This window comes from Mytilus trossulus, chromosome 6, assembly GCF_036588685.1.
Source record: "Mytilus trossulus isolate FHL-02 chromosome 6, PNRI_Mtr1.1.1.hap1, whole genome shotgun sequence".
NCBI lineage: Eukaryota > Metazoa > Mollusca > Bivalvia > Mytilida > Mytilidae > Mytilus > Mytilus trossulus.
This window is the reverse complement of record NC_086378.1, coordinates 33,124,652-33,195,334: the sequence shown is the minus strand read 5'-3', so window position 1 is coordinate 33,195,334 and position 70,683 is coordinate 33,124,652. Positions and strand designations below refer to the sequence as shown.

The window sequence follows — 70,683 nt, the reverse complement described above, 5'->3', positions numbered from 1 at the left end:
TTTGGATTTGTCGAAGAAATTTTGCTCAATTCGCTGTAGATGTCGTCTTTCATTATACTAGATTTTTCTCAAACTATTGAACTGATTATGACAAAACTTGACAGAAATGCTTGAAATAACCAGTATTACAAAGGGAAAAAGTCACATTCAGTTTATTGAACAAAAAGGTCTTCTTTAGGTGTAATACCACCAAATCATGGTACGTCACATCCGGTTGCATACGAAAGTAGGTCTAAAAAAATATTCCCTTGAATTTGACCGTTGTAGGTCATTAATCCTACATTTTTTTGCAGTAAAACTATTTCTGTGTCATAAACATATGTCTTGGGTATTTCAAAAAACCTTTATTTTTTATTTGTGATTTCTATAGAAAATTTTGTAATCTTGAGGTTACATGGTGACTAAACCTTGTACACAGATAGAATAAGGGGAGAAATTTGATTGGTTAACTTCCAATGATGGTTATTTTCTTATATGCAATGACATGTTATGTGAAACTTTTTCTATAGAACTGGACAGGATAAAACTTTACTCATGCCAAGTATTTCTTTATTTGAAACAAAGATAAATTCTGCACAATTTTTTGAAAAGTGCAAATTTAACAAAGACTAATAGGGGAAAATCAATGGTGGTATTACACCTAGAGAAAGGGTTACAAACATCATTAGGGTTACAGTCATTATAAGGGTTAGGTTTACAGACAGCATTAGGGTTAGGGTTCCCGACATTATTACGGTTACAGACATCATAACAGTTAGGGTTACAGACATCATTAGGGATAGGGTTACAGATATCATTAGGATTAGGGTTAAAGACATAATAAGGATTAGGATTACACACATCATTAGGGTTAGGGTTACAGACATCATAAGGGTTAGGGTTAAACACATCATTAGGGTTAGGGTTACAGTCAGCAATTGGGTTAGGATTATAGACAGCATTAGGGTTATGGTTACAATCATTATTAGGGTTAGGGTAACAGACATCATTAGGATTAAGGTTACAAACAGTATTAAGGTTAGGGTTACAGTCATCATTAGGGTTGGGGTTTAAGACATCAGTAGGGTTAGGGGTACAGACACATCAGGGTGAGGATTACAAACAGCATAAGGGTAACGGTTACAAACATCTTAAGGGTTAGGGTTAAATACATCATTAGGGCCAGGGTTATACACATCATTAGGGTAAAGGTTATAGACATTATTAGGGTTAGGGTTAGACACCTCATTAGGGTTAGGGTAACAGACATCATTAGGGTTAGGGTTCCAGTCAGCATTGAGGTTATGATTGTAGACAGTATTCGGGGTAGGGTTACGGACATCTTTACGGTTAGGGTTGCAGACATCATTAGGGTAAGGGTTCCAGTCAGCATCAAGATTAGGGTTACAGGCATCATTAGGGTTAGGGTTACAAAAAACATGAGGGTTAAAGTTACAGACACCATTAGAGTTAGGATTAAGGCGACTTTTAGGGTTAAGAATAGAGTCACCATTAGGGTTAGGGTAACACATATGTAGGGTAAGCATTACAGACAGCATTTCGGTTAGGCTTACAGACATCATTAGGATTAAGGTTACAAGCAGTATTAAGGTTAGGGTTACAGTCAGCATTTGGGTTATGGTTACAGTCACAAATAGGGGTAGGGTTAAAGACATCATTAAGGTAAGGGTTACAGTCAGCGTGAGGGTCACATTCATCATTATGGTTAGGGTTAGGGTTACAGACATCATTAGGGTAAGGGTGACAGACGTCATAACGGTTAGGGTTACAGAAATCCTTAAGGTTAGGATTGCAGTCATCATTAGGGTTGGGGTTTAAGACATCATTAGGGTTAGGGGTACAGACAGCATCAGGGTAAGAATTACAGAGAGCATTAGGGTTAGAGTTACAAACCTCTTAAGGTATAGGGTTTAATACATTATTAGGGCTAGAGTTACACAATTCATTAGGGTAAGGGTTATAGACATCATTAGGGTTAGGGTTAGACACATCATTAAGGTTAGGATTACAGACATGATTAGGGTTGGGGTTTAAGACATCAGTAGGGTTAGGGGTACATACAGCATCAGGGTAAGGATTACAAACAGCATTAGGGTTAGGGTTACAAACATCTTAAGGGTTAGTGTTAAATACATCATTAGGGCTAGGGTTACACACATCATTGGGGTAAAGGTTATAGACATCTTTAGAGTTAGGGTTATACACATCATTAAGGTTAGGATTACGGACATCATTAGGATTAGGGTTCCAGTTAGCATTGAAGTTAGGATTGTAGACAGCATTCGGGTTAGGGTTACAGACATCATTACGATGAAGTTGCAGACATCATTAGGGTAAGGGTTCCAGTCAGCATCAGGGTTAGGGTTACAGACATCATTAGGGTTAGGGTTACAAAAAACATGAGGGTTAAAGTTACAGACACTACTAGAGTTAGGATTAAGGCGACTTTTTGGGTTAAGAATAGAGTCACCATTAGGGTTAGGGTAACACATATGTAGGGTAAGCATTACAGACAGCATTTCGGTTAGGCTTACAGACATCATTAGGATTAAGGTTACAAACAGTATTAAGGTTAGGGTTACAGTCAGCATTTCGGTTACGGTTACAGTCACAATTAGGGGTAGGGTTAAAGACATCATTACGGTAAGGGTTACAGTCAGCATGAGGGTTATTGTTGCATACATCATTAGGGTTAGGGTAAGGGTTACATGCATCGTTAGGGTTAGGGTTTCAGACTTCATTAGGGTTAGTGTTACAGTCAGCATTACTATTATGGTCACTGTCAGTATTAGGGGTAGGGTAACAGACATCATTAGTGTAAGGGTTACAGTCAGCATTAGGGGTAGGGTAACAGACATCATTAGAGTAAGGGTTACAATCAGCATTAGGGTTAGGGTTATATACATCATTTGGGTTAGGGTTACAGATATCATTAGGGTTAGGGTTACAGACATCATTAGGATTAGGGTAAGAGTCAGCATCAGGATTAGGGTTAGGGATACACACATCATTAAGGTTAAGGTTACAGACATCATTAGGGTTAGGGTAACCGACACAATTAGGGTTAGGGTTACAAACATCATGAGGGTTAAAGTTACAGACACTATTAGAGTTAGGATTAAGGCGACTTTTTGGGTTAAGAATAGAGTCACCATTAGGGTTACGGTAACACATATGTAGGGTAAGCATTACAGACAGCATTTCGGTTAGGCTTACAGACATCATTACGATTAAGGTTACAAAAAGTATTAAGGTTAGGGTTACAGTCAGCATTAGGGGTAGGGTAACAGACATCATTAGAGTAAGGGTTACAGTCAGCATTAGGAATAGGGTTACATACATCATTTGGGTTAGGGTTACAGTGATCATTAATGTTAGGGTTACATACATCATCAGGGTTATGGTTACAGTCAGCATAAGGTTCAGGGTTACAGGCAGCATTAGGGTTAGGGTTACATACATCATTTGGGTTAGGGTTACATACATCATTAGGGTTAGGGTTTCAGACTTCATTAGGGTTAGTGTTACAGTCAGCATTAATATTATGGTCACTGTCATTATTAGGGGTAGGGTAACAGACATCATTGGGGTTAGGGTTACAGTGATCATTAATGTTAGGGTTACATACATCATCAGGGTTATGGTTACAGTCAGCATAAGGTTCAGGGTTACAGGCAGCATTAGGGTTAGGGTTACATACATCATTTGGGTTTGGGTTACAGATATCATTAGGGTTAGGGTTACAGACATCATTAGGATTAGGGTAAGAGTCAGCATCAGGATAAGGGTTAGGGATACACACATCATTAAGGTTAAGGTTATAGGCATCATTAGGGTTAGGGTAACCGACACAATAAGGGTTAGGGTTACAGTCAGCATTGGGGTTAGGGTTACAGACAGCATACGGGTTAAGGTTACAAACGTTATTAGGGTTAGGGTAACCGACACAATTAGGGTTAGGGTTACAAATATCATGAGGGTTAGGGTTACAGTCATTATTAGGGTAAGGGTTATCGACATCATTAGGGTAAGGATTACAGACATCATTAGGGTTAGGGTTACAAACATCTTAAGGGTTAGGGTTAAATACATCATTAGGGCTAGGGTTACACACATCATTAGAGTCAGCATCAGAATTAGGGTTACAGTTTGTATTAGGATTAGGGATACACACAGCATTAGGGTTAAGGTTACAGACATCATTATGGTTAGGGTAACCACCACAATTAGGGTTAGGGTTACAGATATCATGAGGGTTAGGGTTACAGTCATTATTAGGGTAAAGGTTATAGACATCATTAGGGTAAGGGGTACAGACATCTTTAGGGTTAGGGTTACAAAGATCTTAAGGGTTAGGGTTACATACATCATTAGGGCTAGGGTTACATACATCATTAGGGTAAAGGTTATAGACATCATTAGTGTTAGGGTTAGACACCTCATTAGGGTTAGGGTAACAGACATCATTAGGATTAGGGTTCCAGTCAGCATTGAAGTTAGGATTGTAGACAGCATTCGGGTTAGGTTTCAGACATCATTACGATAAGGGTTGCAGACATCATTAGGGTAAGGGTTCCAGTCAGCATCAGGGTTAGGGTTACAGACATCATTAGGGTTAGGGTTACAAAAACATGAGGGTTAAAGTTACAGACACCATTAGAGTTAGGATTAAGGCGACTTTTAGGGTTAAGAATAGAGTCACCATTAGGGTTAGGGTAACACATATGTAGGGGTAAGCATTACAGACAGCATTTCGGTTTGGCTTACAGATATCATTAGGATTAGGTTTACAGACAGCATTAAGGTTAGGGTTACAGTCAACATTAAGCTTATGGTTACAGTCACAATTAGGGGTAGAGTTAAAGACATAATTACGGTAAGGGTTACAGTCAGCATGAGGGTTATTGTTACATACATCATTAGGGTTAGGGTAAGGGTTACAGACATCATTAGGGGTAGGGTTTCAGACATCATTAAGGTTAATGTTACAGACAGCATTAAGATTATGGTTACTGTCAGTATTAGAGGTAGGGTAACAGACATCATTAGTGTAAGGGTTACAGTCAGCATTAGGGGTAGGGTAACAGACATCATTAGAGTAAGGGTTACAGACAGCATTAGGGTTAGGGTCACATACATTATTTGGGTTAGGGTTACAGATATCATTAGGGTTAGGGTTACAGACGTCATAACGATTAGGGTTAGAGTCAGCATCAGAATTAGGGTTACAGTTTGTATTAGGGTTAGGGATACACACAGCATTAGGGTTAAGGTTACAGACATCATTAGGGTTAGGGTAACCACCACAATTAGGGTTAGGGTTACAGATATCGTGAGGGTTAGGGTTACAGTCATTATTAGGGTAAAGGTTATAGACATCATTAGGGTAAGGGGTACAGACATCTTTAGGGTTAGGGTTACAAAGATCTTAAGGGTTAGGGTTAAATACATCATTAGGGCTAGGGTTACATACATCATTAGGGTAAAGGTTATAGACATCATTAGGGTTAGGGTTAGACACCTCATTAGGGTTAGGGTAACAGACATCATTAGGATTAGGGTTCCAGTCAGCATCAGGGTTAGGGCTACAGACATCATTATGGTTAGGGTTACAAAAAACATGAGGGTTAAAGTTACAGACACCATTAGAGTTAGGATTAAGGCGACTTTTAGGGTTAAGAATAGAGTCACCATTAGGGTTAGGGTAACACATATGTGGGGTAAGCATGACAGACAGCATTTCGGTTTGGCTTACAGATATCATTAGGATTAGGTTTACAGACAGCATTAAGGTTAGGGTTACAGTCAGCATTAAGCTTATGGTTACAGTCACAATTAGGGGTAGAGTTAAAGACATAATTACGGTAAGGGTTACAGTCAGCATGAGGGTTATTGTTACATACATCATTAGGGTTAAGGTAAGGGTTACAGACATCATTAGGGTTAGGGTTTCAGACATCATTAGGGTTAGTGTTACAGTCAGCATTACGATCATGGTTACTGTCAGTATGAGGGTAGGGTAACAGACATCATTAGTGTAAGGGTTACAGTCAGCATTAGGGGTAGGGTAACAGACATCATTAGAGTAAGGGTTACAGTCAGCATTAGGGTTAGGGTTATATACATCATTAGGGTCAGGGTTACAGATCTAGACATCACTATGATTAGGGTTAGAGTCAGCATCATGATTAGGGTTACAGTTTGTATTAGGGTTGAGATACACACAGCGTTAGGGTTAAGGTTACAGACATCATTAGGGTTAGGGTTACAAACATCATTAGGGTTAAGGTTACAGTCAGCTTTGGGATTAGGGTTACAGACAGCATAAGGGTTAAGGTTACAAGCATTATTAGGGTTAGGGTAACCGACACAATTAGGGTTAGGGTTACAAATATCATGAGGGTTAGGGTTACAGTCATTATTTGGGTAAGGGTTATCGACATCATTAGGGTAAGGGTTACAGGCATCATTCGAGTAAGGCTTACAGACATCATTTAGGTTAGGGTAACCGACATCATTAGGGTTTAGGTTTCAGAAATCATTACGGTTAGGGTTACAGACAACATTTGGGTAAGGGTCAGACAAAACATAAGGGATATAGTTACAGACAGCAATAGATTTAGGATTACAAACAGCATTATGGTTAGGGTTATAGACACCATTAGGGTTAGGGTTAGAGACATAACTATGATTAGGTTAGAGACATCATTAGGGTTAAGGTTATAGACAGCATTAGGGTTAAGGTTATAGACAGCATTAGGGTTAGGATTACATACATCATTAGGGTAAGGGTTACAGTGTTCATTAATGTTAGGGTTACATACATCATCAGGGTTATGGTTACAGTCAGCATAAGGTTCAGGGTTACAGGCAGCATTAAGGTTAGGGTTACAGACATCATTAGGATTAGGGTTACAGACATCATTAGGGTTAGGGTTAGACATAACATTAGGGTTAGGGTTGTAGACATCATAATAGGCTTAGTGTTACAAAAACATTAGAGTTAGAGTAACAGACACTATTAAAGTTTGTATTATAGCCACTTTTTGCGTTAAGGGTACATACACCATTAGGTTTAGGGTAAGACATCCGTGGAGTAAAGATTACAGACAGCATTAGGGTTAGGATGACAGACACTATAAGGGTTAAAATTACATACATTATTAGGGTAAAGGTTACAGACACCATTATGGTAAGGGTTATAGACACCATAAGGGTTAGTATTATAGTCATTATTAGGGTTATGATTACAGACCCAATAAGGGTTAGGGTTACAGACACCTTTTGGGTTAGGGTTAGAGACAAAATTAGGGTTAGGATAACAGAAACCATTAAAATTAGGGTTACAAACAGCATTAGGGTTAGGGTTACAGTTAAGCATGTATCTTATTAAAGATATATGTTCAAAACTTAACAGTCTCATTGAGATATTATATAAATATATAGTTAAATTAACAAAAAACGCAGTTATTCAATACAAAGGGTAGTTTTAATATCATTTTATATATTTTATATATTCTCCTCTTATATTTAATGCGTTTCCCTCAGTTTTAGTTTGTTACCCCGTTTTTGTTTTTTGACCATGGATTTATGAGTTTTGAACAGCGGTATACTACTGTCGCCTTTATTTAAAGGAAAAAATAACATTTAAAAAAATGTAAAACATATAGATTAACTCTGGAAAAAACATTTGATGATTGTGTTCAATTTTTTTGATGAAATTAAAATAAGTAAAAAATATGTATTTACATTGATAATAGATATTAAAATATCTTTTTTCTTTGTGGAAAATCGCTGATGACCTTCGGTCTTCATTCCTTAAAGAAATACTGCACCATATTTTCAATTGACGACCAAATTAACTTAAAAGTAAGCACTTTTTTCGAATGTATGATATATCCGTGTAGAAATTATGACGATGAAATTTAGAGAACCATGGCTGTGGCTCAAAAGATTACACTAGCATGCCCTTTCATTTTAACAATGAACTGATCATTTTTTAACAATCTTTTCTGCGTTGTGGTTGCACTTGTGTTATCTCCTAATTCACATATAATCCAGCTGGCCACTTTATTACCGGTGACATCAACATAACCAATAACACTTACCTGCAAATTGTGTTATCCAAAAGACCGACATATCGTGAGCCTATATCCATCAATTGGAAATACAACTTCACAAACCTGATGGATTCAGTCGATGTTTGTGCCAGGCAATGGACTAAGCCCAAGTAGAAAGATGTAAACGTAGATGCCCCTTTCGATAAAATTGAGGTTGTGAGGTTGTTGGTACAAATCAAAAGAAAATTAATAGGTCTAGCAATACCTATGCTACGTCCATCTTTAAAGACCCAAATGTTGCAAAACACTTGTCCTACTTCCTTGACAAATATGGTGTTGTCCTTGCATATGCAGCCCCAAACAACATCGTTGTCGTCGAACATGTGACCTTTGTCGCAGAATGCTCGACATAGAAATAGTGATCCGTCGGCGGCGGTGTCTACAATAATTTCGCAATAACTTCTGAATTTAAAGTATATTACTGTGTCTTCCAAGTGCTCACGAAACATTTTTACAAATGATTAACATCTTTTTTATCAGCAATCAAAGTGGCCTTCAAAGTTATTTTGTAACTACCTGTTCTAGAGGTGGCGTCAATCAGATGTGGATACTAAATAAAATCCAAAGATCTTTTAGAGTACATACAATCTAAGACTCTTTCATCTTGCAATAGTATTAAAATATTTGACTTTTCTACAATTTACACAAGTATTCCAAATTCCAAACAAAAAGTCAAACCGAAAGAGTTGGTATTACTTTGTTTCATAAAAAAATAATGGCCAACGTGGATACAAGTATCTTGCCTTAGGGAGGAATTCATTCTTTCTTTGTCACAATCTTATGGCTATCATATATCTCAACTTGTTCGATTCGCTCGTGTATGTAACAACGTATTTGATATTAACGAAAGAAATATCTGTATTACTCCAAAAGATAATTACACCAGGTTTTTTTATAACAAACTAATAAAAACATGTACTAAATTTTTTCATCGATACAATGACATCATTTGTAAATATAAATCAACATGGAAACATTTTATACGTTTAGGTATTTCCCATCCAGTCTTTGATTTTAATACTCTTTACAAAGCACATAAATGTCGGCATTCAACTAAAAAGCTAAACAAACTTTTAAACGGACTTTGTCGAGTGGGATACAGTTACAATACTGTTTTCCAGTCATTAAGAATTGCTTATTTTGTTATTAATATTGATTCACTCGTAGGGTCATAGAATCGGAAATAAACACATTTATTCTAAAACCAGTTGTTGGCATCATACGGGTTATGCTCTTCTCATATATCTTAGGACAGTATGATACTGAACCCCTAACGCGAGGGATTGTACTTGATCTTCATATTGTGCGCATGTCTACATTCAGAAACATCTGGACTTTGTTAGTCATGTTTGATTGGTTATTTTTACTTTTTGTTTATTTAGATGTTTTGGACTTTAGTATGACGTCCATTTTCACTGAACTAGTACACATTTTTATTTAAGGGCCACTTGAGTTCCACTCTCGATGCGTTGAAGACCCATTAGTGGCCTTCGGTTGTTATCTGCTCATTAAATTGGTAATATTGTTGCCTCTCTGACATATTCCTGATTCACATTCTCAGTTTTATATTATATATTAATGTATTTTTCCCGTTCGTATATCAATCTTTTTATTATTGTAATGTAGTTGTATTTCATAAGCCGTAAATATATTACTTTTTTATAGTTATTGTTCATTATCAATTTTTTATTAATGTAATACTACTGCCCTCAATTTATAAACCAAAAAACCCTTATTTACCTGTGTTTAAGTGGTTATCATTCTCATACATTTGTTCTACCATCTACCCCATGAATTCAAAACGTCACTGGTGAGTCTTTTGTAGACGAAACGCGCATCTGGCGTAAATACAAAATTTCGAACCTTGTCCGTATGATGAGTTTATTACAAGTATCTTGTCTTAGGGAGGAATAAATCCTACTGTGTAAAGGATCACTCTGATTCAAACGAAAAAATCTCTGAAACTGGTATTATCAAGATGCTTGATTTCTTGATTGACAAAATATTTGTTATGTTTGGAGGATGTGTTTTTCAACAGAGTGTCGGCATTTCAATGGGAACAAATTGTTCTCCTCTACTTGCCGACTTGTTTCTTTATTATTTTTAGACTGACTTCATGCAGGAACTTCTTAGGAAGAAAGATAAGAAGTTAGCAATATCCTTTACCTCTTCTTTCCGCTATATAGATGATGTTCTGTCACTAAATAATTCAAAACTTGGTGACTATGTGGAACGCATCTAGCCCATCGAGCTAGAGATAAAGGATACTTCAGATACAGTTAAGTCGGCTTCATATCTTGACTTACATCTAGAAATTGACAATGAGGGTTAGTTGAAAACAAACCTTTACAACAAATTTCAGCTTTCCAATCGTGAACTTTCCATTTCTAAGTAGCAACATTCAAGCAGCAATTGCATACGGGGTATATATCTCCCAATTGATACGATATTCCCGTGCTTGCATTTCCTATCAGGATTTTCTTGATAGAGGGTTGCTGCTCACAATGCAGCTATTAAACCAAGAGCTCCTAATGGTGAAGTTGAAATCATTCCTTCGTAAATTTTACGGACGCCATCACGAGTTGGTTGACCGTTAAGGAATAACCGTTTCAAAAATAATATCGGATACGTTCCGTAGGTCGCAACTACAATCCCTTCCCTTTCATGAATGTCACCTACCGAATTAGACTATTACCGGATTTGTTATCACATAAGCAACACGACGGGTGCCACATGTGGAGCAGGATCTTCTTACCCCTCCGGAGCACCTGCTACCACCCCTGGTGTTTGGTGGAGTTCGTGTTGTTTATTCTTCAGTTTTCTATATTGTGTAGAGTATGCTGTTGTTTGTCTTTTTCATTTTTAGCCATGGCTTTGTCAGTTTGTTTTAGATTTATGAATATGACTGTCCCTTTGGTATCTTTCGTCCCTCTTTTGTACATTCTATATTTTCAAGTTGTGTATTAGCTTAAATCATTTCATTGGTTTTTTTTCTATTGAATGTTTAATATTTCCTTATCTTTATATTTCACTGTACGATCATAGTCATCATTTTGTCTTTTGGTGAAACTGTCATTTAAGTGAGAGTGTTAGCTAGCTTTAAAACCATGTTCAATCCACCATTTTCTACATAAGGAAATGTATGCACCTGTTGTCCATTCGTTTGATGTGTTCGAGACTTTGATTTTTCCATTTGATACTCTTTCGGTTTCGAATTTTCCTTGGAGTTCAGTATTTTTTTGGATTTAACATTTTAATGTGAAGCACTATATTTTGACAATTACGACTTTATACACTGTGTTAACTCAAAACTAACTTTTATCGTTTGTCATTTTTGATTTTTTTTAAGTAGAGCAATATATATATGTTTAATTTGATTATACAGCTTTGTGTTTGTAATGCAAACTCATCTTACTTATAACTGCATTTCATTTTATGATATTATTTAAATTGGTTTCGCATTGTGCAAATACAAATTTCAATCGTACAAACTTTATTATAGACACTAAAGTTATATATAAACATATAAATGACATTAACAAACAATATAGAGATTCTTTTTTCTATCTGGATAGTGATAATGATTGTCTTCAATGATACTAAAATAAAAAAAATTAAGATCACACTTTATAAGTATGTTTAGCTAGTTAAAAGCGAAAACTTTTCATAGCCTTATGGCTGCATATATAAAATGGTTTACTAGGTTAAAAAGGCAAAGTAATTCAAAGCTCTTTTTTATATATACATAATCGTGTACCAGCGTTAGTAAAAATATGAAGATTTATAGTCTTTGATATTCACAACAAACAAACACAATGGCAAGAAAGGGATGATTATATTTCCTTTATTCTTTGTAGGCTGGTGGATTGGTATCAAAAATCTGTCCATTATTCTTTGTAGGCTGGTGGGTTGGTATTAAAAACCTGTCCACCGTTCGGTTCTGGTTGTGTACCACCAACAGCTTGAGCCTGCTGTTCTGTAGGTTGAGTTGTTGTCATTACTTGATACTGTTGCGCTGTAGGATATTGAACTATTGGGTTAGCTTGTTGTCCAGTACCCATCATGACCTGGTAACTGTTTGCCATAGGAATCTGAGTCTGTTGTAGGTTAAGAAACATTCCTGGTTGTGTGCCTTGCATGATTACAACTCCCTATTGAGATATGAAAAATACAAATATTAATAGATACAATGTATTCTTCATTTTTCTAAAGAAAAGGTAATACACTTTTTAAAATGCTCAGAAACGATTTTCATAAAATTTATTACGATACTATATATTAGTAAAAATCATCCGTCACTGAGGTAAGTAAAAATAGGAAAACATACTAAAACACGATGCATATTCCAATGCATATTGGCCATGTATATTGACCATATTTCTGTTATAATACAGTTGGGACTTGTTTGCCAAATGTAAGAAAGTTCCCATTTTGCTATTTATTTAGAGTTAACGTCAAGCGTTATATTATACATGGGTGAACCAACAACCGACATACACGAATTACAATTGACACAAAAATATGACATTAAATACTAAACATCGATGTATATTCCAATGCACTATGGCCATATATACCGTATTGACAAAGTGTCTGTTAAGTTTGGATTCGGTACCGGCAATTAAAACCTTCTGTTTGCCAAAAGTAAGTAAGTTATTCCGGGTTCAAATTTGTCTTTGCATTTAGAGATTATGTCCAGATAATGAATGAATATGGGTTATCCACAAAGAGGAATTAAAACTGACACATTAATCATTTAAAGCAAGCTAACCCTCTCACTTGTATGACAATGCAATTATATTGGGAACGATGTGTAAACAAAACAATAAGACATAATAAATAAATGTCAACAAATAGGGGTACATCCGTCAACATTGTGTTTTAGTAGTGTATGGATCGTTAGGACAGCTCCCAATAAATGTATTGATACTTCAAGCAGATCACTCACACTTACGTTTTTTTATTTTTCACAAACGGTTTTTACAGAAAAATTGTTTAACATTGAATCACCAACGTCAGTAGTTTTTGCAACTTCTAAATATCAAATCTTTTGACCATCCTAGTCTGCTCCTGTGTTACATGTTTAGGTTCAGTTTGAATTTGAGAGAGTTCCTGTTTTTAGCATCATTTACTTACCTGCTGGTTTGAGTTCCCCCACGCGGAGCAGCAACAACAGAATGCAGCAGCAATGATGGCCACTACTACTTCTGCAAAGGACAGCACAGCCATGAATGCTGACAAAATCACAGTTTTCGAATCATTATTTCCTCTCTGAAATAAACATTAAGTGAAAAGTGTTGATATAGGGCAAATAAACAATGTAAAAATTAGAAAAAGAATACGAGTTATATTCATAATTCTTCGACATATGTTAACCACAATGTATCTTACATAAAGTTAAAACAGAAAGTGTTCCTTTTAATTGAAAGATCAATTAAATAAATGTTTATAAAGTAAACAAACCAAATTATTTTTATATTTATCCTGTTATATAGTATATAATAATTTGATAAACAAATTAACAGAACTTGTGGAAGAGAAACCCAATTAGGTGCATAGACTTAGCTTGCAAGGAACAGCAAGGCATAAGGTAAATGCTATTAAAATAAAATATAAAAATGGGATAGCACATCCTCATTTTTACGAAAATGTTGTTAACCGTGCCCGGAAATTTAGAAATGATCCATGTAAACTTGTTGCTCCTTTAAATAAACTTATTCTTAAAGGTTACCTATTCAACACTGTAATGAGATCATTGAATATTGTTTTTTATTGGTACATGTATAAATATTAATTTTGTTATCAGTAGATTAAAAGCTAACTAAATGTTACTCGTGTGTTATATACTTATACATTTCCATGGATCTACAATCTGTCGATAACTGTAACTTGGCATTACACAAGGTCATGTTTTTCTCTGGCTGTTTATGACGTCTTTACACTAAATCCATTGTATGTTCGATGTGTACGGATTGAGTGTTTAGTCTTAGAGGCATGATTTTTTTATTAATTGTTAGTGGCTTTGAACTAGCTGTCAGATAACTCAAGTACTCTCAGATCTGTTCATTGTGTCTTTTTGTGTCGGGATGTATAAGTACCCGGCCACGTCCACTTTTTCTTTGTCTATCTGATGAGTTAAGCCTTTTTCAACTGATTTGTACAGTTCGTTTCTCATGTTGTACTGTTATACCACTGTCCCAGGTTAGGGGGAGGGTTGGGATCACGCTAACATGCTTAACCCCGCCACATTATTGATGTATGTGCCTGTCCAAAGTCAGGAGTCTGTAATTCAGTGGTTGTCGTTTGTTTATGTGTTACATATTTGTTTTTTGTTCATTTTTTTTACATAAATAAGGCCGTTAGTTTTCTCGTTTGAATTGTTTTACATCGTCTTATCGGGGCCTTTTATAGCTGACTATGCTGTATGGGCTTTGCTCATTGTTGAACGCCGTACGGTGACCTATAAGTTGTTAATGTTTGTGTCATTTTGGTCTTTTGAGGATAGTTGTCTCATTGGCAATTATACCACATCTTCTTTTGTATATGGTCGCCAAAGAAAAATCTATAAAAATAAAATATGGTATGGTCGCCAAAGAAAAATCTATCAACCGAAATTAAATAAAGTGGATGTAGGCATTTATATGCAACAATGTCTTCATTCAAAAGAAATCATTAACCGTCTTAGCTGCTATAAAAGGCAACTTTATTAAGATTTTGAAACAACTCATTTGAAAACACTAATTACCTTATTTATAACATAACAATTTACGAAAAGAAAATTGAAAAACATTGAACCCACGACAACACTAAATGACAAGCTCTGTACATGGGACATGCTAATCTATGCACTATGTGTTTTACTATTCATAATCAACAACATTACTTACTATAACTGAACCAACCACTCCAAGACTGAACATAGTCGGAACGAAAATTGACGCTCCAATTATGCTACACACCATAAATCCGGTTTTCTGAATAGAAAAAAAATGAAATAACATAATTACACTTTGTCCAATGTACATTTAATTAACATTGCATTACATTATTTATTTATTTCGTGTAACTAACAAACTTGATCTATATCTGACCAGATAAAAACAATATCAGGAATTCTAACATCGCTGTAGAGTGTATATACATCAGAGTCAATTGGTGCTTTTAATTAGATTCTCGTAGTTTCTGATTTTCAACAAGAATCATTTTCATAACAAGCGCGGACATGACTATTTCTTGACGCGCTCGGATAATCAATTGACTGGGTCAGATTAGGTGAAGGATCGTCTGTGACGTCCACTTGTCATATCGTTAGTTTTATAGACATGTATAATGTGAGTAACCAAAGGTTCTAAACGGCTTAATTAAATACTACGAATAACTAGCAGAGGACACAATCTTGTGTGTTGATTTAAATATTAAAAATTATAACACTTCTATTTTTCTTTTCGTTTATTTTACTCTTTTATTCTATTTAAAATCGAATTGCATGGCCTCCGAAATACTGCGTAAGGGTAAAGTCACTGTTATTGATAGCCAGTGACAAACAAGTTTAAGGTAAATAATTCAGTTGTATTACCAACAAAAGTAATGTGGTGGTCCACGCTGTTATGAAAATGATTATAAATGTAAAATCTATTTGTTTGTTAGGGTTTTTTTCTTTTTAAAAGTAAGGAATATTTTTTTCTTTCTAAATATAAGCCTACCAGACATATCCAGCTTGCCTCCCTCTTCCGTGACATACACATGGGCAGAAATCCAGTAACAACATACTACAAATACAAAAACTAATAGTAGAATTAATTCATATTTTCACCATTTCGTTTCTAACGAAACAAAAAATACCTCATTGATGTTTTCAATTACTTTTTATGTGAGGCTCCTTTTAAGCTTTGTTTTGGCGCTTACTACAAGTAATATAATATAAAATTGCGTATTATAAAAAGTGAAATAACAAAAATACCGAACTCCAGGGAAAAGTCTAAACGGAAAGTCCCTCAGCAAATGGCAAAATCAAAAGTTCAAATACATGTATCAAACGAACTGTCATACTCCTGACTAGGTACAGGCATTTTTTTAGGTAGAAAATGGTTATTCAAATTTGGTTTTAAATCTAGCTTAACCTCTCAGCTGTATGACAGTCGAGGTAATTTGCTGAGGACCAGATAGTGATAATAAACTGCGCATTGCTAGAAAACAAAACAAAAATATTGTTGCCAAAACGTTAATAATGTTACTAAACATACAGTAAATACGAAAATTAATTTGAAATACATTGATGAACAAAATTATAATCTTTTTTATCGTGTGACCCAGTTGTTTGCAAGATGTATCAATAAAAGAGATGACTAACGCTCAGTGCGAATTATGTTTTTCATATGCATATTTCTAGAACAGTTTTTTTTCTTTAGAAAAAATAGGTCAGTTTAAAATCATTCACTTACCCATCCAGAACATATAAGGCAAGTTATGTCAAATGCAAATAGTGCGTGCACATCATTATACCGACGACAAAACCAATAACTATTATAATAATAACTGCCACTGTTGTAAGGGTCGTAATGAGTATACATATAGTTGTTGATACAGTCGTCGTATTTGTTCCATGAAATAATATCCAAAATCACTCCAATCAAACTAAGTAGACCAAGAAGAAGACCAAGACCAATCTGTACACCACCAAACACCTTAAATGTTCTCACTGGAAATGCTTGGTGTTGTCGTCCAACAGGTGGAGCCTGTTGGATTCCCACCATTTGTGGCATATATTGGGTGGACATCGGAATATTTGCAGTCGTTGTTGACATTCTGAAATTTAAAAAAAAAATCAACGAAACTGAATGATCCCCGTCGGTATACAGTGCAATACTATTTGTTGACGTAAACATGTCGAGGATTCTGGCGCAGCAGACCCATGCCTACCCTACACTACAAGCTCATTACAGGTGTCAGATAAACAAATGAACATGTTGAAACTAACCGTTTTGACATGGTGACGTCTAAATAAGGATACATCTTGTGATCGGCAAATGACGTCTGTAAATTTTTTTCTTCGGTAGACAATATCGGAATGGTTTACGAGGATTCTGCTCCGTTGTGAGTGTAATGCTTTGCGTCATGGTGCGAACCTAATAATTTAAGTCTATATACTCACCATCCAAAAAATCATAACGAAAAAACAGTTTGATTTTTCTGATTGGTTGCTTATTGGTGTGACTAGGACTCTATATATTGCTTTAATCTGTACATGTATTATAGTGAAGATGCGTTTCATTTTTGTTTGAATGCCCTCTTTATGATATTCAAAGGGAAGATTTTTTTCAATACATTTCTAAAAATTGTTATAATTTTAAAATTTTAAATAAATCTTCTAAATTTTGATGGCTCTTGACCGAAGAAAAAGTGTTACCCTTAAGGAAAAATTGGGCTGTTATATTTGTGACTGTTTTCAATTAAGGAGATCAGGTATGACTATTGACATTTTAGTCAAGTTATTGATTTGAGAATAAATGCATATAATGTAATTGTATTATAGTATTCACTATTCACGATATACATATATATATACAACTCGTCTAAACATCAACCCAACAATGTTAGATCTGTAAATTTGCTTTCGCAAATTTTTGGTTCTTCCCTCGCCGGGATTCGAACCCATGCTACTGTGATATCGTGACACCAAATCGCCTGCACTGCAGCCGTCCCGCTAGACCACACGACCACCTGGGCTCTCAAAAAAAGAGCTTTCGCTGGCCATGTGTTACCTTTCCACGTCATTTTTTAATCAAGCGGCGTACTACAGTACATGATATACAAGGCATGAAGATGTTATTGTTACAGATCAGCTAAATTATCTATAGTAAAGGATCCTACAAATTAATGTAAGATACAGTCACAGAAAATAATTATATTCATAAGTACGTCTGAGTCAGTGACAACCCTACAACAGATGTATCCATCGGATCGCCATCAATGATGGTGATACATGGCTGTGTACATAATGTATATACAACTCGTCTAAACATCAACCCAACAATATATATATATATATGTGTTTTGGCTTTGATTCTGACCAATGCTAATTAACTAAATATTTATTTACATGTGACTGTCATTGTAGTTGTTACAAATTATGTAAATCAATTTTATCTGATTTTGGGGCCTGATAATTTGGGAAAAAAGAAGGTTGTTAAACTATCACATGTATAAACCATTATAGAAATTATGGTATAACATAGGCAGATCTAGGGAGAGCCATTCGTCCATTCGTGTGAAAATTTGATTGATTATGTAGGCAATTACTTAAGTATGACTGAAGCGTCCGCCCTATTTCTTAGGTCAGTCAGCGCCCCCCCCCCCCCCCTCCCCACCCCCCCCCCCCCCCTTTCCCCCGTTTATGAAAAGTCTGGATTCGTCACACGTCTAAACGACACTTTAGAAAAGTTAAACAAAAAGAACATGAAAATAAATAAGAGTCACCCTCGGAACATGATAAATCAAACCAATTGAGCTTGGGAAGAAATAACATACCAAGTAGTTCATTATTCATATACAAAACAAAATAAGTCATACGCATGGATGTTACTTTCAAAATGTGAAGAACTTTTGGGTTATTCTTGTATCAATATAAAAAAGAAGATGTGATATGATTGCCAATGAGACAACTATCCACAAAAGACCAAAATGACACAAACATTAACAACTATAGGTCACCGTACGGCCTTCAACAATGAGCAAAGCCAACACTTTTTGACTAATCTTTTTTGCATGTAATTTAAAATAAATTAAACAAATGGGTATATATTCCTGTTTATCAGATCTGAAATACCTATTTTAGTCATTCTTTTGTTCCGGGATCCAGTATGCTCTTCTATGAAATAAAACGTATGTTGAAATAGCTATAAATGATTGATATTGAAAATTCAACAATGAAAGTTACCATTAAGGCCAATTATGATTTTCAGATGATTTCAGCTTCCCAATTGTGAACTTCCAATTTTGGTGTTTCAACATTAAACATTCCAGCAGTGCCTGCATATTGTGTATTTATCTCGCAGTTGATACGATTATCAAGAGTCTACATTTCCTATGATAATGATCTACTTGGTAAAGGGTTGCTTCTTACAGGGAAGCTATTGAACCAAGAATCCTTATAAGTGAAATCTAAATTATTCATTCGAAATTTTACGGATGCCATCAAGAGTTGTTTGAACATTATGAAATATATAACCAGAATCCTATTTTCTTTTCCTAGCCAGTGACCTACCAAGTCAGACATATCACCGGGTTTGGTCTTGCATGAGAAAGAAGATCGTCAGAAGAGTTTAAGTAGAAAAGAGAAAAAATGTCCCAATTAACTGCTCAACCCGTTAAAAAACTTTCTGCCTTGATCACTTTCATAAGATATAACGGAAGAAAATGAATTTTTAATAATACCATAATCCCGTTCTCTTTTCCTAACCTGTGACCTACCAAGTCAGACTTATCACCGGGTTTGGTCTTGCATGAGCAAACTAACGAGTGTCACTATGACACTCTATGCATATAACTGTTTTCTTTTTTTCCTTCATTACTTTTTATGAGTGTACTCATGTTTTTTTCTTCTTATTACGATTCCTCTTTAATGCTTTTTATTTTTAATTGCTATTTTCCTCATATTACTAACTATCACTGTATGTTATCATTTGTTTAATACTATTCAATGATCATTGTATATGCTCCTTTCCTTTGCTTCTATTAAATTTATATATGTTATTTTCTTTTTGATACTATTAATTTTTGTATATTTCTTCATTCTAATACTTTTTGGTAAATACTAATAAGTGTGAAATAGCTAGTATCAATCAAAGGAAGAACACATTCAAAACGTTGTAATATAAATGAATAAAACATACAGATTAAATACCCTTATGAAACTGAATTGTTTGCCGCAAACTTGCAGCAGACTTGCTGCAAGCTTGCGGCAAACAAAAAATTTGCAGGAACACAGAAATCAGTGTTTGCAAATGTTTGCCGCTAGCAGCAAACATCCGGCAAACATTGCTGCAAGCTTGCGGCAAGTTTGCAGAAACATTAATGTTTGCCGTAAGATTGCCAGAAAGTTTGAAATAATGAAGAATGTTTGCCGCAAGATTGCAGAAAACTTTGACCATTCAATATGTTTGCCGCAAGATTGCAGAAAACTTTGACCATTCTATATGTTTGCCAGAAGATTGCAGGAATTACACAACTTTTTAAAAATGTTGCTGTGTAATTTGAAAGAGATAAATTGAATGTGTTTACTCACATGAAATTGGTATGCGTAGTTTCTGCAAGTTTGCCGTAAGTTTGCAACAAACAATTGCCGCAAGCTTGCAGCAAACAATTGCCGCAAGCTTGCGGCAAATCTAATTTGCATAATTCTGTTTGCCGCAAGCTTGCTGCAAACTTCATTTGCATGGTAAAATGATTGCGGCAAGCTTGCGGCAATGTTTGATGCAAACTTGCGGCAATGTTAGCTGCAAACTTGCTGCAAATGTTTGCCGAAGGGCTTATTTTTCGGTAAGGGTAGTACTAGTATCAAGGAAAAACATCATACAAAATGAATAGTATTTAAGAAAGCATACAATAAGATGTATACTAGTAAGGAAAAAACACATGCTAAATGAATGTCAATAAGGGAAGATAACATTAAAAACATTAAAAGTAATAATTTTGAAAGGAGTCGGTCCGGTTAGGACCTTTTTTGGCCTCAAATTCCAGGGTAATCTGACGCAAGATTTCCATCTTCAACACTTAAATGTCTATATTTCAGTTGAATCACTTAAGTTTATAAATAAATGTGAAGAAAAAAAATAATTTAGTCATTAAAAATGTTCCGATTTGTGTATATATGTCTCTGGAAAAATCTATCAAATTATATGCCAACAAAATGTCACTTTTCGGATGTTTTTGTCAAAAATGAAATTGGCCACATCCGTGTTCATCCACAAACTTTATAAATGTTATGTACTATCATCAAATACCACTTTAATTTCAATATTAAGAAAGAACACGAAGGCAGTCACTTTCATTTAAGACGGACACCGTCTAAAATTAAACTAAAATGATAAAATTGTGAAGATTTCAGTAATTTAGCATGTATTAATGATGCAAGTACCCTATATATGTGCTTTGTATTGTCAAAAGCAGCCCATATTTGTGAAGCAGAATCATTATTCTTTGCAATACAAAACTGAAAGCTTACATTTTAACAATTTTGTAAAACTGTTATATTTTGGGGCAAAAGAGGGGTCTTACTAGACCTACTCCTTTCGGCCATGTTTTCCACAACATTTTTGCTGTGTATCTTATATTCCATACTCTCGAATGAAAAGAGTTAATATAAATATATTTGAAAATCTGGCTTCAAACATCCTTCTTCCTCATTTGAAATAATGTCGGTAAAAATCAATGAAGAAATAGATATGAAGTATAATGTGCAATTGTCTCCCCTTTTTGACTACCAGTAATTCGCGGCTCGTAGGCAAATAGATTATGTACCATAAACGAACCGTAAACTCTTTTCAACAATGAAAATTTGTGATAATATTTGACCAACCTTTTCTGTCTGTGTTATCAGATGAACCTTAGTTTATGATAACACTACACTGTCAATAATAACAAAGTAAGATGTTGTTGTCAGTGAAATACTTCCTCGATCGATATATGACGCAGTTCTACCTGGACTTGATTTTATCTGGGTATTCCCTTATTTATGCTTATTCATTGTGGTTTTAAATAAATCCTGTTTGGTTAACAATCTTCTGTCATCCGTAATCAAGGTAATCTTGCGACGGTATAGAGCTATGGTCAATATTATATATTTACCATGCATTTCATGCACCAATATAAACATAATTTTGTTAAAACCGTTTGGAATTGGAATATTAATGAGTCTATAAAAAATCCTCGTAATTGTAATTGTAATTCGAATCTTTTAATAACAAAAATGAACTATTTTTTTTATGTAAAAGGCAATAAATACATAACTTGAATTTCAATAGATATTTTATTTTGTTCAGTCATATGGGTAATTATTTTTAGATGTTAAATTTTGGTGCATCTATGCTTAAATCATTTTTATTTTTTTGTTAAAAAAATTCTTAATGTGTGACCGAAAGTTTGTAGGATTTGCGGGTCTTTCAATCAATAATCAAAGGCGTTTTAGATCTATTTTGGTGATATCAAAATATTTTTAACTATAAGTAAATATGACGGTTAAATAATGACCGCGCTGAAGTACATCCATTATTCATAGTTCATTATTAATTATTCAATAATAAATGATGAAATAATTCAATATTCATAATTCAATATTAAAAAATGAATAATGAATAATGAAATAGTTTATGTTTCATTATTCAAATTAAAGCGGTGAATAGTGAAATAAATATAAAAAAAAAATGACTGTTGACACTAAAGCTATATTTTGATTCGCAATGACCATAAGGGGGTTAACGGAGGACCTAAATGCCACAACATGCGTAAAAATGAGGAAAAATAAAAAAAGAAGATGTGATATGATTGCCAATGAAACAACTATCCACAAAAGACCAAAATGACACAGACATTAACAACTATTGGTCACCGTACGGCGTTCAACAATGAGCAAAGCCCATACCGCATAGTCAGCTATAAAAGGCCACAATAAGACAATGTAAAACAATTCAAACAAGTAACCTGGCCTTATTTATGTAAAAAATGAACGAAAACAAAATGTAACACATAAACAAAATAAACAAACTATATTATACATCGATCGAAAGCTTATTACGAGAAGAACAAAAGGTGTATAGTCGATATGTTCCGCAACGAATATTATAGGAGTAACGAAGGACTTAGATATCAAAATACGCCTTTACATTGAGAAATAGCCAGTTTTGAATAATGAAATTGACATTTTGAATAATGGAATAAACTGGCAGGACCCTTCAGCCCCTTACTACAGATATATATTATTCCACAATCGAAAGCTTATTGAGAGAGGGACAAAAGATATATAGTCAGTATGTTCCGCTACGCATATTACAGGAGTAACGAAGGACTTAAATATCGAAATACGCCTGAACATTGAGAAATAGCCAATTTTGAATAATGAAATGAATATTTTGAATTATGGAATGGACTGCTGTGACCCTTTAGCCTCTAATTATAGATAAACCTAACTTTATTCGAAAGCTGATTACAAGAGGAACAAAATGTATATTGTCAATATGTTTCGCAACGAATATTAGAAGACCTTAATGCCAAAATACGCGTGAAAATAAGTAATAGCCAATTTTGAATAATGAAATGGGTATTTTAAATAATGAAATGGACTGCAGCGACCTTTTAGCCCCTAGTTATAGATAAACCTTACACCTCATTCGAAAGCTGATTACAAGAGGAACAAAATGTTTAAAGTCAATATGTTTCGCAACGATTATTAGAAGACCTAAATGCCAAAATACGCGTGAAAATAAGAAATAGCCTATTTTGAATAATGAAATGGATATTTTGAATAATGGAATGGACTGCAGTGACCCTTTAGGTCCTAACTAAAGATAAACATTTTACCTCATTCAAAAGCTGATTACAAGAGAAACAAAATGTATATATATTAAATATGTTCTGGAACGAATATTTGAAGACATAAATGCAAAATACACGTGAAATAAAGAAATAGCCAATTTTGAATAATGAAATGGATATTTGGAATAATGGAATGGACTGCGGCGACCCTTAAGCCCCTTATTATAGATAAACCTTATACCTCATTCGAAAGCTGATTTCAAAAAGAACCAAATGTATATAGTCAATATGTTCCGCAACGAATATTAAAAAAGACATAAATGCCAAAATACGCGTGAAAATGAAGAAATAGCCAATTTTGAATAATGAAATTGATATTTTGAATAATGAAATGGACTACGGCGACCCTTTATCCCCTAATTATAGATAAACCTTATACCTGATCCGAAAGCTGATTACAAGAAGAAACAAATGTATATAGTCAATATGTTCCGCAACGAATATTAGAAGACCTAAATGCCAAAATACGCGTGAAAATTAAGAAATAGCCAATTTTTAATAATGAAATGGATATTTTGAATAATGGAATGGACTGCGGCGATCCTTTAGTCCCTAATTATAGATCAACCTTATACCTCATTCGAAAGCTGATTACAAGAGGAAAAAAGTGTTTTGAGTCAATATGTTCTGCAACCGCTATAAGAAGACCAAAATGCCAAAATACGCGTGAAAATTAGGAAATAGCCAATTTTGAATAATGAAATGGATATTTTAAATAATGGAATGGACTGCTGCGACCCTTTAGTCCCAAATTATAGAAAAAACATTATACCTTACTCGAAAGCTGATTACAAGATGAACAAAATGTATATAGTCAACAAGTTCCGCAACGCATATTACAGAAAAAACGAACGAACTAAATACCGAAATACGCTTGAACATTAAGAAATAGCTTATTTTGAATAATGGAATGGACTACTACAGCCCTTCAGTCCCTAATGAAGACAAATTTTATACACCAAATTAAAGCTTATTGATAGAGGAATAAACTGAGTATAAACAATATGAGCCACAATGACCATTAGAGAGGTTACGGAGGACCTAAATGCCAAAATACGCATGAAAATAAAGAAATAGCCAATTTTGAATAATGAAATGGATATTTTGAATAATGAAATGGATATTTTGAATAATGAAATGGATATTTTGAATAATGAAATGGACTGCGGCGACCCTTTAGTCCCTAATAATAGATAAACCGTATACCTAATTCGAAAGCTTTTTACGAGAGGAACAAAATGGATATAGTCCATATGTTCCGCAACGAATATTAGAAGATCTAAATGCCAAAATACTCGTGAAAATTAAGAAATAGCCAATTTTGAATAATTAAATGGATATTTTGAATAATGGAATGGACTGCGGCGGCCCTTTAGCCTATAATATTAGATAAACTTTATACCTCATTCGAAAGCTTTTTACAAGAGAAACAAAATGTATATAGTCAATATGTGCCACAACGAATGAAAGAAGAACTAAATGCCTAAATACGCGTGAAAATTAAGAAATAGGCAATTTTGAATAATGAAATGGATATTTTGAATAATGGAATGGACTGCTGCGACCCTTTAGCCTCTAATTATAGATAAACTTTGTACCTCATTCAAAAGCTTATTTCGAGAGGAACAAATAAAATGATTATAGTCAACAAGTTCCGCAACGCATATTAAAGAAGCAACGAATGACCTAAATATCGAAATACAGTTGAAAATTAAGAAATAGCTTATTATGAATAATAGAATGGACTACTTCATCCCTTTAGTCCCTTATAAAGTCAAATTTTATACGATAAATTAAAGTTTATTGATAGAGGAATAAAATGAGTATAAACGATATGTGCCACAATGACCATTAGAGGGGTTACGGAGGACCTACATGCCAAAATACGCATGGCAATTAAGAAATAGCCCATTTTGAATAATGGAATGGACTACTACAGCCCTTCAGTTCCTAATAAAAAAAGCTTATTGATAGAGGAATAAACTGAGTATAAACGATATGTTTCGCAATGACCATTAGAGGGATTACGGAGGACCTAAATGCCAAAATACGCCTGAAAATCAAGAAATACTAGTAGCCAATTTTGAATAATGAAATGTATGTTTGAAATAATGGAATGGACTGCTGCGACCCTTTAGCCCCTAGTTAAAGATAAACCTTATTCATCATTCGAAAGCTTATTGCAAGAGGAACAAAATGTCTATAGTCAACAAGTTCAGCAACGCATATTAGAGAAGTAACGAACGACCTAAATACCGAAATACGCTTGAGCATTAAGAAATAGCTTATTTTGAATAATGGAATGGACTACTACAGCCCTTCAGTCCCTAAAAAAGGCAAATTGTATACACCAAATTAAAGCTTATTGATAGAGGAATCAACTGAGTATAAACGATATGTGCCGCAACGACCATTAGAGGGGTTATGGAGGACCTAAATTCACTGGGATTCATTGCGCAAACGCATCCACCACGCTCCAGGTACAATCCAGTCTGAGACCTTAAGGCCTTGTTGACGGCTTCACCACCCAAACCACTCAAGGCTCCAACACCCAAGGCTGTTTGAATGGTCTTTGTTATCATGGGGAGTGCCCTCATTGCCAGCCCTGCCAACATGGGTAGTTATCCACATATTTGTTGCATTTAGCTTCATTTGGGTGGTACTCAGCTTCCGATTCATTCCACCAGTACCTTTTTGGGAGAGGCTTGGTAATCTTTTAGACCTTTAGAGAGGTGAGCCAGCTTTGCATGGGACAAACGAATGAAGACTTTGCAGCCCGTTGTAGTTCATTATGTTGACCTTTTGTCAAGTTCAAACCATATTCGTGATAAGTCATTTATTCATAAATATTAGTGTTGTCAAATCGTACAATTTTGCCTAACCGGTTACTCGGATAATCGTTCGACCGATTAACCGGTTAACCGGTAGTTTTAAGTTGTCGTTTGAAAGCCTTATCAATAGTACCATACTTGTACACATAGTAATAAGATGTTGTATGAGTGTCAATTTGACGACCTTTCATCCAAGTCATAATACTACGATTAAAGAATTGAAGTTTGTCCTTTGGCATTAAAAGGCTTGTCTGTGAGGATTCCTGGTGAAGATTGGTTTTTAATAAACAAATACACCGTATCAACTATAGCATTTGTACCAACTTCAGATGGAAAAATATATAAAAAAAACCGTCTTGATCTCGTAGAATTGAATTTGTCTGAAACTATAGGTCAATATACGACCTGTTTCTTTACTTTGTTTGCTTGTTTCTTTTAGCATGTTACTTGTACTATCACGTAAACCTTGAGCACATTCACATTAGTTTGCATTTCACAATTTTTAAGGTAGCATTTCGTTTAAAGAAAGACTAAACCTTGCACTACGGAGGTTACCCATTTAGATGTTGGTTTACACAATATTAGATCAAAAACGAGATAATGAACTAATCAGTAAAATTTAATCGCATCTCTAATTTAAAGTTATTGTTAAAAAAACATGTTTACCAATCATGTTTCTTTAAGGTCCTGCCCCGAGCTCTAATTAATTTTATGTATTTAGGATCAACAATAGTAATCAATATACTGGACAATTGATCTGTCAAATTAATAACCACGACGACAATTTTTAAAACATAACTACTAGTATTTAATGATTTTCATGCAAATCTATATCAAAACTATCAAAATTGGAAAAAAGTCCGGTTAACCGGTTAGCGTTTTTGGTATTCGGTATTCGGTCGTTCGAACGGTTAACCGTGTGTTACAATTTGAAATGATAAATTATAAAAAAGAAGATGTGGAATGATTGTCAATGAGTCAAGATTTCACAAGAGACCAAAATGACACAGAAATTAACAACTATAGGTCATTGTACATGCTGTACGACCTGTTTCTTCGCTGTTTTTTTTTCTTTAAGCATGTTACTTTGACTTATACATTGAGAACATTCACATGGGTTTCCATTTCACAATTTTTGAATTTTAAAGTAAGACTAACCCTTGCACTACTGAGGTTGCAAATTTAAATGTAGGTTAACACAGTATTATATCGAAAACGAAATTATGAAGTAATTAGTAAAATTAAATCTCATTACTAATTTAAAGTTACTGTTAAAAAACATATTTACAAATTATGTTTATAAAAGATCCTACTAGGATTAACAATAGCAATCAATATACTGGACAATTGATCATGCCAGCTCCAATCTTCAATTAAACTGACAGAAAGATTATGATTTCATAATATGAACATCAGGCACAATCCTTCCCGTTAGGGGTTTAGTATCATACCATCATAACATATTTGAGAAGAACATTACCCGTGTCATGCCAACAACTGTTTTTTGATAAATGTGTTTAGTTCCGATGCAAAAACCTATAAGTGAATCAATATTTACGCCAAAATGTGCAATCTCTAATGACCTGACAACAGTATCGTAACTATATCCCTTCTTATTAAGTCTATTTTGGTTTTATGTAGCATCGCTTAACACTTGGACTGCAACATCGTCGGACCCATCATCGGCACCAAAGTTGGATTCGGTCTGGGTGTTAAAAGGAATGTTCGCTTGATCGATGAGCTAGCTGAGGGGTTCACAAACCAGTTTGACGCTAGTTTTATAAACGCTGTGTAGCTGTGGCTGGTGTGGATGAGACCTGGGCGGACGACCTTTTTTATATGAGTGACAACAAGGGAAATAAATTTATCCTGAGCATTATCGTATATTTTCCAAATATGGCTGGATGATACCACTCAAGAAAAAGAAGGGGTGACGGTGCGGGATGCATTCAAAGCGGTGTGCCCAATAAGCTATCGACAGCCAAAAGCACTGAATTTTACAACAAACACGTAAATCAGCTGCTTCAAAAGCATGGTAACGATAACTACTCCAAAGGGAAAGAAGAGAATTCGAGTATTGTCAAACGTTGGAGCCACACCATGAATTATTAAAATGTTCAAATACTTTTCAGCCAACTCCACACGCACCTATACCGATGTCCAGGACGATCTTGTTCGCCAGTACAATACCACCAAGCACCGCTATCAAGATGGCCCATGTTGCCGCAAGTCATAAGGAGCATGAAAAACAAGTTGTATTGGAACCTTTCCCTCAAATACAACCACGGCGAAGAAAGGTACATTCGAGAAGGGATACATCCCCGCTGGACCAAGGAAGTATTCACCATTTCCCTTGTTTTGTCAGAGGTCCACTGGGCCTTCTACGATCTTTTTATTCATCTCCTCAATGGTTTCAACAAAGCCCGTGGCCGCGGTGAAAATCAAGTTTCCCCGAGTGAAAGTATCCCTCGTTCTCATCATCCGGCTTACCTGTTGGATTAATATTTACAAAGGTACATACAGTGCATGATCACATTGTTTTGCCCCTTAAAACGCCCAATCGTCTATTACTTTCATTTGTGACATCAGAGAGACCTTAAGGGAGGTATGCACGTCAATGCCAATAAGCGGGGTCATATTCAAGGTAGTAAATAATTCTTTAAACGTTTTTTTTCGGCGAATGTACCTCAATTTTATCCGCAATGGCTTTCCTATCTTCCAAAATCTTTTCCTGCACCTTCTTTAGCAGTCGATCTATCGACAGCCTGCTAATCCCTTTCAATCCAAGTTGTTTTGCCTGGGTGACAATCTCCTCGTGTGGGGTTTGGGACGACGATGAATTTTAAGATTTGTCTTCGTTTCTATCAACTAGAAACCATCTGATCTTTCCTCAACCGGGATTACCCTCGAAGGTGGTTCATTTTGGCTATACCCCTCAGGGCTTTGACGTTTTCAACTACTAACTCCATGTTCACTATTGGATCAATTTCTTTATCCTAACAAAAAAAAATTATTTAGGTCACCCCAAAACCACCATTCCCAATTTACTGGTTTTTAGACCCAGTTTTCGGGCCTACAAAACATATATATTCGAACACTTTCGATCCTACAATCCCTTTAAAAAAAGTCGTGAAACGTACGCGGTGCGTCATGATTTTTCATCCCATACCTCACAATTTGCACAGCCCTATCGGTTCTCTTTTTGCCAAGACGGTAGTCAGCTGCTTATTCAATCTCTCACATCCCCATGTGCGAATAGTTTCCGCTTTCCAGCACAAGGTTATAATTTTGCAGGCCTTTACTTCGTGTCGAAGTCTTTAATGTCTTTGACAATCTAGGATGAGTCCTGCCCTACTTTTTGCAGTTTGATAAATTCCTCATCATTGCAGCGCTGTTCTCGATTGGCCTTAACAGCGGCCAGTTTTTTTCAGAATTTTTACCTCTTGCGTCGTATTCTATCTCTGACCAGACATATTTGTAATCTTAAAGTCTTTTGTGTTTAATATATATAATTTCTATTTTTGTGTGTGTGTGTTCATTTCATCCACAAAGAAAAATTTTCCCTCGACTCCAACCTGAAAATGGGTGTGTGGCAGAACTCTCATAGTCATGCAACTGTTCATCTCTTAATAAGCTATTATTCGTTGCGGAACATATTGACTATATACATTTTGTTTCGCTTGTAATCAGCTTTCGAATGAGGTATAAAATTTATCTATAATTAGGGCCTAACGGGTCACTGCAGTCCATTACATTATTCAAATTATCCATTTCATTATTTAAAAATATCCATTTCATTATTCAAAATTGACTATTTCTTAATTTTCACGCGTATTTTGGCATTTAAATCTTCTAATATTCAATTGAGGTATATGGTATATCTGTAAAAAGGGTTCAACGGGTCAAAACAGTCCATTCTGTAAGACAAGTGTTCTGTAATTCAAAATATCCATTTCATTATTCAAAATTGGCTATTTATTGATTTTCATGCATATTTTGGCATTTAGGTCCTCCGTAAGCACTCTAATGGTCATTGTGGCACATATCGTTTATAATCAGTTTATTCCTCTATCTATAACTTTTTTTATTAGGGACTGAAGGGCTGTAGTAGTCCATTCCATTATTCAAAATGGGCTATTTCTTAATTTCCATGCGTATTTTGGCATTCAGGTCCTCCGTAACCTCTCTAAGGGTCATTGTGGCCCATATCGTTTATACTCAGTTTATTCCTCTATCAATAAGCTTTAATTTGTTGTATACAATTTGCCTTTATTATGGACTGAAGAGATGTAGTAGTCCATTCCATTATTCAAAATAAGCTATTTCTTAATGTTCAAGCGTATTTCGATATTAAGGTCGTTCGTTTCTTCTCTAATACGCGTTGTGGAACTTGTTGACTACATTCATATTGTTCCTCTCGTAATAAGCTTTTGAATGAGGTATAAGGTTTATCTATAATTAGGGGCGAAAGGGTCGCTGTAAAAACTGTAAAAAAGTAACTAAAAATTTTATAAGGCTATTACAGATGGCTAATCATTGTACACGTAAAAGAAAAATGGGGGTCACCGGACAAAATTTTCAAGGCATTCAAATGGATAAAACCAGAGGATTCCGAAAATCTGACAAAAAAATCTAAAACAGGACAAGCCAGCTTCCTTAACTGAATAGTGTACAATTTTTTCTGCACACGATGCGCATTTCGGCAATAGATGTATCTTTAGTGATGCTCGAGTAATATGCAAGTCTAAAACTTACAAACAAATGAAGAGCTTAAAAGATATTCTGTGGTGTCTATCGTTGATGGAATATGTTCGTTGTTGTTCTGTGGTTTCCATGTTGTGTTTTTTTTTGTGCTGTATTTCTGTTACGTTCTGTCGTATTAGCGATATGTTTTATCATTGTCATATAAGCGCGAGGTTCGGATAGCCATTCAACCAGGTTCAACCAATCCTTTTTTCTTAAAATATACCATAAAAAGTCAGGAATATGACAGTTGTTATCAAATACTCACGTTTTTTTGGGTGAAAAAGATTTAATCTTTTAAAAATAGTATTCAAATACATATTGAAAAATAACTTTTCATTATTTTTATACCTTTATACAATTTTTAAAAAAAATTGAAAATTATTTTGTTTATCTATATCATGTATATTTCCTTTAACTGTATTACTAAATTTTATCATATCCTAATTTCCTTGTGAAAATTAACCGACCGTGCAAGGGCTTTATAGCCAGTCAATGTCGTTAAAAACTTCCATTTGTTGTAAAATTAGAATGATGTGTGTTAAGGCTGAATAGCTGGTGGTTTTGACAATGTTAAAATCACTTTTGAAAAATATGAACTACAAATTTAGTATATGATATTTGAGGTTGAACTACATCATCACAACAAGTAAAGAACATAAGACAAGACCGTGTTACACAAATTTATAAAAATCTTTAAAAATGCAATGAAATAATGATAAGATTTAAAATGACTTAACCAAGTGAACATGCGTTGATGTTTTGGTAACTTTGATTTACATTAAATCAAAAATGTCCCATAAATACTGAAATTCAGCTCGAAAAAGTTCGTACGCGTTATGACCTGAGGTTTCGATTCTTCAAAACAGGTCATGACCTGCATTTTCATCGTCACAGGTTGACAGGTATGTTTGTAGTGTAGTTCTTTAGGAAAATTTGAGCACACTATTGGGATACTTTTTACTTGCACAGATTATATACTAAAGTTTAGAAAATTATGTCACTTAAAATACAAAACATAATTGAAACGCTGGACAACTTTATCAGAGTTCTAGGTTTTAAAGTGAGTCGTTATGGTTAACTTTTCATCACTAATGTTTATTTCATATTTTTTTTTATCAACTCGATTTGTCATGTGTACCATTGTAACTATATAGTGTTCGAGAAATAAAGAATCTTGTTAATCCTGAGTGCAAACGACGTGTTTTTCTGAAAGACATAATCGAATCAAATATATCAAACTTGGCTTCTCCTTATATCTTCTCTTTGTTCTATGTCAAAAAGACTTGTACATTACCTTTGTTTATTTTTATTTTTACGTAGTCCCAAATAGTTAAAATAAAACAATGAGTGTATATAAATATTATTTATCAAAACACTACTTTATTATTCAAAAATACGTTTCCGCTTATACATTTTAATAAAACGTTTTATAATAACAAATCTTCTATCAATAATGAAAACAAAATTTCTCAAACAAAACAGTTCGAGTAAATTCTTATTGAATAAAGATATGAAAACAAAACAAAACACCCCACAATTAACCAACAAACACCTCTGGTCAATCATGAAAAAATCTCTGAAACCAAACAACTCTAATAGTCAATAGCACTTTTGTAAATGTTCAACATTTATCAGAAAAGTTTTATTATTTTCAAACAATGCTTTCGTCATCTGGACCTTTTCGATATTTTGTTTTGCTGTCCTGTTTGAGATTCCAAGGCATATGTTCCTAAAATAGTAAATAAATCATATTCAATAAAATTGATGTAATATAAAAAAGAAGATGTGGTATGATTGCCAATGAGACAACTATCCACAAAAGACGAAAATGACACAAATATTAACAATTATAGGTCACCGTACGGCCTTCAAAAATGAGCAAAGCCCATCCCGCATATAGTCAGATATAAAAGGCCCCGATAACGGGTAAGACAATTTAAAGTAATTCAAGCGAGAAAACAAACGGCCTTATTTATGTAAAAAAAAATGAACGAAAAACAAATATGTAACACATAAACAAACGTCAACGAATTTCTTTTACTTATTGAAGACATTTTCTTTCTATAATTGGTTAAATTTTTACGTAATTTATTTTATAAATACATGTTTAGCAGTAAATGCAAATAAATTGTATGCGTATTAAGGTCAACGGTAATCGTGCTGTATCAGCTGTCCATGATGATATCATTATCTGATAGTCATCGTTACAAAGGCTTCATCACATCTTTAAACGTCATAAATGTCAGTCAATGTTGCAAAGGCTTGAGCAAACCTCTAATCTGTATGACGTCATGTCGTCATGTCCCATATAAAAAATATGAAGCACATGTAGAGTAGAAAAATGAAGGTATTACTATTATTGCAAATTTGTGATGTTTATTTATGATATTTTAGAGGGGATCTTTAGACTTTTTAAGAAGTCGCATCGGATTGACATCCCTGGTTGAATAAAGATCATCGCAACATGCAAGATAATGAGCATAACGTAAAATAAAAAAAAAATGTGTTTCGTAAAAGTTAAAAGCTGTCAGGTCGTTGATGTTACAACAATTAAAAACCTAACAGTTCAATTACAACTAATTGGCACTTAAATAATAACTATTTTCACAGATCAACATGTTTCTGGACAATCTTCTTGTCTTCGTGACAAATCATCATATATACCTAGAGTTATATTTTGTACGCGAAACGGGCGTTTCGTCTACAAAAGACTCATCATTGACTCGATCATAATTGATTCTCGAATAAAAACATAATAAAGGCAAAATAAAGTAAAAGGTTGAAAAGCGTTTTTGACGCTCGAATAAAAAAAACAATAAAGGCAAAATAAAGTAAAAGGTTGAAAAGCGTTTTGTGACAAACACTCCCGGAAGTGTTTGATAAAAACAGCCAAGGTAATCTTTATATGAGGTTAAATGTTCGTAGTATTTCAATATTCAAGTTTTGCAAACAGTACATTTATAACTATGATCACGTCAATACCTTTTTTAGAATTTGAATCAAGTTTGATAAAGGGTTCGATAATGTAACATTATGAATACGATTCACGATTCTGTGTTCTATGTTTGTAGTTAACACTTACAACTGAACCAATTTTCCTGTATTTCTTTAGCTGTAAAAACTCTATTGGGCCATCATCATCTTCATCCTTGAATAAAAAAAAATGCATTTATAATTATGTCTGATTTTTTTCAAATAATCATCTTTAAGACAATAGTGTTTCTTTACTGTCAATTGCAAAAAATATTAGATAAAATACACTTACACCTAATTTTGGCATCATTCAAATTTTTTTCAGAGTCTTCGTTACACACATTTTCTTATTCTAAAATTAAGAAGTATCATTGAAGTTTTTCTTTTTTTAATTCATTCGTTTTTACCTCAGTCAGTGAAAATAAAGCAAACCTTTTTACAAATAATAATTTTCGAATTGTGTGTTTCTCAGCATTTAGCGTTCTATGTTGTGTTTTGTATACTGTTATTTTTCTTTTGATCATTTGTTTTGCGATTCCGTTGTCAGTTTGTTTTCGAATAATGATTTTGAATTTCTATTGGTTTTTGTTGCTTCTCTTTTGTTTAACCATTTTTATTTTTCGTCCCATCCTTTAAAGGAATCATATAGCTTTGCATTCAGTCACATTGAGAGTCAAATCAGACAAGTCCTCCGAATGGAGCCATAATATTTTTTTCTTCAAATGTACAAAGTATAAAAAACGTAGACCTCTACAGAAGGAAATAAGATTTCCATAGCCTGTCTTGAAAATAATAGACTCAATATTTGTTTATATAATGTTTAGTGTAACTAAATGAAAAACTGGTTTAATGAAGAAGAAAGTGCTATTCAGCAGCTAAAATACTTACATAATCTAACAATAAGAACAAATCATGTGTTATGCATAGTATGTGTAATGCATAGTATGTGTTATGCATAGAATACAAACTATAACAACACAGTCTATGAAAACAAAAAAATCCCAAACACAATCGTCGAAGATCAGCTTTACACGACTTGCACAAACAAATTTAAATAAATTTATGAGATTAACTGCATCGTAATTATCTTGGTAGCACCGAATAATTTAAAACTAAGTGAATGGTACATACCGACATTCTGCCAGCACTACTTCAAGATAATATTATAGTTAACAGATACAAAAGCAAGTTTGTTTAAAATATTGATGGACTCATACAATAAATAAATAAACGGATTTCTCGTCAATATATATCTTAAGCGAATAACTTCAAAGATTTCTTAGCATGCTTTACATAATTTACACAATATATCGTTATAATTACTTTATCATTGTAATTATTCAAATTTTAAAAGATTTTGTATTTCTTGCTTTATTAAAATCAGTTTAAAAAAGCATAAACACTGATTATAAAATACATACAAGCAAACTATATTATAAACAAGTCATAAGTTAGTATCAACATACTGATTAACAGTAAATTGATTTAGTCATATTACAAGTTCGACCTTTCATAAAAAGTACGAAGCTTTTCGCAGTATCATAACTCGTCAAGCAATAACTGTTGCTCTAATCTTGAATACCTTTACTTTAATTTGATATCTTCCTTAGTCCAGGACAAGTTCCAAATTCTATATTTTATTCTAGCCAATAGCATTATAGCCATATAATACGGCAACCTATGAGTAACGATGTTTGATGAGTAATAATTTTAAGATGGTGTCAATATGAGATAAAACTATGGTGAATATATGGTTTACGCATTTGGAATACATATACTGCAATTTGACTGTCCCTCTGGTATCTTTTGATCCTCTTTTTTTTACATCTTCTTCAGTCTGGGATATATTCCCAATTCTACGTCTCGTTCTAGCCAATCATATTTAGCCACATCATACGGCAACCAATGAGAACCGATATTCGTCAAGTAATAATTCTAAGATGGTGTCAATATCAGATGAAACTACAAGCATAGATGTATGGGTTTGTACATCTATGCTACAAGCAAACACTCTTTACATTTCTATATTTCGGCAAGGAAAACATACTGTACCTTACAGACCATCTTTACGAGTGGTTCATTCGTATTTTTTGCAGAACTACTGACCTTTGGGGGATACATATATACATTATACTTAATTTTACCTATAACTTAATGCATTCCACATTTTTCATCATATTTCTGTATTTTATGGCATGCTTAAGACTTTTAATGTTAAAATGTAAGTCTTGGCTCTAACCCTTCAGGTTAGATAAAAGTTTTAGTTAAACGATGTATTCTTTGTTTGATAGTATGGTTAAATGAATAAAAAAAGAGAGAAACTTCATGTTTGTAGGATAGAACCGAAAGGAATATCCCCAAAAGCTGTAATACATAGTTTCATTTGTTAATATATACACAAAACACAGATACCTTTAACAGTAAAACATAGTTATGATATAGCTAGTTGTATTAGGTCCGAAATTTAGTACACAAATTTACTTTATCCAGATATGATTTATAAGCATATTTTCCTTTGATCATTCAACTAATAATTTCTAGTTCCCATGTTTTCAGAAACAAATATATCGCCAAAGTTAAAGGCTGAACATTTGTTTTCATTTTTAAAAATATATAAAATGAATACGATAAATTTCTATCCCTCGAAAAAAATTAAATCCTTAAGAATTTTTGAATGTTTACTTTATTCCTGAAACTTTGCAAAAGATAAACATAAGAAAACCTAGTACAATTATCAAACAATGGGGAATAGTGTATCAAATTACAAAAATGGTAAATTGGTAAAATTTAAGGCTAAATCAAACAGTATGAGTATATGTGAAAAAAAAATTAGTGCAAAAATGAGCAATCCTTGAAGCTGTATTATACATGCAATAGACTCTTGAAGCATACATTATAGTCTCTGGTTAGGGAATATATTGACGTGATGTGCGATGAATGGATTCTAATTTTTGTTTAATGCTTACATTATCTACATCCTACATAGATAGAATAAATACATAATAACATATTTTATAGATTGTACAAAAAGCCACACAACTAAACATTTAGAATAAAAATAAGCTTTTATATTAAGTCAGATATTAGAATTCATTGTAGTAAACAATCAGATATTATGAAAACTTTAAAACATAAAGAAATTTGCCATTTTATATGAACAGAGTGACACAAAACTGAAATATTGAAAAAATAAAGATTGACAAAAAGGAAGAAAGTATAATACTGGTATGAATACATAAACTAGCGCAAATGTTGAAAATTAATTTTTTGTTACGTAACTCAAAAGATTACATGAATGTACAGGATTCTGAAAATTAAAAAAAAGTCGTTAAAATATAAAGATATAAAGACTTACGTCGTCCATATCATCGTCGTCTACAATCAATTCTCCCTCATCTTCCTGTTTCATCATTTTGTCTTCCGGCATTAGTTCGTCCAGCCATTTTAATTCATTCTTTGAAAAAATTCTTTCCATTCCCTTTCTTACAAAACATGTGCCCAATACCATAACAGGAAAAACAATAGATATAGTTTTTACAGCTTTAATGGCCCATAGTATTCCCAAACATAAGATTTGGAAAAATGTAAAGAGGTGAACTCGTTTTATCCTGACGTGTCGAAGGTACATATGGTCTGGTTGATATTTAGCAGGCATAAGCATTAGCATCATACGGTCCATAAACTGTAAAATAAAAGATTTTGGACTTATATGAACAAGTTCTCCCACCACATTTCTTTTGTTCCTAAATGGTAGAACACGAAATAAACCCACTAAATTCTTCCTTTGTTACAATATACGAATCCATCTTTGTCTTTATTAGCTTTGAAAGATGTAAATTTTGAAAATGTAAATGATTTATCAAAATAAGTGTTTTGAATGACACAAAAGGTACTTCGAATTTTAACGCATTTACGAGTAATACCACCCTTGATTTTCCCATATTAATCCTTGTTAAATTTGCACTTTTTCAAAAAAATATGCAGAATTTATCTTTGTTTCAAATAAAGAAATATTTGGCATGCGTAAAGTTTTATTCTTCCAGTAATATAGAAACAAAAAATCACATAACATTTCATTGCATATAAGAAAATAACCATCACTGGAAGTTAACCAATCAAATTTCCCTCTTATTTTATCTGTGTACAAGGTTTAGTCAACATATAACCTCAAGATTTATGTTTATCTAAAATCTGATTTATTGCTCTATTGCTGTTATAATGAATACCTTGTCTACGGCATTTAACAGGGCACCCCTGTAGTGTTAGTTTTACTGAACAAACAGGGAGATTGTTCAGTAAAGTAATAATAATAATAAATGGTTAGATTTACATGTAACAATATTATGTATACAGATTACTACAGAGATTAATTTCCGGAAAAAATTACATTTGTGAACCGCTTTGACTCTGAATAAATGCTAGTTGACCTGGTCATGACTTATTGATCAAGGATCACACGATGGAGGCAAATTACCAGTCGAAGGAGTTTGTTATATATTAATTATGTAGGTGTACAATATTGGTTGCGAATTGAAGTACATTATATACGTTTATTTATTTATGAATATGAGATATATTACATGAAGGATGCTTCAAGAATAGTAGGGGTAAATCTTTTATCCCTGCACTGATTATGATCATGACGAAGTCCACAGCACGTGGTTTTACGATTAGATAGTATTGAGACACATGTATTGCTGTATAAATATAGCATATAACATATATGCAAGAATAATAATTATATGTACGAGCTTACTTCTTGCAAAATTTCACCATGTTTACCACCTGAAAGTATCGAAATATTTAGGTCGTTCAAAAAATCTTCTTTGAACAGGGCATACACATCAAAATCTCAATATTAAAAAAATGTTCTTTAGAAATCCCGAATAAAACAATAATCATGGTGCTTTGAAATACCCACGACATATGTTTATGACACAGTAATGTTTGACTGCAATGAAATGTAGGATTAGTTACCTAAAACTGTCTAATTCAAGGGAATATTTTTTTCGACCTATTTTTGTATACAATGGGTCGTACCATGATTTGGTGGTATTACACCTTAACTACCGGCTATTTGGTATATCCAAGTTGTTATTCAACCAAAGAACTACATCTGACGATGCATTAGGTCGCTTATTTGGCATTGTTGTGTATTGAAAAGAAAAGAATATATATTTGTCTTTGTATTAAATTTTTGAACATACCTGCATTCCCCTGAGAGCAGACACTCCCATGTACAGAAAAACACCATATAAAACAGGCATAGGTACAAGCTGAAATAAATTAATTATAAATGATTAAAGCTATCTATATGCATACCCATTACAAGGAAACTTAACAGTTTTCTCGAAGGCAACACTTATCAATTCTTAAATGTGTTTAAGTGCTCTCTTACGAGTTACTGGTCCATGCTAATTAGTCATGTGAATGTAGTACGAATAATAAAGTACGGGCTATCCTTGACTGTTTTTTACACGATTTGCATAATTCAACCATTTCTTTCTCCATGAGAATACACCTGATTAACTTTCAGGTTTCGCGACAAGGCAAAGGTGTCCAATTTAATATCTGTATTTAGTTGAATACAAATATCAGTTACAGCTGACGGGATTTTTTTTTATATGTGTAACTGTTGCATCAAATTGATTTTGGTATCTTGATAATTCGCTTTACTACCAATTGATGGTGTGGACTGAAAGGGAAAATGTATAGACTATAGGTTGCACTTTGGAAAAACAGCTGTTTCTCAAAACACGCCTCTTTTGGGGAGAACTTGAATATTCATAGAAAATTAATTTTGTTAACATAATGGTTCCCAGTTATGCTCTCTGTGTTCCATCTCACAGAGACAATACTTGGGAATGTTACCAGTAGATATACATGTGAATATTTATTGTTTACATTGAAATATGTGGTAACCCTTCATTCGAAGTAGGGGTAGTTGAGAAAATTAGTGTTAGTTTAAACTCTGAGAAGTTCAGGGCAGATAAACGTTGAAAAAATGCCGCACAGCCCTATATGTTGACCTTTGAAAAAAATTGTGGTGCATACATGTATGAACTTTCAATTCTAGGATAAGATTTTTTTCATAACTTCATGGTAAAAGTGGTACAGTTTAAGCCGTAAAAGAAATTGCATTGTCAATATTCACAGAAATGCAACCTATAGTTACGTCGAGACTATATAATGAGATATTAAAATATCTAATCGATATTCATGACAAAAGCTTCTTTTTTTTTAAATTTGCAGAACTGAAAAGTCATCTTCCCTCATTATAACGTCTTTTGTGGTAACTATGCTTCAAATATTTTCTTAAACTTATTTTTAATCTATAACATATGTCAACACAAAGGATGAGGAAACAAAGAGGCAATAAGTGGAAGCACTTATCGGAGAACTTACTTGTAATATACTTGTCATAAATACAGAACATCCATTTAGTATTGCAATAATCAAAGGTGTAAGGCGCTGTTCCCTGTAAGAAAAATAATCTGATGATTACAACTTATTTACAAAATAAAATATATGATATACATCTCAAGGTGAAGGTCTACCAATTTAACACATTCTATTAATTAGAAATATTTCAATTTATGTATAGCAAAAAATACATCGAAACCCAAAACGACATACAAACAACATCATAACCAATGTATAAAAAGCAATTCACACAGCACAGAAAACTTGAGATTGAGCATTACGAATCCTATCAATGCATGGGATCTACAAATATGCACCACAAGTCAAGAGACAGACAAATATGATACAAGATGCATTATTCCATTCAAATTCGTTATATGGTGAAAATGCATAATAAAAAAGCAGTGGAATAGTATACTTCTAATTACATTACAAAATTATTAAACCATTGATACATATGCATGAAAATAATTAACATTCAGATATATTTCTGGCATTTTTCTTATTATTTTCTAAAGCATTTGCTAAATGCAAACTGCTTGGCTAATTTCACATAACTAGTAGAGTAGAGACAACTGTAGTTTACCAATGTTAAGATTTCATTATCTTATTTCAAAGGATACTAAATACTAAACTGGGGGAATTGAATAAATTCCAGAGTAGTGACACTGAGAGTGTCCACTCATTAACTGTTTCCAGATATGATACTTTTCATTTGATCGAAATGTCCCGATCGGGAATAGGACACAGGAACAAGATTAGCAGATTTCAGTCGTTCTTCCTGATATCACTTCGGGAACGGGTTTTCAGTCACTTTGACATTTAAATACGAACACAACTATTCGTTTCAGATACCTATGTATGTATGATTAACGTACCTACAACCAAGGAAGACAGGTTTCTCACCGGGTGCAGTACATTCAGATTCCATTTTGAGACTGTTAACATGTGCCATTGATCGAACTGTTGCAGCAACATACCATGGGAGACCGAAAAATGAGCACACCACAAGGCAGAACGTTGTTATTGTCAAATCCAAATGGTAACCACAACCTTTCTGTAAAACAATATGTAAGTTAGTTCAGGGATAGCTGCAAAATCGTAGCTATTGTGGTCCTTGTAATTATTTTTTGATAATTGCTGATCAGCTAGCTTTGAAATCGTATCTGCTATAGTCATAATAAGTATTTTTGCCGAATATTTGAGAGCCAATGATGCACAAGAACCTAAAATAATAGCCTAAATTAAACCATCTAAGGTCAACTTTACGTAAGGAAGTTGCAACCCTAGTTTCTAGATAATTTCAATGAATTAATTGACAATTTAAGAAATGTTATTTACAAACCATGTCAATGCAGTTGTACTGTAAAACAAATTCAAACGGGAACACACAATTAGATCTATGTATCAAGAAATACTAGATATATATTCATATATACATATAAAGTAAACATAAGCATATTAGTAGACATATTAGAATATATATGTTTACATGATATTACACATATTAGATACTAGTATATGCAGCAATATTCGATGACAGTTATGAAACATAATTATTACATACGTTCTAAAATGCCACACTTTTACTTACAATTATTTCAGCTGGAATATGAAATAATGGATCTATAATGTATAAAAAGTAACCTAATCATTTAGTTCATATTTCTTTGATGTTAGGCTGTGTATTTCACCCATTTCAAGACATTGTTTATTGAGCATCAGGCCTTGCAATGATAATACAGAATGCACCTTTAAGGCAGTGAAATATAATGAAAATATTTGTTTCATCACTACATGTGTACAAAATATAAAAAAAACACGAATTGAGAAGTTTCTATAAGTACACAATGATTAAAAGACAATTGGAGGAATAGAGGAATTGAATTTTGCATCATAGATATGAGATATTTAACCATATCTTCAATTGGGTTTTGATTCAAAGTTGAAATAAATACAATGCCGTTTAATAAAATACCTTTATTTTAGCTGAGTATTGCCTTTTCAAATCAAAAATGAGTTTTATATCTACGGAATCTGTTTTAATTTCAAAAGTGTACTCCAAAACGTTGAGATTGGTTTGAAATGTCAGTTATAAATATTTGAAATTTAATCAATGACGTAATGTTAATTTCATTTTTTAGGAACGAGGAATGAAATTAACCATGTTAGATTAATTGCCCCAAGAGTAAGAACATAATGAATGATAACAAAATGGTTGAACAAAATAATGCAACAGACGTTGAATATAATATTATCTAACCTATCATGGGGTCTTACCTTCAGTTTGTTTTCTTTTCTATTAATGATCACAGCTGTAATTTGTTGGTCCATAAAAATCAGAATCACAGCTACTAATGCTGGCAAAGCTGTGGCTATCCACACCCACCATGGATTGTGCGCACTGTATGGACTTATGAACCATGGTCTATCTGGCCGGGAAGGCTGCAGCAAATTATTTTTAATTATTTTTTATTTTTTAAGGAACATGGTGTCTAGATTAAAAATGACAGAACTTTGAAAAACTGGATAAATCAAGTTTATATTATTCTTTTTCAAAAACATAGTAAAGATTATCGTAAAACAAAATTCTGGTCAAGTGATTCGTTTAAAAAAAAAGATAAATCAAAATTCATGTATATATATTCATTTATTTTTGAAGTGTGATTATCTTAGATATCTACTGTTATTTAGTCAAGTTAAACTGTTATTTAGTCAAGTTAAACTGTTATTTAGTCAAGTTAAACTGTTATTTAGTCAAGTAAAACTGTTATTTAGTCAAGTTAAACTATTATTTAGTCAAGTTAAACAAAACAAACGGGTCAATCTAAAATATTATGTTATCATAAAGATCTAGACCGATTGGTTACTGCCAATCCACATCCCAAGATGACGAAACACACCCTTTTTATCATACAATTGTTACAATCTATTAATTCATATTTCTGGAGGAAGCAAATGATAAATATCCCATACACTATGATATGGGTATTTCACAAAAATAAATCTGAAACCGTTGAAACAAGTTTGAACAAACCTGAATCGTATTTGGTACCATTAGCTTTGGAGTTGGAACACCAAGAAGTACATCAAGTAAAACCATTGAACAAATAGATATGAAAACAGCAAAATCCCCAATTGTCTGACGTACCTGAAATAAAATCAGCTTGAATTCTATATTGTAAGTTATTGATGATGCTCAGAGTAAATAGATACAGATAGCTGTTAATATGAAAAGATTTAATGGTCTTCCATACACTTCTTTTATTGGTTTGTATACTATTCAAAACGGATTCAAAACTTCGGAACATCGTCAAACTATTGCTGTCACTTATAATTCTTATGTCTATGGTGAGCTTATTTTAAAACGTTTCAAACAATAACTTTGTACAAAGTCTATAAATTAACAAATTAAACAATCTAATGAAATAAAACCACGAAATATTAAGTGGCAAAATAAAGGTTAATCACAGTCATTTTCAGAAATAAGATTTACAAACTGAATTCCGCATTTTTAAATGAAAAAATGAAAGAAGTTTTCTGTTTCTGTATTGAGATATATTCATTATCTATTTTGTGGATAATAAATGCAATTAATAAAGGCGTTCATTATCACTGAACTAGTATATATTTGTTTAGTGGTCAGCTGAAGGACGCCTCCGGAATGCGGGAATTTCTCGCTACATTGAAGACCTGTTGGTGACCTTCTGCTGTTGTGTTTTTTTATTTGATCGGGTTGTTGTTTCTTTGACACATTCCCCATTTCCATTCTCAATTTTATAATTTGACAAATTAAATGTGATGGAAATGCAATAACAACCATTAATCAACAAGTTCGGTTCATTATGGACGTATGTGGTAAAATAAATGTGAAATTGTAAAGTCTCTTTAATTAAAGTATAATCAGTCTTCACCGTTAAAAAAATACGACTAAATAGGGCAATATACACGTTTAATGTCATAAACAAATGATCAAAGACGATTATTTCAGGCTTTCTAAAAAATTATTCTATTTGTACCCAATTGAAAAAACTAAAAATTAAATTAAAAGTCCTCAATTCGATTCTACTTTCTTTGGTCCATAATCTAATTACATTTAATCTAATGCTTTTTAAAGGTTTTTTATTTGGCAAATCGGTAAAATCCAAGACACTGGCTAAGACGTTTCGATTATTTTAATGATCAACGAAAATATGGCTCTTAACGCTATCATTGTATTTGACTCAACTTTACGGAGTTTTTGTCTTTTTATTCTTTCTCTCCAACTTTGCAGCACTTGATTATGCTTTGAAACTGCTTTGTTTCCAGTGCCAGTAGCGATTAATCGGAGTATGATATAAACGGAGTTCACGTCTGATGTGTCAAAACATAACCCTGGTATCGTTAATGATTGCAGTAAACATAAAGTTAAAAGAACTCACAACTGTTGGGAAGAATGTACTTTTCTTCATGTTCACCAATGCCCATGCAACACCGAAGGTTCCAACACCAATAATAAACGATAAGAAAAATACATTGTCATGATAGACTGTAGTATCACAACCAGAACCTTCCAGAACACCTCCTAGTCTGGCACAGTCTTCCCTTTGTACGTTGGTCCAGTTTGTAATTGTATCCGTGGTTGAATTGAAAGCATATGTAGTCAATGGCACTGTGGTCATATTATATACACTTGACTGATTATTTGGGACACAGAAACATGTATAATCCAATGGAATTTCTGGATGGGTATTAAACGGATGTGTGTCAGCTATTGAGAATATTTTCTTGAAGGCTTCCACTATGAAAATAATTGCAATTAAGCAAGCAAAGCTTTCCTCTGTAAATCTTGTAATATATCGAACTAATGCGCTCAAGTCAAATGCAACAATGATCAGTAAGAACAAAGCTGACCACAGTCCTACCAGACATCGAAATGGTAGAAAGTCCCAGTCACTGTCTCTAAAAGAAAAGACGATGTAAAAGAAAAACACATCTGGATAATTATTTTCAAATAGTTTTTTACATTGTAATTTTAGATAGTTGATTAGGAGCATTATTAATCATAAATTTAGAATCTCAGATCTGGCTTGATGAATCGGAAACTGTTGGAATGGCACTTACCCTAAACGTAAATAAAGAAGGTTTCTGTCAAGATAATAAGATTCTTAGAAAAACTTATACTGTGAGTAACTAACTCATTCGCTTTATTGTAATCATAACTTTTATATATGAAACCAATGCGTTCCTAATATGCAATTGCATTCGTAAGTCTTTAAAAAAGGTAAATTAAAATTCAAGACAAGATTTGAAATATTTAAATTCTGCATACCGACACATTGTGTATATTATAATTTCCAACACAAGTACAGGTCCGGTACTACCCATTATAATCAATGGCTGTCCACCAAACAATGCAAAAACCAGATTCACAAATGCAACAGCTACAATACATTCCATTGTTCCCTGTAAACGAAATAAATAATAGAGAATCTGAGTGAAAATGATATATCAAACCATTGTATGAATTTTTCGTATATGTATATTTATAAAAAAAAAAAGGCAACAGTAGTATACAGTCATAAATCCGGGTACAAACTAAAACCGAGAGAAACTTTACAAATTGGCAGTCATCTTTCAGACTCACTGAGTGAATAAACTGAAACATGGGTTAAAAGTCGACGAAACAGCAATTCAAAGATTATGCCGAAAGTGTGATAGAATCTAATTTCTCTGTTAAAATGGTTTGCTGATTCTTTTTGCTGAAATGGAGGGGGGGGGTTATACTCTTTCTTTTCAATTTTGTAAAAATATATGTATTTTTTTAATCATTGTTTTTGTTATTTATGAAACCGTTTCTTCTTTTTATACATTAGTTTACTTTATAAGTGTCACGTACCATGTAGTGGTGTGTTGATTGTCCTAGTAAAGCTCCAAATGTAATGTTAGGTGTTAGTGTGGCTAGATACATAAAAAGAACGGCACCGAGACACTGTATGTGAAAACCATCTTTGAAGTCACTGATGTAAAATGGAACCTTTCGTTTTACGTCTTCAATCAGACCACCAAATAATCTAAACAAATGTAAAATAAGAATATGAATATAATTTTGTGATGTAATTAGATTTTGAAAAATAACCTTACTTTTCACTAGAATATCTAAGCTAGTTTTTAATAAAAATGATAAAATAACACATATAGTGTTAATTCTTTGAGAAACATTTGGTATACTCTGTCTTTAATATTGTAATAATTGCAGTTTTGAATCTTACTTTTAATACATTTATCACAAAATAGAAAACAAAGGGAACAACTACAAAAATTTAAAATTTAAAGATCTGTAACAAATTCTAGATAAGAACACTTCAAAAATATTATCTACCTTCCAGTTCGTACTAGTGTAGGATCGCTGTGTTCCTCTTCAGCGATTGATTCAAACCTCCTTCGTCCTTCCTGTGTGATAGAGGAAACATTAAAAGATAAGAGCAGTGACAGTGATACCAAAACATTCAGGGAAATAGAAAAAAAGGTTTAACCCTAATACAATCACAGATTAAAACAGTTTCTGATCATTTAATTATCACAAAAATAATATGCAGCATAGAAGAAGTTATATTTCTTTTCATTTGTATATACTTGAGAAAAAAATTAAGAGGAGGTCCATGGAAAAACCAGGCAGTGGATGGCACATGACATAGTTTGTTTTCAAAATTTGTTCATCTATTTCATATCACAGATTCCTTCTTTCTCAAAGTTATTTTTTGATTTTCTATTAACTGCAACAAATAAAGAGAAAAAAAATACATAGAAAGAACTGAAAAGTCATTGAAAAGGGGAGATAACACTTCATTTTGTACAAAATTTTGTTGCATTGTTAGTGAAATTTCAAGTCATTTTCTGAGCCATCCACTGTTGATTCAAAAATATCTTTGACATATATATCCTCTGCATGATATAAACATTGCATTGGAACCAAAAATGCAGTGGGAAAAAATAATGGTGTGCCACCCATTTCATAGGATTTGCCTGATATTTACTTGGACAGCCTCTTAATAAACAACTAGCTTAACTATTAGTATCAACCAAATTATTTATAAATTACAGACCTGAGATGGTACTTTCGTCGGCGGTTCTAGACGTATTTCTGGATCCCACTGCCCGGGAGGAAGAACTGTTGTTTGATCTAGAAATTCGTCAAATCCATGCATTATATCCTCTCTTGATTTTGCTTTGTATGCAACTTCACTGAAAATCTGCAGATTGATACAAAAATTCAATGTTGAACTTACAAGAGATCTCTTAGTTTTTTAATCTTCAAATGATTTTGATATTTTACTGATTCCATTCGTTGACGATAAACATATTTTTTTAATGAGTTTATATTGAATTCGAGCAAGGTTTCAGTAACTGAGAGTGCTCTTAGATTGGCATTTTTTGTCTTTTGCTTTTTTCATGTTTGTTTTTGAGTATTTGTGCTTTGTGTGCAGATGTAATGAGTGAAATCATTTCCGTCAATACTAATACAGCTGTTTTTTAGGCTGTTGATTTTTTTCTTTTGCATTGCTCAACAGTTTGTCATGTCGAAGAATGTTATAACTGACTTTACGGTATGGGTATAACTTCTGGTTGAGGGCCATATCAGTGACATAAAGTTGCCTAAAGAAACTTTTTAAAACATGTCCATTTAACCAGCTCCATTTCGCATAGAAAACAAACTTTAATATATAACTGCACAATTCAAACTTATATTGAGATTTATCTATTTTACCAATAGAAAAGATACTGATACGGACATCAATTTGTCTTACCATTCAGTTTTTAGTTAAGTTTTGATTAAAGCGGGGATGACACGGATAAGCTCTTTTTCCAATCCCGCGTTTTTGTAATAATTTCCCATTTCCCACTTTTTCTCAATTTATTCCAAGACTCAACTTGTTTACCCGCTATATCCCAGATCCCCAAAAAACGTGGCATACCGGTTTTGTTCTCGAAAAGGTTTATTTTTCAATGCATTTTGTTTCAACCTGAATCTGATTCAAATGTTCCCTATTTGCAAAGAGATGTCATAAAGATTAATCTTCTGTGATTTATAATTCCCAATTGCTCCTTTGTTTGATTTCGCTTCTCTTTTTTTATTGCATTCTTCTAACCTTTTATTTCCAGTTGACTACTTTCAATGAATGTTTGAAGATGACAAAGTGTCCTTTCCTGTCTGTCGTTAATGAAGATGTTCGTTTGTATTCTTCAATTTTCATGCTGTATTGAATATTATATTATTCATTTGTGCGTTTCTCTGTTGTGCGTGTTCTTGGATGTGTTATGCTTTATTTCTGCCGCGTAGCATTGTCATTTTAGCGATTTTTAACATTGCAATATAAGCGGGAGGTTTGGCATGTCTTTAAACCAGGTTCAACCCACTATTTTTTCTTAAAATGTCCTGTTCCATTTCATGAATATTGAAGCTGTTATCAAATAGTACTTTTCTATGTATGTTGGCGTCTGTTTTTGTTGCACTTCAGTGTTTCTGTTGTTTCTGTTTTCCCCTCAAAATTGATGTGTTTCACTCGGTTTAATAAAATTAAAGGTACCAATTTTCTTGCACCAGATGTGCATTTCGACAATACACGTCTCCTCAGTGATGTTCGTGGCCAAAATATTTGAAATCCAAAGCTTATATAGAAGATGAAGAGCTATAATCCAAAGGGTCCAAAACGTATAGCCAAATCCGTGAAAGGAATCAGAGCTTTGCATGCTTAAGTTTGTAACCTAATTTCTTTCACTCATTTTAAGAATTTTGAATAGCAGTATACTACTGTTCTGACATCAGACTCGGACTTCTCTTGAATTGAATTTTAAATGTGCGTATTGTTATGCATTACTTTTCTACATTGGCTAGAGGTATAGGGGGAGGGTTGAGATCTCATAAACATGTTTAACCCCGCCGCATTTTTGAGCCTGTCCCAAGTCAGAAGCCTCTGGCCTTTGTTAGTCTTGTTTTTTTTTTATTTTAGTTTCTTGTGTACAATTTGAAAATTAGTATGGCGTTCATTATCACTGAACTAGTATATATTTGTTTAGGAGTCAGCTGAAGGACGCCTCCGGGTGCGGGAATTTCTCGCTACATTGAAGATCTGTTTGTGACCTTCTGCTGTTATTATTGTTTTGTATATGGTCGGGTTGTTGTCTCTTTGACACATTACCCATTTCCATTCTCAATTTTAATTTTACTGTTGCTTTTATTGTAGATAACTTTAAATATTAAGTAATATGAACGCATCAACAATGAAAATGTGTTTCTTACCACATCAACCATCATATTTGACATTGCTCTTCCAATTGCAAAAATGTGACCTGGTTCCCCGACAGGACTAAGATGAAGAAAAATGAATCGAGTTGGTAATGGTACCTCTGTCAAATCACCAATAGATCTGGGTTTATCTAATCGAATGAAAGCCGTGATTGGTTCCTTCAAATCATCTATTTCACCAACCCATACATTGGCGACTTGTGCACCTTCGGGAATCTTTTTCATAAAAGGTTTATTAAGCTGAAGAGAGAATACATTGTTTGATCATAATTTCTGACACCACTACAAACATTTTCAGTTGAAAATTGTTCTTAAGATACTAGTATTATTGCTTATAATCGTGATTTTTTGGCCTGAAGTGTATACGTTCGTTAATTTTCACTGCAAAATTGACTTGTTTCATATATTACATCGTACAAATCTGAATTTCGAATAAGAAGAAATACCACAGTTGCGTAATGATTATGTGCCACATTTTGTATAAAAAAAAAATGTCTTAGAAAATATGAAATAAATTGACTATAAAAAATGAAAATACTTGCCTTGACAAGAGGCGATGATTCTGGAAGATGACCGTTTGTTTCACCTCTGCCTTCTGCGTGTTGTCGCGCTTTCATTTTGGCAAAATCTGCAGAACTGGTGGCTAAAAAATATACTTAGATATGTAGAGATGGGTTAACAAGCATAAACAACATTTTTTGGAAATTTTTTTGTTATGTGCAAAATATTCTTTGTTGTTGGCAGATTTGTTATTTTAACTCACTTTCACAGATTCGAGTCAATGATTCAAAGCTTAACATATTGTACAGTCTTCCTTCTCGAGCTTAAGTTTGTAATTACCTCTCTCAGTTTCAATGCCGATTTTATCGTTTGGTTGCTGTCTCATTGACGGTTACTCTACATCAATGTGTTTTCACCCAGACTTCCATTTATTAATAAATGTGTTTTGTCAATTTTCAAGAAAAGCTAATTTATCGAAGTCGTGCTGTATTTTATGTTTTCTTCCGTTGACATTATCAATAATTGTTAGGGCTTTTAGAATTGAATGATATCATGTCTTACTTTTTGGCATCCTGCATTGTGTGATTATATTTCCTTCTGAATCACTTGTCGAGATACGTCTCCGTTTTAAATGAGGATGAACATGACGCGCTAACAACGATGATCTAATTAGAGATTTTGTATTTTCTGTTATTGTTTTGTTCTTTGATAGTTCTTCGATGATAAGATCTGAAAATTAAATAAAAATATATGAGTTTAGATATGTCTTATTATGTTGAAGTTAACAATGAAAATAGTTCTCTTTACATTTCATCTATTCGATACGGTTTCTGGGTTGACCTTCACCAGAAACATTGAAAGCCGAATATTTAACAAGAACTATCTTTTAAAAAGATATCCGAGGTATTTAAATTTGAGTGTATGTTTAAAACTATCATTTCGATTTACCATTACTAAAGTTTCATTAGAAAATGCCTGTACCAAGTCAGGAATATGACAGTTCATTTGTTATCCATTCGTTTGATGTGTTTGGACTTTTGATTTTGCCTTTTTATTTCGGACTTTCCTTTTTGAATTTTCCTCGGAGTTCAGTATTTTTGTGTTTTACTTTTTTCTCTGTTTATGTTCAGTATTTTCGGTCCTCGTATCTTTCTGTTTACATTCACCAAAACCACGCGGAAATCTCACATGCGTAGGTGCGTTCTAAAAGTCATGTACGTTCGTACAACAAAGTTTACATTAAAAATTATATAATTGTCCCAAGTAAACAGCTGTCATGGATGCAAAGAGCTATTGGAGAAACAATTATTTTAATAAAAATATAAATCTTTGTAAGATCTAGTTTAAATATTTATAGTTTTTTATTTGCTTTCCATTCCGATATAATTAACGAGACTTTTTTTTCAAACACGACCAAATCACCCACCATGACAGCATTTTGTCCAATCACAGAATGGATTTTCGAGCATGCGTATTCTGTTGCCATAGTTAAGCGTCCTTAAGTTCAAAGGGCACAAACCAAAACTATACCGACTACATCGGAAAAAAACCAAGGATGTATTAAAAATATATCCATGCGTGTATCCAAACTCTAAATGTACAATTTTAAAGTAACTTGTGACGTGTCAGGTTAGGCTACTATGTGAAAACCATAAAATATATCTTATTTAAACGAAAATTTTTTAATGAATCATCTTACCAGCTAACTGAGGAATGTTTGTGACATCTGCATCTAGTACCAAGGCTCCTCCGAACATTTGTGTTCTTAACTCCAATACATTATGTAATGTAACAGAAGCCACATGTGGTTTCGACCAACGTTTGCCATTCTCCTCGACATCCTCTTCGTATTTAACCCATCTGAAAAAGCCGAAACATACATCTATACATTTACAATTTATAACGTCATTTTGAAGATAAAGAAAAAGAAAAAAAACTTCGAAATTCCAATAATTAAACCCAATATCCCAAAAAGGCAAGAACAAAATCAATGTATGTTTAAACTAACAATAATCGATCAGTTGATCAACAACGTCATAATTGAAGCATACGTTGCATTGGAATCCGGCTCTATTCGATCAAGGTATGACTGAGCTACTTTTTGCAATCGATGTACGCGACGGTGACAGTTATTTATGGTTACTATTGTTTAAAACGTTTTTCATTTTTTATAGACTTTGACTTTCAGGTAACACCCTAAATTATTTTCATATTTTTTTAAACGTATGTATAGCATGAGACACTTTTAAAACACGTCTATACATTTGATTTATCCCCAGTTGAAGGTGGTGTATTTTCGATTGCTTCTTCACCGTCGTTTGTTTTTCTATCCAGAATTCAAACAATATTATTGAAACTGGTTTAAGCTGGGGTCACATTTTCACGATTTTTACTGCCGTCCTTCACAGGACCATTCCCGATTAAAATTTGTCAAAAGTCTGATCAAGATCCGGTAAATCGTGGATGGAAATTCAAACTTTAATTAAAATTTATAAAAATATATATTTTTAATCACGACAAAAAACAGATATTGTTCAGGAAGCGTGAATATTCAACCGTTTTAAAACGAATTTGTCCCGATAATCCAGTTCCAAATCCGAATCTAATTCGATTTGTATCATCGCATGGTAAAATTCGAACGATTCTGTCACGACTGTGTCCCGATTCTACTGAATGTAATTCAACAGAGTTCAGGCAGTGAACCGACGCTGACGGAGTTTATCCGTTAAGCTGGGGTCACACATTCACGATTTTACTGCAGTCCTTGACAGGACCATTCCCGATTAAAATTTGTCAAAAGTCTGATCAAGATCCTGTAGATCGTGGATGGAAATTCAAACTTTAATTCAAATTTGTAATGCGGGGTTCACACATTGCCGATTATTGCTCCCGTTTGAGATCAGACAGCGATACGAAACGAAAAGTGAAAAAGTCGTATTACTATCCTCAGTTATCTGGAATGTCCTATCATTGTCTGAACGCAGTCGTTTAAGTTCGTAACAGATTCCTACGGGTCGGGAAGGACCCGAATAGTTCGGCGAGAAGCACCCCGACAGTTAGGTGCGTCCCGTAACATTCAGGGAAACTCAGCCGATTTGGTTTAGATGGATTACAATTGTGCCTATGTCGTGACAGATTCTTCTGTATCGGATCACAATCCTAACAATGTTCTGTGTATTCTGGACGGTGTCCTGTGAAACGGGAATGATCTTGAGAAATTTTTCATTGCTTTTTTTCTGCCGATTGAGTCCAGAATGCATCCAGATCTTGTCGATTACGAACCGTTTTTGCCGAAACTGTTCCGGAACAGTCCCGTTATTAATACGAAATTCGTCTATAATACCCACGTCAGAGTCCAGACAATTACAGAATACAATACGACTGAGACCAGACTAAGCCGTTTGCAATACAATAGAGCGGAACGTGATAGGATTACGTTCCGACAGTACCTACTGATCCCGATTATGCCGACAATTTTCGAACGGATAACTTCCGTCAGCGTCGGTTTATTGTCTGGTCGCTGCCTGATCTCTGTCGGTTTACATGGTATACGGTAGAATCGGGACGCAGTCGTAACAGGCTCTGTCGAAATTTACCTGGCGAAAGATACAAATTGGATTAGAATCGGATTGAGAACGGGATTTACGGGATAAATTCGCTTGGAATATCGGCGCTTCCTGAACAATATCTGATTGTTGTCGTGATTAAATTATTTGTTTTACAAATTTTAATTAAAGTTTGAATTTCCATCCACGATTATTAGGATCTTGATCAGACTTTTGACAAATTTTAATCGGGAATGGTCCTGTCAAGGACGTCAGTAAAAATCGTGAATGTGTGACCCCAGCTTAAAACAAATAATTCTAATCACGACAACAATCAGATATTGTTCAGGAAGAGTCCCGATAATCCCGTTCTCGATCCGCTTCCAATCCAATTTGTATCTTTAGCCAGGTAAAATTCGACCGAGTATGTTACGACTGCGTCCAGATTCTACCGAATGTAATCCGACAGAGATCAGACAGTGACCAGACAGTGATTTGACGCTGACGGAAGTTATTCGTTCGAAAACTGTCGACATAATCGGAATCAGCAGGTACTGCCGGAACGTAATCCTATAACGATCCGCTCTATCACATTGCAAACGGCTTTATCTGGTCTAAGTCGTATTGTATTTTGTAATTGTCGGGACTCTGACGGGGGCAATAATCGGAAATGGGTGAACCCCGCATTAGAAAACAGTCGGCATATTCGAGATAATCAGGTACTGTCGAAATGTAATCCTATCATGGTCCGCTCCATCGCATTGTAAACGGCTTTTTCTGGTCTCAGTCGTATTGCTTTCTATAATTGTCGGGAGTCTGACGTGGGTATCATTGACGAATTTCGTATTAATAATGGGACTGTCCCCGAACGGTTTCGGCAAAGACTGCTCGCAATCGACAAGATCTGGAGGCAGTTTGAACTCAATCGGCAGAAAAACAGCAATGAAAAATTTCTCCAGATCATTCCCGTTCCTCAGGACACCGTCCAGAAAGCACAGAACGTTGTTAGGATTTTGATCCGATACAGCAGAATCTGTCACGACATAGTCACGGTTGTAATCCGACTAGACAAAATCGGCTGAGGTCCCCCGAATGTTACGGGACGCGCCTAACTGTCGGGATGCTTCGCCGAACTACCAGGACCATTCCCGACCCGTAGGAATCTGTTATGAACTCAAACCGACTGCGTTCAGACAATGATAGGACATTCCAGATAATTGAGGATAATAATCCTTTTTTTTCACTTTTTGTATCTTATCGCTGTCTAGTCTCAGACGGGAGCAATAATCGGCAACTATCGTTTTATGTTATGCTAATTACCTGGCAGACTCTCGCCAAATAACTTCTTCGTCTTTTTTAGTTAAAGTGTCTAACTGACAGAAAACAACATGTGTTTCTTCATCATTTTTTGTGAGTAGACCCTGGATAAACTCCGTTACTGCTAGACTGCCTGAAAGAAAAGAAAATATTTACAAATAAAAAAATTGCTTTACTTTTCTACATAATTATCATACGTTTGGAGCATATCAGACTTAAAACTACATATTTTTGCAAGAAAATAAGAAGATAAGATAGAAAGGAGCTATCAAAAACAGGTCGAAGAAAAAACAGACAATATCATTGTAAAAAACAATGAAAAAAAAGACAATATCATGGAAAAAATCAAAGAAAAAAACAAACTATACCATTGTTAAAATCGATGAAAAAAACCCAAAGACGATGCCAATGTAAAAAAGGTTGAAATTACCAGACAATATCATTTAAAAAAAATGACGAAACAAACACAAAATAACATGACCAAAAATAGAAAAACAGTGAATTCCATGGTCAAAAGAAAAAAAAACAAAAAACAAACACCAAGCCACGACACTTATTTCAGTTTTCTTAACAAATGAAAGACAAGACTTTTGTATACCGAACCAGCTAAGCAAACCAACAAATAAAATATTGAAAATTACAATACTGAAACTGAGAAAAAATTACAACACCATTTAAAAAGAATTGAGGGGTAAGCTCACTATTTAACAGACCACATTTTTATGTTGCTAGATGTAAGTTGATCCTTTGAGACTTGGATCTATTTTATGCTGAAACACAGGTTTGATCTCCTCCTGACAATATAAGTTAAAAGGTTAATATTTATCACGTCACATGTTAATTTATCTTGACAACTCTTACATAAGAGTTACCGTACATCGATTGTGGATTTGTTTTTGATGATAAAAAAAAGAATCCATGACCTGAATTGTATACACAACAAGGTCAATGAAGTTTTTCGTAACAACCAAGACTCGCATTCTTACGTACAATCTTTGAATACCATGAATATTGCATTAAAACTAGTCCATTCTTTTACGCCTTCTTTGAATTAATATAGCCTTTCAAGACGTCATTATAATTTGGATTACATTAAAGCTATAAAATTTCACAGATATGTATATAGTTTAGAGAGTTAAACTGTAGTAGCCATTTATTTTAAATACTTTAATTTTTCAATTAACAGATGTTTCAATATTTCTGTTTGAACAAAATTTAATCATATAAACACGTCAGTCTTAGTTTAGATAATTTCATTGTCGTGATTATTTGCTCAGGAATGATTAAATCTTAATGCTAAGCATTCTGAAAATTGGAGACATCTAGGAAATTCTGTCTTTGTTGATAAGTGGATTCTTACAATTAAGAGTCAAACTAGTATTGGGTTCTTAACGTTTTATCATTTTGTATTAACAATTAATCCCCCAAGAATTATTTGAATAACGCTGCAATTGTTATTCTTTCGAATTTTTTTAACAATATACAATCCACGGTTTTTTACATTTGAAAATGCCTGTATCACGTCAGGAATATGACAGTTGTTTTTCCATTCGTTTGATGTGTTTTCTCATTTGATTTTGCCATTTGATTAGGGACTTTCCGATTGAATTTTCCTCGGAGTTCAGTATGTTTGTGATTCTACTTTTGCACTTGTTAATGTTGTCTTTAGTGCTCAATTGTGTAAAACCCTTTTAAACCTCTGTATGGCGTGATATAACATATAGGTTCTTCTAAACACCCTAATGGTGTGAGCTAAAGATTCGTTTCTTCTGGACCTCTCGTTCCAGAAAGGTTCTTCTGAACCATGAATGGTATGAGCTAATGAAAATGGTTCTAAACTTCTGTAGGGTTTGAGCTTACAAATAGGCTCTTCTAAACCTCGGTATGATGTGAGCTAACAAAAAGGTTATTCTGAACCTTTGTATGGTGTGAGCTATCAAAACGGTTTTCCTGAACCTCTGTATAAGATGAGCTAACAAAAAGGTTCCAAAAGAATTTTTAAACCTTTGTATAGTGTGAGCTAACAAAAAAAGATCTGTTGAACCTCTGTATGATGTGAGCGAACAAAAAAGTTCTATGTAACATGTGTATGAAATGTGCCAACAAACAAGTTCAGTTAAACGAATATTTTGTATGAGCTAACATAATATAAAGAGGTCTTCTGATCGTCTCCATAGTGTGATGTTAGCTTTATCGTTGAAAATTATATATGAAGAACTGAAGTGGTGTCAAAAAAAGGGGGGTTCCAACCCCCGGAACCCTTCCCCTGGATCCGCCACTGGGTTTGTATGTTTGCCTCTACACATATAGGGCATAGTCCGTATAAAATACCATACCGAGGTACATACTGTTTAGTTGTTGATACCACCGAAAATGACAGTCTAGCGATATCGGTCAAGTTGTGGTAAAACAAAACCAAACTTTGTGAACATACAAGGTTACTGTTACTGTCAAAATAACATACAAAATCAGCAGTTTGCAAAGTCGATGCATATGACTTAGAAATAAATATGGGAAACTAAATAAAAATGATTATAAAACCTAAGGTCAACTTATGTATATTTAACCTAATGTTACTGAAAAGTAGAATAAAAGGCTTTGAATTAATGAAACATAAACAGCCCATGTCAATGTACTCTAGCCCAGTTCTAGTTGTGTGTTTGACAACACGTAACCATGTAGCTGTGATGTAAAAGTGCGTTAAATCTCGGTTGCACATATAAACAAGACTAAGTGATGATCAGTTGATTACCCAACAAATCTGACCTTGATCCATTAACCTGCAAGATAAAACCGATCGAAGTAGGACAAATAGGTAAAATATGCCTAACAGACAGAAATTCAAATTGGAATCAATCTATTATTATAGACATCCTTTCTTTTGTCAAAGATTGTATACTAGTTTATATGTAGACGCCCTTTTTTGTCTTTATGTCGTTGTCCAAAATGAAAAGTACTAAGATAAAAGAATTTTGCAGATTTATATAGGATACTGTAACAGCATTATTGGCCTTCCGAATATCGTACGAGTAAAGGTCAAGTAAGTGTCAGAGCCCAACAGTAACCTTGAACTTGTAGCTTCCTATATTGTTAAGACAGCAATCAATAAAGTCTGGAGACATTTAAATCATTTTCAAGTCATTTTTATCTAATATACAACAATTTAAAGATCTATATCTTGAGAAAGATTTTTCTGTAGTTAGGAGTGAAAGTTCGCATAATTTCAAAATTATTCAGTTAAATGCGCCTCAATGTTACGAAGATATAACCTATACTTGACCTATTATTATTTATGCCAATTCATCAAAAAGTATGCTAGTCTTCTGAAAAAGTATGACAGAAACCTTGGTATTAAAACTCATTAAAGGCCCGTTAATAAAAAAAAACCTGATGCATTTGTTATCGTTTAAGATTTTGTCTCGTAACTATGTGTCCTTTGTCCCATATGTTTGCCATGCAGTCTTAAAATAGAACAACTTTATCACCATTATATAACACCTGTATAGACCTTCAGTGTGGCCTTGGATCTATCCATCTATCTAGACTATATTTGTATATCACGAAGTTTTTTTTATCAAATAACTTAAGTTTACTCACACAACATTGTTGATACTAGCTTAAGATTAAGACCAATAATGTCGGTCAATTGACATTTCTCAAAAGTAAGATTATTAACCCACTGTAGAGTGACATTATAATTTTTAGTTTCTTTTGTATGCATCGACATTAGGGAGCTACCATTTGAGTCACTTGCAAACAAAAAGTGAGGACGACAAATTAGGTAAAAAAAAGGCAAGATAAACTTTAAAAAAAAAAGGCAGGACCGAACAGATTGAAAAATAAAAATGCAGGACAGAGATTACAGCTAAAAAAAAATGCAGGACAACATTTTACATCCTAGCCCCCCCCCCCCCCCCCCCCCCCCCCCCATAAATATCAAATGGTAGCTCCCTTAGATAGTGTTATATTATGAACCAGTCGAATGCATTTCATCATCACCATCTTTGTAACCCTGTCGTATAGTACAATTTCCGTCAATTCAAAGTCAAAGGTCAAGGACGAACGATTTCTTATTTTTCAAGATGTAAGCAATAAAAATCTTATGAATATACTTATAATTTACAGAACAGACATTAAAGTTAAATTATCAAATGTACTTTTAAAGAAAAAATTACGTATATATATATTTAAATGAAAATTGTCTTTTTCAGAAAATCTATTAAAGGCATTTTTAACATCATTTATAGATATAATGCAAGGTTTGTAGATATAATGCAAACGATTACGTCAGTGCAAACACAAATTATTTGTTTAACGGGGTTGTCGTTGGGCACTTTTAATATGACTACAGATGAAAACCTGTTCGAAAAAAAATTAAATTCATGTATGAATGTAGCTCGCTTATTTCTTTTTTGCAAATTTTTAACTACTTGAGCAATTATTAGAAATAAAGTACTAGCATGTAAACATGAATACCAAAACGTTCCCGCGTATTTACAAAAAAAATGAAAACAACACGTTTAATAAGTCTATGCGTTCTTAGCGCATTTCTGGATTTACCTTCATCAGAAACGCTTACAGCCAAACATTTGAAATCCGACTACCGAAACCGTTGAAGAGAACAAATGGCGATAATTCAATGGATCTGTAAAAGCTTCCATAGATGACTGTTTCAGTGATAATGTACATGCATACCAGTTTAAAAAAATGTTTGGAATTAATAAAAAAAGAGATGTGGTATGATTGCCAATGAAACAAATATCCACCATCCTTATGCGGCGATTTCTGAAAACGTGTTGATATATTGTTCTTTTGTAAATATTGTTTTACTCTTAGATGAATTTGTTTTGAAAATGTAAACTTACGTTTTCTGTGACTTAATTGTTCTCCATTTTTCACTTCGTATGACCCATTCATGCCATTCATTTTGATACTTGTTTAGGTTGTACAGTCTTCTTTCTGAAACAAAAAAGAAAGTACTTGAATGTTGATGCATCTCTATTTTTGAACAGTATAAAGATAAGAAAATGTGGGGTGCAAAATGTTCCTATAACATAGTTTTAATATTATATTGTCTGAACAAGGAAACGGTAATTCTGATAATGTAACTCGTTTGTAAGGACTATCTAACTTTGACAATTATTTTTAATGGTTATATTCTACATTTTACCAGTTCGTTACTAAGAAATCCGCCATTTTGAATTTTGATAAAAAAAAAATTTGGTATTCGATTTCTAATGTAAACAAGAAGGTCGCGTTTCGTGCTTCAAAATCGTCATTTTTTCAGTATTGAAACCGTTTAGAAGCGAACGAAAATTATAAATACCTGAGTCCTCTAGTGTTTATGTTTGACATTCGGAGTATATATATGACGTCGCATTCATGGTTACGGTACCAACGATGATGCAATAAGTTCGCGGACTTTTTCATTTATGGAATTTAAGCCAAATGACATTTATTTTAATTTGTGGCATTATAATGGAGATCATTGTGTTGTATTTAAAGCTTGGCCTTAGTAAAACTTGATATTATTGTCGCAAATATCCGTTTTCCTAGTTCCGATACGCAACGTAAGATAAACCTAATACAATTTGCGGCAGTAAAATAGTGTGTGTGTGTGTGGGGGGGGGGGGGGGGGGGGGGGGGGGAAGGGTCCTGATCCCGAAATCGCGGGCTTGAAACATGAAATCTCGAGGTCCAAAATTTAAAATAAAATAAATACCGACATCCCGAAATTTGAAAAAAGAAATTCCGAAACCCGAAAGGTCAATCCCGAGTTAAAAACACCCGTTCCCGACGTCCCGAAAAAGGTCATGTGCTTCCCCCTTCCCCTCGTTAACCTACGAAGTCAAGCTTAAAATACTGTTATCAGTTATCTCTTCAGATTTCAAAAAAAAGGACATCATAAAGTAAATCAAGACATCATGACGTCATGCCCGTGTATCTTTTTTAATGTATTCAAGCATTTGTTCATTACTGTATTTGTTTCAAATAAAACAGAAAATTATGCAGTGTAAATTTTTTTCTTCAATGGGCCTCCAATGTAACGTCATTATAGAACTTGAAGTCACAGAAGACGTAAAACAAACCGTTTACAAAACACTACGCAAAAAACTAAAAGATCGATCATATTGAATCATACTAAAAGACGGGTGCACTCAGATACTCTGTTAAAATACATTGATAAAGTAATTACTAGTGACAAGAAATACACGTAACGGATTGATAAATGTTTTTGTATGACCCCAAAGACACTGCCAATTTTATAAAACATCGGTACATGTAAACTCACTATAGCACTCATAAATGTGAATGTTTAAAATACACGCAGCTTTTCAGCACAAATTATAAATAAGACCGCTGCAAATATTTTGAAAAATAAAATAAAATATAAAATGCAACCTTCAAAAACAATGCAAAGCAAAGACAGCATATTTAAGTACACACTTAGTATGACGACAATTAAATTAGATCTGATTAGCACCAAAGTAAACGATAGTAGGCCGTTAATTTTCTCGTTTGAATTACTTTACATTTATCATTTTGGGGGCTGTTATAGCTGACTATGCGGTATGGACTTTGCTCATTGTCGAAGGCCGTACGGTGACCTATAATTTACATAATTTAATTTATTAATCATTTGGTCTATTAGGGAGAGTTGTCTCATTGGCAATCATACCACTTCTTCTTTTAAATGGGGTTGATCGTCAAACAATAATGATATTATGTGTAGGTATAAAAATAAGATGTGGCATGATTTCCAATGCCACAAATATCCATAGATGTGGCATGACTGCCAATGCCACAAATATCCATAAATGACGTTAAGCAAATGCATGTTAACGTAAGGCTGTCAGCAGTGAGCAAAAACCAAACCTCATAGAAAGCTATTAAAGGCAAATTGAAGGTGCAAAAAAAAAAAAAAAAACACAAAAAAAACCAACGAAAAACAAGCGGTCTATTTTAGTAATCAAAAACAAATATGACAGACAGCAGCCAACAGAAAAATATGAATTTCACTCATCAAATTATATTTATTTGGAACAGTCCTATAACTTTTATCTGAATGTGAAAACGTTTTGAAAGTTGTTATATATATATAATTATTCTAAATAAAACATTGCAGTTTTAAAGCCAAATTCGATAAAAGCATAAAAAAAGGAAATCAACTCGTGCCTAAAAATAACATATTTCAATGTATTATTGTTTGTCTATAGATATAGGAAGATGTGGTGTGAGTGCCAATGAGACAACTCTCCATCCAAATAACAATTTAAAAAGTAAACCATTATAGGTTAAAGTACGGCCTTCAACACGGAGCCTTGGCTCACACCGAACAACAAGTTATAAAGGGCCCCAAAATTACTAGTGTAAAACCATTCAAAGGGGAAAACCAACGGTCTAATCTATATAAACAAAACGAGAAACGAGAAACACGTATATATTACATAAACAAACGGCAACTATGTACATCAGATTCCTGACTTAGGACAGGTGCAAACATTTGCAGCGGGATTAAACGTTTTTATGGATCCAAACCTTCTCCCCTTTTCTGAAACAATAGTATGAATTCGGTTTAAAAGTTATGTACAATTGTTAATTGACTGAATAGATCGGATTAAAAAAAATCATTAGGAATTTAAGCAGTTATAGCCTTTCAGCACTACAAAATGTTTGACCGCTTGGTGCCGAATTATGCAGGACAACAGATAACCAGTTCATACTTGTATCTTTCAGACCAAACAAAAACTAAGAATAGGCGAGCAATTGAATGCACAATATAACACAATACTTGCCCAGCTGAATAAAGAAGACATGGAAAATAGTATAAAAAGTGTATAACTACGACAACCCACCAATTTAATAAAATAAATTGCTTGATGTGTACACTTGCATACAAAAGTATACAATAACAAAAATCCAGCAATTGGATTCAATAAGAAAATTATTAAATTCCAGAATGTGAGACCTTTTTGAAGAAGCATTGTGCTATCATTATAAAAAAAGAAGATGTGGTATGATTGCCAATGAGACAACTATCCACAAAAGACCAAAATGACACAAACATTAGCAATTATAGGTCACCGTACGGCCTTCAACAATGAGCAAAGCCCATACCGCATATAGTCAGCTATAAAAGGCCCCGATAAGACAATGTAAAACAATTCAAGCGAGAAAACTAAAGGCCTTATTTATGTAAAAAAAAAATAGTTTTCTCGAGTCTGTTGTTTCTCTTTAAATAAGTCGTTTTCAAATTTAAGATATATCAAACTAAAATATGAAATGCTGTAAATGATACCAAAAGGTTCAAGTGATCTAATTTCTGTAGATTTGCATTCTTTCTTTTTCTTACGACCACCACCATGATGCATCATGTTTTGGCATATTTATATTCGCTAATATTGCTTCGAAAAAGATATTGTTGCGGTAATGCAAATGTGCATATAATACGTTTATGTTACTTTGATTCATTGTAAACGTTGTTTTTGTCCGAAAATTTACATCAGGCACTTGCATAATTAGTTGTTGTAATCGATATAAATGATTTTGATTTTCAAAGAAATCCACATAGTTTAAACGCGGACCGCGAAGAGGACACCCAAAATGAGCTTTCTTGCAAAAAGAAATATTCCCATTACCGCTTGCACAACATTAAAGCGGGTTGATAGGACATATAATTTGTGCAAATAATGAGAAAAAAGTTTATTCGAGAACATGTCATTTGTACAGCAGTTGGCTGATAGCAGGATAAAGAGTTGAACTATGCAAATAACACACTTATATTGATTCGATTTTTCGTAACAGTTTGAACTTGCGTCAGTTTTACTTAAAATACTAACAGAATCAATTTTATAAATACAAAGATAAAAGAACAATAAGAACGGTACGCACGCGTAATAAAGAAGATAGTTTGTCAAATGCATAAAGATTAGTTCTTACTCTGAAGAAAGATTTGAAAGAAGAAAATATAACAATAGAAGGACAGTGCAATTGGATCTTGAAGAATTAATAAACTTAACATAGCACGTCTTAAGCATTCATTTATTCCAATTTGAGATAACTAAGTGAAGTATAGAGACCAATTTTATGAAGCTAAATAGTATAAACAAATGTTAAAAAAAATCCTTCATGCATCTAGGTATTTCCTCATGGGGATGTCCAAGTATCCATATACAGTAATCATAAATGTTTTGCCAAAATGATCACATAATCATTGTTTTTTAAACACAATAATCACATAATAATAAAATACAGTCCTGGATTATCAAATAATCAAATAACTAAGAAATAGTTGGCCTGGTAATCAAATTATCACTCTAAAAGCGGCAAAGTAATCACATAATCAAACACCCTATTAGGAGACTCTATAGTAATTAGCAGCTCTTTTACTCACCTTGCGCAACAGGTAGAATCGGTTTCCAGATAATTTTAGGTAATGTAATGCCGATTTAAAGTTGCTAATTACACTATTGTCCGAATATGACTCCGTTTTCTTAAATAACATATGTGATATTAAAAAATTCGGGAAACGCGATTTTTCACCGAATTGCTTTTAAAATCTAATTGTGACCGTATCTGCATACATTTAAGGTAAACTGTGGTAAATGTTGTGTCTTTTATACTGTTATCTTCAACATTCCTGATAGGGAGGGCAATACACCCCGATAACAAATAATAGGGGTATTTATAAAAAAAGGTTTGTTGATAGTGAACTTATTTTTCAAATATAAAATAATTAGTGTTGTCTAGCAGGTTGGTAACAAAGTTTAAATAGATTAATTATGGCAAATAAATTAAAAAAAATAGCATATCTATTCAAATTGCGGCAATGTACGTATTGTTATTATATGATTTGAATCCAATTGTATTATAGTCCCTCATTAATTTCATATATACATTTAAAACATATAATGGATTGTTCTTTATTGTGTATTTGGATGTAGGACGTGTAGGTAGAATATGGGGCCTGTTGTTCTCCGGATTTCGGGCTAAAGAATGTTTACAAATAATCGGTGATCAAATTATTATTAACAGATGTTCTGTAAGGGAATACTCTAATATAAATTGAAAACTTTTTTTAAGGCAAGATTACCTCTACTCGTTTTAAAATTCCAATTTTGATTACAAATTTTAATCATATATATTCGAGTAAACAAACAATTAAACTGATACTTTAACAAGATTTGTGTGAATAGTATCACGTTATACAAAGTTATCAACAAAATACCCGAGACAAACTGTTTGACTGCTTGTATATCTAATTTGTTTTACCGATTATATTGATATGGATAAACCCTATATCTATATTATTACATGATCTTACTATTGCAAATATCATTGAAGTCATCTAGACAAATGTAAAATTGGATTAAAATCACGGGATTAAAAATTTACAGCATATTTACTTAAAGATTACATGTTTGTTACATGAACAATTAAATTGATAATACCCGGAGAACAAAAGGTTTACTTAGCCAATCAAATGAAAGGACGAATAGCAGAAGGTAGTTGCTTGGTGCCATATTATACATTATATATTAATAAAGAATTCATAGTTTAACTAACGAAAACTTGAAGCATCATGAATTTGTGTGCACGAGTTGGTGCAAATAGTTGGATGTATATCAAAATATTTCAACTGGAAAGCAAAAAGATGGTGTTTGATTAGTGGAGCAGGAACTCTATACCATTTCAGGTCACACGAGTTCGTCTCGGTTTTTTTTTTGGGTGGGGGGGGGGGGGGGGGGGTCCACAGTCTTTAGTTTTGTCTGTTTATTTAACTGGTTTTTTTTTGGCTGTTTGTCATTTTTCATTCCGTTGTCCATATCATTGTCAGTTATTTTTCGATGTGTGATTTATACTAGTATTGATTGCTTCCAACCAATTCCAAACATCCCTTTGTAGCAAACCCCAATTCTCGAAACAAATTCCTTACTTTTATTGGTTAAATTCTGAGCCTAACATGTAGTACGATGTATTTTATGACATGTATTCAAATGCAGCAACATGAAATGTTAAATTTTAAGAATTAGTCGTTGTTTTGTAAACTGGTTCATCTTTTTGTTTATTTGGATTTATTTAAGAATTTCAAAGATGGCACACAGACGAACAACAAAAAGGACATAACTTGCTTTAAGGGATTTGTTTATAAGCATTAATTTTCCTAACCTCTTTTACCATATTGAACTATTTTAAGCGCATATTAAAATTCGCCTTGTCTAGATAATGTCTGAACGTCCTTGTAACAGTAAAATGATGCAATGTTTGTTGATTATGTTATTGTTATCACAGAGACATACCACCCATCTCATAGAATTGAATATTTAATACAGATCATCTGTATTAAATATTCATTTCTAAAGCACAAAGATTGAACCATTTGAAATATATACAAAACGATTCTATAACAAATTAAAACAATGTACATACCGAAACCGTGTTTTATATATTATACACATATAAACATTAAACTGGTTCTTCCTTTAGTATATATCTTATTATGATACTCTATCATACAAACTTGACCTTAGACTACTTTTCAAGATATATCAATCTTGCGTTACAAATACATGTATTCATGATGACAAAAATTCGAATATGTTGAATTTTGATAGCCGTACAAAAAACAAAAATGTATGCATACCAAAGTATCATTTCTATTCATTTTAATAAAATAGCAACCTCCCACCCAATAAATGAATAAACAAATAAAATAATGATAATAATAAAAAACAAAAAAAAAAACAACAAAAATCATCAAAGGTAAAAAGACGTTTATCTATTCAATCAGTTTTTAGCATTTTAGGGGAATGGTATTATTGCCTTTGCCATAAAGATACACTTATTTAATGATAGATTCTTTCTGAGAAATAAATCTGAATATTTTTGGTGACCGTCTTTTTTTCCTAATATCAATAAAAACTTAGTCCACAAGTTTTTTTGCGACATTTAAATCATGCAGCGAATACAATATTAAAAAAACCTCAATTGACAAATGTATGTTTACCTGTATATTATATTATAAGTGTGATCACTCCCCCAACTTAGTAAAACATGTACAGTAGTTGCTGAATTTTGTTTTTCCATCAAAGTGTTCAATTATATTGACCTGAGTATAGGGATGAGAAACCTAGTTCCCGGATAGTAAATACTATTAAAAGTACCATTCCACCTTTCGTACAAAGTTCATTTTATATCAGCAAAGGTTCTTGTATCCAAAACATTGTTATTTTAATATCTACCGATGGTATGTTTCCTACACGGACCGTTTCCTTCACATACACATTTGGTTCAAAGGGATATTCTAGATAAGAGAATTTATTTTGAGATATATCTGAAGTACCAATACACCAAACTTAATTAGTCAGTTGTTCATACAAAGGTCCATAGATTTTTTACAAAGGACCAAAACACAGTATACGACCTATAACACAAATATACGTGAAAGTATAAAAAGGTAATGTCTGGTCGAATACTTACTTAATCAAGATAAGTGTGTTGATTTGAAACTTCACTTATGATTTTTACCTCGCAGACTTAACCGAATTATGTAAAGGTATGCAGAGTTGACTTTCATTTTTTTACATAAATAAGGCCAATAGTTTTCTCGCATGAATTGTTTTACACTGTCTAATCGGGGCCTTTTATAGCTGACTATATGCGGTATGGGCGTTGCTCATTGTTGAAGGCCGTACGGTGACCTATAATTGTTAACTTTGTGTCATTTTGGTCTTTTGTGGATAGTTGTCTCATTGGCAATCATACCACATCTTCTTTTTTTATATTTACAACTTGAAAACAACCAATATGGTTGGCTAGGATATAGAAGAGATGCAAAAATAACTAACAGGACGAAAACAAACGTACAATGCCATGGTAAACAAATATAAACACAGTATACAAAGCAAAACATAGAAAACAAAATACTGAGCAACACGTAATGACAATAAACGTGAGTGCTTTAGGTTTGTATGAATCCGGACGCTTTTAGTTATATAAATCAGACAATTAGAAATCTCTATAGTTTTTTTGTTTTGTCTTGGTTATTCAGGAAAAAAGCATTTTGTATTATTTTTTGTTACAATTTCATTTGAAACTGCTTTTCTGTAGAAATGTTCTCCTTACTAATTCGTATTAATCTTTACGTAAAGTTTCATAAAAGGTAAAGCCTTAAAAAGCCCCAGTCACACTGTCAAGTTTAACTAAGTTTTATAATTCTACGTTTCAGCTACGTTTTGAACAAAATATCCCGTTATTTTGAAAACTAGGTTTCACTAGGTTTGTGCTCTGTTCTTATCACGTTGTGCTACGTATTAGTACGTGTAGAACCACTTTTTCACCATGCATTGATACGTTTCGATACGTAGTAAGGTAAATCAGGTTTTGTTGCGTTCCGCCAAGCTTTGATACGTATTTACTAGGTTTCTTCTTCGTTTAAATTTTCTCTACATTTGCTGTTCAATTTTCAAAACATACGGGACATGTCCAGTCTTGAACAAAGGATCATCACGTTTTGATACGCTTCGTTACGCTTACAAAACATAATAAAACGTAGCTCTTGAAACGTGACAGTGTGACTGGGGCTACGGACTAAATCCTTTAAACATATCAGTCAATTGAACTATTCAGAAGGGAATAGTAAAGTTTTATCGTTACTAGTCAAATGAATGTAACCTAATCCAATCATTTCTATGGTAACTTAGTTATATTGGCTCTGGTAGTTACAATATTACTGCTTGAACGTAAAAATCGGCTTCTTTTATCGGACAGTGAGGGATATTTTGGACTGTATACTTCAAACGTATAAGCATCATTACTGGTTCTCTATTCTAATATCAAATGTTCTTCAGTTGGGGTCTTGTATTTGATACCCGTTTGAAACAAATGAAAGGAATCTATAATTATAGTTGTTCTGATAGACAGGAATATTTCTTCATCTTGGTATAGCAATTTAATGTCCGCTTCTTTTCTATTTTCTTGTTTTGGTCGGATTTGTTTATAATTCATCAACTTTCATGTGGTTTTGACATTGATTCGTTTAAAACGTAAAATATTTATAAACGGACACAACACAGAATCCTTAATGAAATTTGTAGTCTCGATAAACAAGTCTTCAATTTGAGTATCTGCTATATGAGATGTGGTATTAATTCAAACTAGACAACCGTTCTCTTTTTATTCCACCAAATAACGTAGTAAAAGAAACTTTAGATTGCATTCGACAAATAGTTTTAGATATTGTCAAATCTGGTTATTTGATTGGTTGATTTCCGATTTAATCAATAATCGTACTCGAAAATTTTATGACCATATTCCATATAGCTGTTTCACTACCTTATTTGGTTTGTTGTAGATAGTTGTGTCATTGGCACCAACACCACATCTCCTTACTTTAAAACACACAGCTGGTGAATTACTTGTTGCTGCAAGTGATTACTTTAAGATACAATCACATATCGAATGTGATTTTGGTATACCATTTGCTTGTTGTGAGTAGCTATGAGCAGATGTGGTATGAGTACCAATAAGACAACTCTCCACAATTTGTAAAAGTAAGCTATTATAGGTCGAGGTACGGTCTTCAACAAGGAGTTTTTGTATTTTATAGTTCATATAAAAATATGGATAAGTGGTATGATAGCCTCTGAGACACTCGAAATGTCAACAGCAACAGACCAAAGAAAGAGAAATTAAACCTTTACAGTGCACTTTACAGCCTTCGACAGACAAAAATGTGAAAAAAATTAAAGAGGGAAAACCAATTGCCTGATTTGGTAAATATATCAAACAATCTTGTGTAAATGACAAACAATACTAAGTTGACTTTAAGAATAGACTCGTGTCACTTATTTGAAGGCCTGATACTATTGTGTGTGATCTATTTTGTCACATTGATATATGCATAACAACTCTGGTGATTCATATATTTTCTGTATGGCTGTACAAGAGTTAGAAACATAACCCTGTTAGAAAACTATGTGTGGCTTATCGTGTATTCAATGAAAAAACAACAACAAATGCAAAGCACCTACAACCCAATAAGAGAAGTTAAAGATTAGAAATATCTTACACTTACAGTGATATTACATTTACTATAAAACAAATGCAGAGGCGGATCCGGCCATTTTAAAAACAGGGGGTCCAACCACATGTCCCCTTTCAAATGCATTGATCGTCAAAAAAAGGGAGTACCAACCGGAACTACACCCCCCACCCCCTGGATCCGCCACTGAAACGATTATTCCACTACGAGTATACTCAGTTTCTATAAGTCTCAAATGATTTTGAATTTTTCTTTTAAGTTTTATTAAATTATTCAAATGGTTTAAGTTGGCGATTGTCCTGCGTGAAAT

At 33.5% G+C, this 70,683-nt stretch overlaps 2 protein-coding genes across 3 annotated transcripts; both read right to left on the bottom strand.

Moving 5' to 3' along the window:
* Nucleotides 1-11,596: 11,596 nt before the first annotated feature.
* On the bottom strand, nt 11,597-21,832 carry LOC134721153 (uncharacterized). The gene is made up of 6 exons (XM_063583958.1): nt 21,697-21,832; nt 16,562-16,925; nt 15,824-15,889; nt 15,008-15,094; nt 13,257-13,391; nt 11,597-12,271 (listed from the first exon to the last, which is right to left on the bottom strand). Exons 2-6 carry the CDS (start codon nt 16,922-16,924, stop codon nt 12,008-12,010), a joined length of 915 nt encoding a protein of 304 aa, XP_063440028.1. The 5' UTR covers nt 16,925; nt 21,697-21,832; the 3' UTR covers nt 11,597-12,007.
* An 11,062-nt stretch (nt 21,833-32,894) lies between these two features.
* Nucleotides 32,895-64,828, bottom strand: LOC134721148 (electroneutral sodium bicarbonate exchanger 1-like). Of its 2 annotated transcripts, none has more exons than XM_063583953.1 (20): nt 64,725-64,828; nt 60,196-60,289; nt 55,334-55,463; nt 52,168-52,328; nt 51,030-51,197; nt 50,510-50,610; nt 49,962-50,207; nt 47,767-47,913; nt 47,043-47,113; nt 46,560-46,734; nt 45,993-46,126; nt 45,103-45,622; nt 43,719-43,832; nt 42,962-43,126; nt 41,560-41,738; nt 40,664-40,736; nt 39,466-39,534; nt 37,614-37,940; nt 34,368-34,433; nt 32,895-33,014 (listed from the first exon to the last, which is right to left on the bottom strand). In XM_063583953.1, exons 2-20 carry the CDS (start codon nt 60,254-60,256, stop codon nt 32,937-32,939), a joined length of 2,985 nt encoding a protein of 994 aa, XP_063440023.1. In that variant the 5' UTR covers nt 60,257-60,289; nt 64,725-64,828; the 3' UTR covers nt 32,895-32,936. The 2 variants fall into 2 exon arrangements, with proteins under 2 accessions (XP_063440023.1, XP_063440022.1); XM_063583952.1 differs by lacking the exon at nt 64,725-64,828 and adding an exon at nt 60,657-60,733.
* Between the last annotated feature and the right edge of the window lie 5,855 nt (nt 64,829-70,683).

Excerpts from the sequence above, each read along its gene's own strand:
- LOC134721153 (XM_063583958.1), bottom strand. The coding sequence starts at position 16,924 with ATGTCAACAACGACTGCAAATATTCCGATGTCCACCCAATATATGCCA. Across the intron at positions 15,890-16,561 it reads GCCTTATATGTTCTGGATGG|TATGTTGTTACTGGATTTCT; the intron begins GTAAGTGAATGA and ends TTGTATTTGTAG. Across the intron at positions 15,095-15,823 it reads AGGCAAGCTGGATATGTCTG|AAAACCGGATTTATGGTGTG; the intron begins GTAGGCTTATAT and ends TTTTCTATTCAG.
- LOC134721148 (XM_063583953.1), bottom strand. The coding sequence starts at position 60,256 with ATGAATGGCATGAATGGGTCATACGAAGTGAAAAATGGAGAACAATTA. Across the intron at positions 55,464-60,195 it reads ACAATTAAGTCACAGAAAAC|GCAGTCTAGCAGTAACGGAG; the intron begins GTAAGTTTACAT and ends CTTTTCTTTCAG. Across the intron at positions 39,535-40,663 it reads TTATGACAAGTATATTACAA|CTTGTACCTATGCCTGTTTT; the intron begins GTAAGTTCTCCG and ends AATTTATTTCAG.